We start from the raw sequence: 60948 nt of genomic DNA on the forward strand, positions 1-60948 counted from the left end.
TTCAACAGTTCAGAAATGGAACACATTCTTGAGTTTCCACATAATAAAGACTTTTATTTATATAAAAGCAATGAGATGCAAAATAACTTTACAACTCCTACAAAAGTGAAGTATAAGCAAAAATATCAATTATGACTTGTACTCATAACTTTACAAAAGCATTTATCAGTTACACTGACTGCATAACTGCAGTTATAACAATCACTTGCAAATATATGAAGCCCACTACATATTGTCATATTTTACTTCACCATCAGCATAAATCCATGTGACTCATTACTTTTTTCCTAAAGGTATCTTCTAAAGCAACACTAGAATACAGATACCAACAGAAAAGACAGATGTGTTAACAATATTATCAATATATTTCAAAATTATTAGAAAGACACATTAACTGTGTTATTCCTTGGCTCCTACTGCTGTAACTACGTTGCTGTTTATAAACTGAAGAGTTTTTATGCCTTAATTCAAAGAGTTGATTTATTGACTTGGATTGTACTGTACTGGCTGCATTTGCAGAATCCAAACTACTGTGCCATCTGCACCACAACTGCTTTCCAGGCTTTGTCTTTGTCAAAATCCTTTAAGGTATTATTGGAAACCTAAAAGTAAACAAATTTCAGACAAATGGAAACATGAAACCATGCTTTGGTTAAAAACTGAAGTTTAAGCAAATACATATCTGAGAGAATCTAGGAGAATGTAAACATGAATAGTTACGGTCTGAGCTATTAAAATATTCTATACATTGTAAATTGTATAGTTTTGTATACTATACACATTTATGATATAAAATATAACAGTGTAAATTGTATAATACTTGAGACATTTGGGTCAAAGGAACTTGGCCAAATTCCTATTTTAAACATGTTACTTAGGACATTTTTTCAAGATTTTTGCCAAAATGGGACTGATAGCCCTAGCATCTAAATCGTTAAACCCAAAGGCAGAAGTAGCCCCTTACAGTGCAGCTGAAGCAAGATTCATCCACATACATGCAAGCAAACTAAGGCCTTGCCTAAGAACACAGACTTCTGCGAAGCCAGTGTGACCTACAAGTTCACCTGTAATGTTATGAATGTGTTTAAATACTAAAAAGTAACCCAAAAGGTATTGCTTTCCCAGACAATGTGCTCCTTTTAGCATTTAATTCAGCACCTCATTTCGCAGTGACTCACAAACTAGTTACACATATACAAATAAACCCCGGAAGAGGTCTGTTTAGCCATGCCATGACCTACACTCTGAAATGTGACTTGCAGCAGTGGCAGTGCTGCTGTGCTTCATCTTTTATACAGAACGTAGCTCTCAGGACACAGATCCAGAAAATAAGCAACCTACACTGAATGCCCTCAGCAGCCTGAGGGGACATAAATCCATTGCTTTCACTTCCCATTACCAGCTGTAAAATGACTTGACTGAATTTCAGTCCCTACTCCCAATGCTTTCTATCCAGTGCTGTTTCAATGCAGATGCTCACTCCAGAGTGGGAATCCAGCACTCTCTGGTGCTGCGCCATGCAGTAAGCATCCAGCTAATATGGGTTACTCTCACCTAGTCTTTAAGGATACAGTGCTTTGCTCTGTACAGCAGAGGTGAGGAAAGCCTAAGGGCTACAGTGTTGTGCTAGGAGATGGATGTAGTTAACCTATGCAGACTGAAGAAAGCTGGGTTCCCACAGTGCCTGAAACAGCCCTCTAACCCTGAATGACTATATGAAAAGTGGTAACAGTGATACTGGCACCACCAAGCTCTAAAAAATGTGCCAAATCTGCATCTGAAAGGATAGCTTGAATGTGTAAGTGCAGGACGGAAATGGAGGCAAATATAAATTCTGATCTTTATCACCAACTTTGGCAGTGCAGTTAGGACATGGAAAGACCTGGGATTCCAGGCACCCTCCTCTGCGCACTACTTCATACTGTCCAGCACAGGCAGCCGCTCACTCAGCTTGCCTATTGTTGTTCCTACGCTGCAGGTTCTTAACTCTTCCCATTCACAGTTTAAGGAACTTAAGAGAACTAACTCAGCTTAGTAAACTCACTCCCCCCAGCAGGCCTTGGAGAAGTACAACTACACTGAATACTCTCATTCCATAGCCCAAAACTTCTGCTCGCATTGAAAGGGTTAAATCCATTCCTTTCTTAATAGATGGCTATCTCATTATAAGAACTTGATCACGCAAGGCCCATCATCTTTTCTAGAACTTCATTCTGACATGTAAATAGCAATTATGGATGTGCATCCTGTGGAGTAGTACAGTAGGACTATCATTTTATCTTAGTAAAATGATGAACCTCATTATAATTGGGAGCCCATACTACAAATAAGAACAGAAGGGGGCTTTCACCTTACAACTGTCTTTCTCTTAACAGGACTTGTCACAGATTTACAGATATCGAGTCTGTCATGCCCGGTCATCATTTTACCAGCAAAATATTATCTCCTTATTACAAAATTCACCAGTGCATTAACAACTTTACAGTTTTACAGAGCAGCTTTTAATTGTGATCTGAATTAAGCAACACGAAACATTACAAAAAATATCTTCTTAAATACAGATTTTTAAATATTATAGTGGGTATAAATACATACCTCTGCTGTTCTGTATTCCTGCTTTTTAACCTGTGATGCTGCCCATGACGAATCATGTAGTTTCATTTTTGTCTTGTAATTTACACACTGTATTACAGTTCCAATAGTAAGGCATGCCTGAATTAGCAGCATCAACATCAAAAGCAACAGGAGTACATCATAAGATTGCTGAAAATAGAGATATTAAATAAGTTATTAACTACTTGAATAAAATATTTTCTGCTGTTCCCACCCCTTGAGATTTGTACCCAGATTTCATTCTTCAGCTCAAATTATAATTTAGTTTATTTCAGCATGAAGCTTCAATTAAAATTTGAGTGCCTGCGTTTGCTCAAATAGAAAAGATGAATAATTCTTAATTAAATGTTATTTTGCTACATGATCTTTTCCTCTAGAAATAGAACAGAATTGAGGAAACCATCCTCTAAAATATAGAGCCTCACTGCTGCTTTTGCCCTTAGCAATACTGCTTCTATGCCTGGGCCTGGCCCTGTGCCTTGCTGGCTCTGACCTTGCCCTGCTGACTTGAATTCCTGACTGACCTTGGACCTGCCTCACCACTATGGACTTGTCTGGCAATCACTGAACTACTGGCTGAACCTGGTTACCATGGCTGGACCTGCCTTCTTTTTCTTTTCTTGGGTACTGTAGGACTGCACCCCTTGCCAGTGAGGTCACTGTCCTTGTCTGCCTTGCGCACCTTCCGCTCCATTGTTCACCTCCATTTCAGAGTAGCCCACTCTTGCTGCATCCAGACACAAAGTGGCAGAAGAATGTAAGAAATGCTCTACAGGGTCACACCAACTGTCTAGGCAGCCCAGTCTTCTGTCTCAAACATGTGTGACTGGAGAAGCTACTTAAAGAGAACATGTAAATCTTGGGCACTTCCCGAGGCCCGACAACACAGTGTGCTCCTCCAGTATCAGAACAGGATCACATACTCAGAAGCTGGTTTTCCAGTCCCTAAGATCTCAGTTTAATAAATATGCTCCCTCTCTTCTTCAAAAAGTACAGGACTGCTTAAGGACTAGTGGGTACTAAGAGTCAAGACTCTTATTGAGACTATTTTAATCCCCATCAATGGTTCTTTGAACATTGCTAAACACTTGGACAGTAAAGCCCTAGAAAGCTCTTCAGCAATGCACTGGTAACACTTCACATTGAAATGCTTTAAGATTTGCAAACTGTTTTCTTCTCTGCCCCATTCCAGGCTGTGAATGAATCCAGGTGTAAACTTACAATCCTAACGTGATACCTGTTGGTAGACATCCTAAGAAACAGAAAATTGGATTCTTGAAGTAAACCTAGAATCTTTAATTTCTATACTACAAATTTATAAAAACCTCAAGGAGTCCAGCATATTACATGTTATTTTTACTGATTCTTTAGAATAATATACCATGGTTTTTAAACTATAATTCCATGGTGGCAACAGATTTAACACACTTAAAATTATATCATTAGTCAAATAAGAGTTTCTGAACAATTTCTATAACATTTTATTCAATCTTTACAATGCAGTACCTTGTCTTCTTTACCTTCCTAATTAATTCTTGGGTTGCTACTGTAATAGGTAGATGTTAATTTTTCAATTGCATAAAAATACATACTTTAACAGCAGGTGGATAATTTTTAAAGATGTCAACAACTTGCATGATACTGAAGGATAAGTATGCAGAAGCTGTGAACAACAATGGAGAGATAACACTGCTGATGGCAATCAGGACCTCAACCTAAAAAATAAGATAATAAATATTAAAGAAGAATAACAACAAGTTAACACTTTGGTTTGCAAGCTCTATCTCCTTGAAGTAAGCATAACAAAAGTATGTCAAAGACTGTAAGATTACACATATGAGGCAAATATTAAGAGCCATCCACATTGCATGGAGATACAGAAGCAAGCTTTGAATAAATTAAGTTTCCTAGCCAAAACACTGTTGTTTTGTAATTAATTTTCCATTTAATATGGATGATGGGGTGTTTGTTTGGTTTTTAAAGTGCCTTTCATATGCAGATAGAGGAAGCAATACCCAATTTAGAAAGCCAGTATAGAAGTATCTTTTATTTTTCAGTTTGTGTGAAAAAATGAGAATTAACAGCAGATATTGCAGACTTACAACCTAAAATAACTATGCAAATAAATCTGAGGCAAATTTATTTCAATACAATAGCAGCCGAGTTTTTATTCAAGTATCATCCTACAGGACCAAATTCTGACTTTAGTTGTGGTCATGCATCATTACTGACTTAAATACAGTTACATGACTATAACTTAGAACAGATGTTTTACTACACATCTGGGACAGTCAAGGAATAAATGCATTCTACTGAATATTCTTAGACCTTGTTGCTAGTCATGCAGATGAGAAATTTGTTTAAAATAGGTTCAAGGTCTAGAGCAGTCTGCACATCTAATTTTCTTCTTCTTTCCAAAACCACAGCTCATCATGAAAGGAGAATAGAACAGGAAGGACCTCAGCTCAGGAGCAAGAAAGCAGTTCTCGGCGTACTATATGAGATATGCTGTTTTCTTACAGTAATATTCATTCCCAAGGAACCAGTACAAAAAAACACAACAGACAGCCCTTTTAATTCCTTCCTAGAATTGTTTGCTTAAGTCTCCAAAGGACCTACTGGATTTCTTTTCAGGAACATCCGCTTACACTCATGCTACGTATTTCTGTCAGAATTTGTAGAAGTAACTAAGAACAAGTGAGCAAACATGAAAAGTGCCCGCTATCACAGGCAGGCTTTCTTAACATGATTCTACTCTAATGACAAAATCCAAGAATTTTACACACTTACCAAACATTTACTTGGATATTCAGCAGCGACATGACTTGCAATAGCACTTGGAAAGCACTAAACAAAAAAGTATAACAAAATAAATATTTACCTACTTGAAAACTAAACAAATTACACTTGAGCTACAGTGATTCCCACTAGTCACAGACGACATCCTAAATTTCCTGTAAAGATAAAACTGTATAGACTTATTATGACAGTATTAGGAATTAATTAGTCAAACGAAGATAAAACTAATCTTCATTTAACTTGCATTTAATGAGTATCACGTATTAAACCTACACATACTGAAATATTATTACCCTCAAAACTTGACACTTCTACATAAAAACCTAATGAACCAGATGAACTTTGTGAATTCTGAATGCTGAAAAACTTGTTTATCATCTTTTTTCCACTTCATGCTGAGGGATTTTCCAGACATAGTAGCCATATATAAATCTAATGTTCACTGTTGTCTTTCTCAACCTGTTTAATTTATGGCAAGCTGGGTAGCACAGCATTCTTGATGAATCCACTGCTCCTAAGTACAGGCTGTTATTAGTGACAAGGGTTACCAATCACAGTCGCAGGCTTTTAAGACAGTTAAGGCTGACAGGCTAAAAATTATGTTGTAAGGATTCTACTATGCTAAAACTAAACTCAACTTTTTATTTTGCAGCCTGAGAAATTCTAAAACCTAGGACTTGTTTAACAAAGCATTTCAATTCTAATACCCCTGCTTTATTACTCATTTCCATTTTACTGAACTGAGGACTAAAATATATCAGAATGTTTTATAAGAACCAAAGTACTGTAAATCAAAATAGAACAAGCATATTGCATAAATCTAGTATATATTGAAGCACTGATTTATTTGCTCAGCTGCAACTGCTGAGTAGTATTAGCACCAAATAACTATTCCAGTAAGGAGGGGAAAAATGAAAAAAAAAAAATATTAAAAAACCAAAGGCATTGCTTTAAAAGAATGTCTTCATTTTGCACTACTTACAGCAACTAAGATCCAAAAGAATGTTACTGAAAGATATGGACCTGAGACTAGAACATCCATATTCAAAGCAATTATTCCACCAAATACTGATGAAATTCCAATAATCACCTCAATTACCTAAAACAAAGAAGAGCACACATATTATTAACAGTGCATTTGAACACCAAATTTCCTATTTGCATGTAGAAAGGAACACACTGGAAGGAAAAAATGCATTTATGCTATTAGCTATGCATGAAGTCAATGTTTTTCAGATCTAAAATACAGCAAAACTCCATCTGGCTTAAGTAAAAAGCTCAGCTTCATTACACATATTTATGCTCTCATTTATTAGCTCCACTAATTCAGTTCAGTTTAGACTATTTATCCCTAAGTCACTAAGTAGTCTCCTTCCCATTATATATGGCAGTTATTGTTTATCTTGCAACATTCCAAAACAAAACATTTAAAGATATATCACTCATTTCTGTCTTTATTCTGTCAGCTTGTAGCTACACCAATCTCTTCCTGGCTTTAAAGAAGCTTAGCACTTAGAAAGACGAAAAAACAAATGGATTTGATGAAAAAATAATTGATTTAATGAAAGAAGATAACACTTACTGAGTATGACTTCAGAATTCGAGTAGGAAAGCTGACATTGCTCAAAACAATGGTACTGTCATATGCAGTATTCTACAGGGGAATAAATCATCAAGGTCAAAAAAAATACACAAAGTAATATTTAGTAATAATTAAATATAATATTTATTTCTAATATCCTGTACAACCTGTTACACATCCTAATGGTGGCAACGTCTGGTCAGCCCATCAGAGCTGACAGTGACACAGCACACACCACGGTGTTTGCTGGTGTCAGACCACATCAATCACATTAAAAACAAACGAGGTAGTCACAGATTAGTTGTTATACAACCACTGTTCAACAGTGAACTATGGTCATCTTGTCTCCCCTTTCTACCTTCAAAATACATGCTTTCTTCCTGAGCCTTCAGATTTTACTGATGTGGATAAACAGTAACTGGAGGACGACAGTACACTACATGGTTTTATCTATCTAGCAAGCAATACTTCCGCTAGGACACAAAATGGCACTGCATGCTTGCTTCATTACCACCTAAAAGAAGTACTGTTGTAGAAAAATGAGGGTGGGATTTGGCAGAGCTCTTGTGACTAAAGAAAATTTTATCTATAGCCCCACATCCCAAAGCCAGTATTCATTGTCCAGATACCACCAGATTAGCATACATGACAAATACTTTCTCCAACTCAAGCTTCAGAAAGGCATTGCTTACATACATACTTGTCACAGTATTCTGATGTTTCATACATCATTAAGTTTTGTTCTACAAAACAGAAATAAAACATTTGCCATACCTGTTCATAAGTTATTCAAACAACCCTCTGCTCTCTAATTTGCAAAAGGCCCATTGCACTCTTAAAGACAGAAGAGGCCATTACTATTTAGTACAGTAATTTTATCTATTGTTCAAATCTAGTTTTACCATGTAATACGAAGTTATATACTGGAGTCACCAGCAACTTGTCAATGTATGTAATACAGGAAAAATATTATTTAACACACAAAAAAAGACATTTTTAATCCTTGAGGGTACCTACTTTCTTTCTCGCACAGCAGTCTTCAGTAGACCTAGCTGAAATGATCACAGTGGTTGCCATGAAGATTTCCAGCAGAATAAGTAGAATCAAGTTGAAATTTATCTGTCAGCAAAATCCCAAACGTAAGTGAGTTACATCTTCCATGTTAAAAATAAAGGAGGGGGCAGGATCTAGCAGGATCTGGCAGTCTCTCTATTTTCTGTGATATTTAGACACATCCATTAATTAGATACTTTGTTAACTGTTTTCTTGGTTCTTGATGAATTTCTAGGACAACACTTAGATGTCTATATAATATTCAGAATTCCTAAACTAAGAAAGAAGCCTTTATTTAATTTATGGGGATAGTCTGCCTGAAGATTTTATCACTGTCTTCCAGAAGAGCACTTAATGAAAGGGGGTGATTGCTGGGTACGTTTGCATTTCGCAGGACCTCTCATGTGAAACCAGAACACTGCAGCAAATCGTGGAAGATTCACAGGAACAGAAAGAAGAGAAACAAAAGCAAGCCTGACTAGGCCAGGGGCTAATGCAATCCACTGTGGAGGGGAAGGAGGGCCAGAGGCTCCCAACCCCTACGCTGCAATCCAAATGGTGCGATACAATGTCTAATGCTCAAAGAAAACACAGTCCAAAGAACTGCGATGAGAATCCTAGCTCTGTGCTGCACTTAGTGCTAGTAGTGCATTGATGAACACTCTTCATGGTTTCATAACTCTTGCAGGTCTAATAGACTACATTATCATGCAAAACCACGGATGCTGCCATTCCTCCTGCCATTGCTCATCTTCACGAGACAAGTAAGTGTAATACTTAACATTTCTCTCATTTCCTTATTATCTCATGGAAAGAGGCAGATACCTACTCTACATGGGCTGAATAATTTTCCAGAGCCACTCAAGTTAGGCAGAGTGATCTCCCTCTCTTGTCTTCAAAAGCACCATGTTTTCCCACTGGCAGGCCAAGAAAACATTTGGTGGTTAGGTCTACTGGGCAATGCACCAAAAGTTTAGGGAGAACTGGCTCCATTCAGAACCTATACAATTATAGCAAACCATTGTTCAGTGACTTAGAACAGAATTAGGTTGTTCCCTCGTGTCAGACCTGCTTTGCAGATGATCAAATCTCAGTTTTTCTCCAACACGTATCTTGCAGCACATGTTTTTTGAAAAATATCATAAGTGGCAGATTTGAGAGGCCTTTTTGGGCAGTGAAATTCATCCTTCTCATGAAATCGTAATTGGAACTATGTGCCTTGCAGTACACGACAGACCATACAGTTGTACTAGAGCCACAAACAGCAATAAATGTCATAGTGGTAAGCTTCTAGGGAAAGTGCTAGCATGGAGAATAAAGGCATTATTTGGCAAAAGAAGTTTCAAACATGTGGCCTGCAGAACAATTTAATCCAGGCCATAAATTCCCATGATTGGAGCATGTTTTGATGTATAGTGCTGGTACTGGCATGGGCTGGCAAGGCCACGCTATACAGTGCAGTGCCAAGTACACATACAAGTTTGAGTTCAGAAGACCTATAATTACATTGATGGACTAGCTTGTTTAGCACTAGCTATAACAAGGAAATAACAGAAAATGAAAAAGTATCAATAAATAAATTAGATTTTTTAAAATTTTATCTTTCCAGTATTTTGTTTCTGACATTTAATGTCTACAATATCAGATAGAGCTTTCCACTAATAAAATTAGTCCAACACCCCTAGACCACAGTAAAAATATTTAATCTCCAGTTTTGAAGTTTGGGTGATTTTGTTGTTTTTATTTTTTAAACAGAAATACAGCTAAAGCTAGAAGTAAGTACCTTTTTATACCACCTGTAACAATGGGAAATTTAATGTTAGACTTCTAAGCACTGAAGAAAATTATCTCTACAACTACCACTATACATAAAATCTACCATCAGATTCAGAGAACCAAGGAAGCTGTGTCCCTAATCCTCTTCCATGACTAAGGAACCTGCAAGTGTAACTGGGTAGAAAGTAGTAAATTAGCAGAACCTTAATCCAGTTTGCTCTGAAACTGCACCAGGTATTAAAAATGTGGTTCACTAAAATTGTATGAAAGGGTTGAATTAATTTCAAAATTAAATAATTTGAAGTTCAATAGAGTTGCTTAAAAGCATACTTTTAATATGCTATAAGATATCCTTCAGAGGTTTCAAGACATCTGCACAGGTCTGACAAGTAATGACAGATGACCTAAAGGAGACTGAAGCCCTCTTGGACCAGCAGCTGGATCGAGGCAGAACAAGCCAGCACACACCTAATGGAGACACACGTTTATGGTTAGGCAACCAAATCAAGCACCTACACTCCAGTGTCCGTGTGCACCCATGTTGCCCAGCCTTCCACTACTGTCAGTGGAGACTTAGCCTATACAGACAAGAGAGGAACCTCAAAAGCTACTGGGCCAACCAGTCACTAGAGGTGGGGTTCAATTATACTGGCTGCTAGTGCCATTTGAAATACTCAAGCATATTGAACATGCCTGCATGAACGGGATGTATGACACAGGTCTGACGGAGACTCTCAGCCCTCCAGAGTAGCAGCAGCAGTCAGGAAGAATATCTCATAGCACCTTTAAAATAAGAAGTTCAGTCCTCAGAATCCTGCCTTAGCTATCTACACTGAGGCAAACAAGATTGTATTGCAGTGTCTCAGTGACTGGATCATCTCCACTATAATGGAGGTATAGTCACTCAACTCACAAGGAGACAATAAATATATGTACTCAATTTGGAGTTAATTAGAATCCCGTTCAAGATCTGAACCTCTTCAGTTGCAGTGGTCAGTAAGCATGAGGTTCCACTCATTTTTGTCCATCATGCTTCCCACTGGGAAGGAACAGAGTGGCAGCAGTGGCAGTTTGCATCTTTTACACATTGCATCCTTCATGCTGATAGTATACTCACTGCAGAACTGCACACTACTGGAGCAGTGTCACACAGTCGCAGTCTAGCACACGGCTTGTATCTTGCATTCCATTTATCTATCTAAAGTAATTTGGTAGCGTTATCCATCAACATGAGTAACACTAATGAAAAATTACCGAGGTCCTGTATAAAGGGGAGGGAGTTAAATGCAAATTGTCTTAATTGGATAAACTTACCCTTTTTATGAGCCTTACAGCTTTTAAATTACTGGCAGTGATTTCACATCAGATCTAGCATTATTTTCTTGTGCAGTTTCCCATGGGGAGGGAAAATAAATATGATGATGAAAGAACAGTTAAAGAGATGGTATTCTACATTTTCTTTGTACCGCATGGGTAATAGAAAACAGCTGGCAGTGAGCTGCCAAACAGTGAAACTGTCTTACTGGAACAGTGTCCTTCAAAGAGGAGAGCAAGTCAGCACCATGAATAACTCTTAAGACAGAAAGGTTCAAAAAAGCCTCAGAGACAGCTTTGCACACAGTTATCCTGACTTATCTTTATTCAGTGATCAAGGACATAGTATGGACATAAAATAGGCAAGTGAAAAGAATGAAAACCACACAACCAAGGATGTCTTGTGGATATTATTGTAGTTAACTAACATTTGGCAAAGACAGAATTTGCCTTCGTATAAATTTAATGTTTATCACTTATACTTTTCCAGTCTAATACAACCTCTTTTTTCAAATGGTTTGATCTGCCTTGAAAATACAAAAGCTGTTATTATTTAATAATAGAAAATGCAAATTTTTATGCAATCTAAAAATTACTCACTTCAAAAATATGCAACTATTTTAGCTCTTACACACAGGGCCAGCTCAAAGCTTCTCAAGAGCACAAGCAAAATTAATTCTGTCACGCTGGGGTTCATGACAAAATAACTCTTCATTGTGGTGGAAAAATGAGTCCTTTGGGCCCACCTATCCTGGGCAAACATAGCCCTTCTCTGTCCCAACAGCGCTGTGATCCTGCCTAGCAAGGGAAGGGAATGCAAAGGGACTGGTAGCCTCCAGTCACACTTCTCTGCTGTTTTCTCTCAGAATGCTTGGATTGGTTTCTAATATTTGAACTCTCTACCAAGAAAGGACGGAAAAGGGAAAAGGCAGTACTCCAGTGTCTGGTATATAATTCCTTCAGCCCCAACAGCCTAAGACACTTGAGGGGGCAAATGCATAAGGAAACTGCTACACTAGCAACAAGCCAGCAAAGGCTGTGCAAAGAATTGACTGGTGTAAACTGCCCTGAGACACACACAGAACCCAGGGGGCCATGACATTGTCCCACCACATACAGGGCAAAACTGCCCAAATCTAAAGCCAGTACTGGTTGAATTCAAGTGATCTGACCGTCCAGAGTGCTAAATCTCCACAGCTCTGATCAACTGCAGTATTCCACCTCTCTGAAAACCAGGCCAGCTGCCCAGAAACCTGAAGCTAGACTTAGTTACCTACTTTCAAAGGCAGGTTTGTAAGTACTGGCCAAATATACTGTACTTTCTAAGAGGAAATAAACACAGTTAATTTAAAAGTTTATCATCTGTAAAATCTGGAGCTAACCAGATGTTATTAAAATAGTATAGATAACTTCAAAGCAAACTCTAGCCTCAGCACTATTTTTCTATTAGAAAAGCCTTTGTTACTAATTCAGATCCACTACATTATTATAGGGAGCCATTATTACTGCTGAGCTCTTAGTATCACAACAGCTGATATGATACTAGGAGAAGAACTGAATAATAGCACGAGAGCAGTCATTAACCTTCACACAAAATGTATGATGTAGTTGTATTGAGTGTTGCTATTCTGTGATAGTCTATTATGAATATTCATCAATGGCAATGATAATACCTATTGCTATGTTTTTTACTCGTACATGTAATATTCTTATGTATTATAGAGGTCTCAGAACATTTTACCACAGGAAAAGAAATGCAAACCACCCTATAGTTCTACTGTTTGGCTCAGTCTACCAAAGATAGATGTTATTTGGTTGTGACTCAAAACCAGTGAACTTTTCCCAGCATGAAATATATATGCTTCAAATGATGTAACCGTTGCATTCTCTTTGTTGATGATGTACAAGAAAAATGTTCACCAAAAGTTTCTCTCCTGGTAGCCTCACAAGCAAAACTATCCATTAAAGAAGACTCAGGAAAGGATTATACTTAATCTGACGATGAAATGGCCCAGAAGTAGCACTGTTTGGGACACCTTCTCATTGTAGTACAATTCATCCCTAAACACTGGTTAATCTAGAGATGAGTTACTAATTTCTTTTCAATTTTCTCTTCTGACCCTGCTCTTTCAAAGAAAAAAACAAACCACCAAACAAAAAGAATCAAAACACTTGCTACAGTCAACAGAAAAATAAAATCAGTTGAACAAACTGGATCACATTTCAAGATCTAATTCATGTTTTTGAACTCTGAATACAGGAAAACAGGAAAGTTGTTTCCATATTAATCTCCTCTACATTACCGGTACCATGCGTCTTTTAGCCATACAAGTTTTCATCTCCGATGTCAATTTTCCAGTCTTGCCTTACTCAGAAAAATAAAGTTACTGCTAGATGATCTCTCCTCCCAGACTAAATAGGAACACTGGGGTATTGACTACAACATAATTACATATAATCTCCACCCACCTCACCCCACTTTTTTTTTCAACAAAGATAAATGTAGCATTAATTAGTAATTGTTTCAGTAACTTACATTTATAGCTGATGGGTTGAGGACAAGTTTGCATCCAAACCAAATTAAACACGTTGTTGTAACAGCAAATGTAGAGACAAACAGAATCTGAAAATTTGGTATCTGAAAAACAGTTTCAGAATGGGTTCCTCTCTCATTTTAAGGAAAAAAAAAGATAAAATTGCCAATAAAATCTTATACTTACCACATTAATTTTATTCCTCGCTATAGCAAAGCTCACAACTGCTGAAGGAATACACTGGGAAAATTAAGAGAGAAGACTAGTGGGATATTCTGCACAAAGAATTTTATATCTATTTCTACACATGTATTTTATTTGTTCTGAACTCATATTTCAGTTAATTTAGACAAAAAGAAGATCAGAAACTGTGAGAGAAGTCTGTCACTCTTGTCTAAGCTCATTGATTACAGTGGGCATCTGAGGATTACAAGAGGTTTAAATATGCCTTCCATATCCCTAGTTTTGACTAGCTACCCAGCACAATGTGATGAGTAAAGGAAAGAAAGTCTTTCATGAAGCATTTCATGCCTTTGATAGTTTAAATTAACTCTAGAAGGCCTGAGATCCCTGAGCAGGAAAAGAAAAACACTGCTACTCCCCAACTGGGCCTCCACATTCTTTTAAACAGGCTAAGTCATAGTTGTGTAAGCTATAATTTGGCCGGTCTCAGCACAGTTCTGCAGAACTTTGTATAAACTCATGTGTTGAGTCAAATTACACTTTAAGAATTGTGCCTGGGATCTCCACTGTGTTCACTAGGATCTGTGTTTCTATACTTAAGGGCAGAGCTAAATGGAAAAATCATGCATAAGTGAGAAGTTTCACAAAGTAATTTCTCTATCCCTTAGCTGTTTCCCACCACAATAGATAGGGTACCATTACATATCCAACTCTATTTTACACAAATACATAATGTTACAACATACTAATAACAAAATAAAAATATGCTCAACTAAAACCATTTAAAATGTTTCTATGTTAGATAATGAATCATGTGACAAGTGCTGCATTTCTTTGCTAATTATCTTTTCACACACCTGAACAGTTTAACAATGGAACCACTATAACTAGATTAATTTTAACATTTAAAATTCTTGGCAGCACTTAAACCTAAATGACCTGTATTTAACATAATTAAAACATCCTTGTGTGGCCTGGCTACCCTAGAGCCTCTAGAACACTACATGACTACATAAACATGACTATGTTTAGGCAACTGAAGCCTACTACTAGTCAAGATGTTTAAAAAAGTCTAGGGAGCAATTCAGTTCAGGCTAAACTAGGCACTTAGTGGTCAGTTGGCTCTCTAGGCTCTCCCCACCACATTGACTCAATTTTCTCTAGTAGTAGCTGTAACACCTTGCTCACATACAGACACCCAAATGCACACATCTTTACCCACAGCAAGCCATTCAAACCCAACATAATAACCTTCTGCATCTACCAGATCTTTGGAAATTCTCAATAAATACGAAGTTCAAAGAGATAAGATTTGGGGCAGAACAAGACACGTCTCAGTGACTAACACGAACATTGCAGAGAATAACACATCAGTGAAGATATTAACTTCAAAAAGTGCCTCAACTTTATTCTAACACCTCTAGCAGAAACATAAGCGACAACTCATTCATAGGGCAGCTCCTGAGACTTGTTTGTTTAAAGAAACCGTTAGTCTTGGACCTAACTTAGAACCAATCTACAAGTCAGGTTGCAAAAATAACAATAACAGAACAGAACCTTGCTGTGAACAAAGCAAGTACATCAGACTTATTGTATGCACATAGATCTGAAGTATAGATTAAGCATATATAATACAGTAAAAAAATATAAGTCCCTAAAAATATAGTAAAAATACTGGACTTTGGAAAATGTCAGATATCTTTAATGCATATTTTATTAATGAAATAGTAATATACAAGAGAACCTTAGTCTGCTTCAGTATTGGATATTATGGCAAAATAAACTGAAAACAGTAATACTTTGAAATACAGTCTGAAATACATTCTGATAGCATTTAGCCAGGAAATTCCCCAAATACATAACAATTCAAATTTTCTTAAAACCAAGCACAGAAAAACTGTTCATGCAGATAACTACTGCAAGGCAGGGGTGAGCTGGTTAATGAAAATGGTAGCACAAACCAGTTGTCGTTATGACAACCATTACTCCCTTAACCATGGGATGAAAACCCATTTAACTGTTAAACAGAATTAAATCTTCCATGAAGGAAGTTAGTAGTAAAAAGACAGACAGGACAAAAAGACAACAAACCCAAAAATTATTTACTATTGATTTTTGCTGTCAAACAGCCACAACAAATAATTAAGAATGCTTACTGAACCTGCTGCACAACGTAAATAATCCATTTCAGATGGAAAAATATTTCCCAGATATAGTGAAAATCCAGAAGTAATAAGGAGGCAAGTCTGCAAGGCAACAAATAAGGTAAATTAATATGAATAAAACTATTTTTAAAAAAAGCAACTAGTCAGATACAAATCCGTAATTCCTTCCAAATTAAGCTAGTGATGAACATTTAATAATGAAGTCTGTGTGCACAATTTTGAAAAAAAATATCAAAACATGCTGAGTTCTGAAGATGTTTTGCTGGTTACTGAGACTTAATACTGAACAATATAATCATGTCTGAATGAAGCATTGTGCCCTGACTTGGCAAATACCTAATAAAATGCTCAAAAGTTAATTGCAGTGTTCAGTGGTAAAAATGTTTCAGAAACTTCAACCAAGCCTCTACTTTGCATTCTCTGCTTGGCTTCACCAACATTCATTATGCATATGGACAGTTGGGCAATTACCAACTAGACCACGACGACAAAAATAATATTAGGCTACAAGGATGAAGATTCTTCCACCAACTCCAAACTCTCTTCCTGCTTCAGTCTAGTGGCAGACCCATAAATGCTCAGCTCCTCCTGTTCCCTTGCTAACTATTCCATTTTTTTTCATAATTATCAGTTACACTCTCAACAATAAATTATTAGTGCATTCTACTAACAACTTTCCTTTTTGTTTGTCATCCTGTGAGTAGGCATTTCTTTGAAGGGGCTGGGGAAGATGAGAGACAGAATGGCTCTTCTGTTTTATTTGGGTTTTTTTTTTTTTTGATGTTACAAAATTATAGGGGTCTTTAAAAAGTTCTTGTCACAAAAATGACAGAAAATAAGGTAGTGTGTGTGTGTGTATAAGCACACACACCAAGAATTCTGGCAGCCTGGAAGAACAGTATTTACAGAACACAACTTGAAATCATGCTTGAACCATATTGAATTGTTCTTGCACAAGAACAGCCCACACTAGCAGCCACTCTGATGTCACTCTATGGTTTTTAGCAGCTCCCTGAAGTAGACAGTTGTGTTCACTATGATTTCTGTTGCTCAGCATATGGACTATCCTTTCTGGGCACTGTCTTTCAGAGTTGTGAGAGATTAACCACTATAACACTTGGGAGAAAAATCTAACTGGAATTTATTGGATTAGTTCATTAATAAAATTGCTTCTTGATAATATGACTTCAGCAAATGATCATTGAACATTAGTATCTCCAATCATTCACAACAACTCAGTAAAAAGGAAAAATCTAATTAAAGACAGTTGTCCTTTTTGACAATTAAGTTTGAGAGAATTTAATACAAAGCAAGCCAGCTCTTCTTTTGCTCTCTTTTTATGTAACAGTACATCTGAAAGGGAATCCAAGTTTTGCAGATTGTCAGAAAGGAAAAAATGTTCAGCTGTTTCCATGAAAATAAGGCAATACTTTCATTCACTGTGCAAAAACAATTACCATATTAACAGTGAAATATTACTCTTCAAAACACACGAACTGACAGAAAAACATCAAATTCTAATAGGTATAATGAGCTTTAATTAACTTGGCTGAGAACACGAAGAAGCATATGATGTACATGCAAGATCAGTGTCCTATGGTTCCAGCAGTGGCACAAAAATTCAAATCACTGTGACGTTCATGTAAGGAACAGAAGTATATACCTCACTACATGAAGATTCTACCAAATAACTACATGACTATTGAACCCTGAGAGATTAATGTGGCAATTTAAGTACCATATGTATTTTTAATGCCAAAATGCTATCATGGCAAGTGAAGTACTTTCAAGAGTTAAAAATATGTTAAAAGAATGCCCATGATCAGGATATTTTACATCCTTTACCAAAAGGCACTGCTTATACATACATATGGGTTGATATTTACCACTACCACACTTATTCTCTGTTTATGATATACGATTAATATTAAAGGTAAAAACCAGCCTTCATATAGCATCTTTGGTTAGTGTGGAATTATCCAAATACTATTAGTCAATGAAGTGTTACATTCTAAATTTCCTAAATATGTTCATTTCTGTACAAATATTTATATCCAGTACTATCGGTGATGCAATTCTGAGTCCCCAAATGATGTGAAACAGAACAGATTACTGGGCACTGAGACCTCACTTGCATTCTAAAATTTTGTATCATTTAAAGTACTTACTCCCATCAGCAAAGAAAAGATCCATGTTCTGTAACTAAAGCAAGGATGCAGCCTCTTTGATAGCTGAAGGTCACTGGATTTGATATCTGGAATATAATTTCCATTCTCTTGTTTTCCCCGCTCCAAAGTTGGCATCCTGTCATAGCTAAATTCTTCTCTGTAACCTTCTTCCCTGGTCATAACACTTCACAAAGGCAATTAAATAATGATAATGGAAGCGCAAATGATGAAGAAAGGCAAAAACTGTAATTTAGTTCCTTCGCATACTCAGATCAGTGCTCAACTAGGTTTTTGTCTAGTTAAAATAAATAAAAGCAATATTTAGTAATAAGCTGTATTTACATTTCAAAATATGCAAGCATTCTAACAACTTACTTCCATACAATAAGTAAATTACATCCTATAGCCAGAGTTCATAATAATACAGTACGGATATCAACAAAATCAAAATTTGTGTACCTATGATACCTTAACAGATTTTTTATTTCAAGATAGAAGAATTATTTTTGGAGGTGTTTAGTTTGAGGGTAACTATAACCAAAGTTTTTTTTCTTTTCTTTTTCTTTCTCTTCTTTTTTTTTTTAACTCTAAGACACAAAAGATATTTAAACATGTTTAGATATTAACTCCCACTTGATTTTAACACTTCTTATCAGGTATCTACAATGACAGACTTCACTATGAGTCCGATGAACTCATATACTCACAATAACTCAGCTGCAGCAAACTGTTTCTAATTTACCCAGTATCAACCATTCCTCTCGTTCACTTAGCCCTTTTCTGTTCATCCCGCTGCTTGCCAATCTGTTCAGATACCTTGAGGAGTATCTTATATTAGAATTAAGTTACTGCAGATTTTTCAACAGTTAAAAACCTTCATGCTTACCTTCAACTGAAAAGTTAACTGTCAGTTTAAAGCAGTCCTGTGAACACAGCTGCCTGTACACTTTGTGATATTCTCACCGTTCAGTGAGTCATGCCGTCTTTGAAAAGTTCTCCCTTACACTTTGGCTTTCAACAACATCTATTCAGATATGGAACAAAAGCACAGCAAAAACTTCAGTTAAGCCAGGGAACAGGAAAATGCCTCCTGAATTTTAATTAACAGAACACACTAGAAAATGACTGTACTACATTCTCATAGGGCTGCTTCCAAATCAGACCAACAAATTTTAAAAGTTTCAAGAGTCTTTTTTATTTGAGTACTACCCCTTACTTGGAATCTTAAATAAAACCTTCCTCATAGTTTACCAGTTTTGGTTACTATAACAGCCAGTGATAACAATATTTGACAATCTAGTTCTTCTTTCAGAAGAGCAAAAGCTACTTACAATGCAGTATTCTCCTAGAATAAACTACAGATAAAAATGAAAGTATTTAAGTATCCCAACAAGTTGGGAGGTTAGAAAGTTAGAGGTTAGAAACCTATCAAGATTATTATCTTCACTGTAGAACTATCTTTTCTAGAGTGTTCAGATAAACCCTGCACACTTCAATCGTGCTGACATTTATACTTACAGAACACCACGATGACTAAACATATTTTAAATCTAGCAGGCAGCACCGACATGCAATGGCCAGCGTACATTGGAACCAGTTCTCCTGCTTATTAGGCAATGAAAAAAAAGAAAAAAAAAAGAAAAAGAATGCTTTTATCTTGAAGATTTTGGCACCTCGACAGCTACAGCAATGACAGGGTCTTTTGTCTAAACTTTAAACACTCTTGTAACCAAGACACAATTAAATCTTCAGTACTCTGAAGGGCATCACCTTTAAAGTATGCTAGAAATACTTTAGAAAATCACTACTTCTCAATTTGTACAGTCTGTAGATTTTGCTCTTCTCAATGCCAGCCAATACTGAAAGAATATTAAAATGTTGCAATTGCTTTAATAGACTGAAACATGGAAATTAATACACCACACACGGCACTATACACAGCTGTGAACTGCCTTAGAAGAGAGGAGTGGAAAGAGACTGTGTAGCCAAGCAAAACTGTCTTAAGTAATTAAACTCTTTTGTTTCTCTCTTCATGGGAGAAACACTATGCAAATATTTCCATTATCTGTAACTTTCAAAGACTATGGTTTAATGGAAAATGGGTGATACTTCACATCTTTTTCAATGAATGCTAGGTACTGGTTTGCTCTACCACAAATGACCATAGATATAAAATAGGATCCTATTTTATCCCTTCTGACCAATTTAGGGAGATCAACTTATTTTTTTTTACACAAAATTGGTGAGATATTCAGGTATTTACCTGATCTAATATCTTTGAATAAAAAGAATTTATGAAGTCCTACGCCACTGAAGGGAGCAGGGCTCAAACCCTAGAAATTTTTGTTCACAATTCTGAGTGTTTCAGCCAGTATTGTACCTGAAATCTCCCTCTCTCAAGCGTGGCACTACAGTGTTTTCTCTGGTTATGGTGAAATTCCTTCTGCCCACTTTTCTTTGCAGTTCTCAGGATTTGTCATTTTCCTTTTTTCACAGAGGTTCACCACACAATTACTGTATTCTCTGCATCTGGTATCAGTGTCAACACAAAACACTTAAACTTCACAGTTCAGGTTCTACTCCAAAAATTTTCTGGGGCCCTTATTTGAGGTTCCCTTCATTTTATGTTCCTGATTCCATGAAAAGCCTTGGGTCATTTTTCTGTATACAGAACCACAAGGGCACATCTGGTAGCCAGAACCCTAGTCACAGGCTCTCATAATGTACCACATAATGTTAGGTAAGGGACAAAGGTGCCATACAAAGAGATTCCTCCTAATTCTAAAGAGTGCATAGGAAACCCACCCAAAGACTGTAGGAAATATAACAATGCCAACAGAATATAACAGGATTCTGAAAAGGATTTACAAATTGTTTTTATTCTAAGTTAGGGCAAAAGATGTCAAGGGATGACAATCAAATCAAATCGTGAGAGGCTATGAAGAACTACTTGCACCACTGAAATGACCACTGAACGAGTTCAGGCTGCCTGAAGCAGCTATAGCAGATACTAGTCATTTGCCAGGGCTGTGTCATGCAAGCATCCCCCACAGTAACCACAAAAGACAAAAAACAGACTGACAATTGTAACTGATCCGCCAAGGAACAAGATCATAAAAAGGTACATAAACTTGTCCTAGTCCTACTCTTGCATCAGTAATTAATAAAAAAGCAGTCTGTCCTGGACCAGCTTCCCTAGTACTGAACCCAAGCTCACACCCATGTTCCCAAATCTAAATGCAAAAATATACAGCACCTGAAGCTCCGGTGAAATTTATGTTTACCATGCTGTCCAACCCTTCCTTGTTCTGATGCGTTTTTATTAGCTACACTACCTATGCATTCTTTCACACAATATTTAATTACACTACTTCAGCTCCTTACCTGTATTCTTTGTTCAATATTGTCAGCTCTTTTAAAATCAGCTATTTGAAGTATTTTGCTTCTCTGGAGCTGACTCCTCAGTCCTTGTTTCCCTGCTCATGTCTTGGGGCATGTACTGAACCAAGAGGAAAATGTAGGCCCAACAACTTCAAAGGCACATCTTGCTCCCCTAATATAATATAATCTTCTTCAGATTTTGTCCTTCATGTGAATCATCGTCTGAAGAGTTTGATCGGTATATATACTATCCATTGTATGCTACTGTATGCATTGTATACTATTAAAATACAAAATACTTCTGATTTTATGGATGTCATAAGCACATTACGTTAACATTTTAAAGGACATCCAGACTGAACATTGGCCTTTTCTGCCTAGGCCATTTTCCTGCAAAAAGATTCCTGAGAAGCCTGGGAAGGCTGCTGTAAACTACAGGATTTTCACACAGGAATTTATGCATGTGTAATTACACCCCTCCTCCAGAAAAACAATTTCTTCACCTGTCACAGGTTTGCCAACCAACACTCTTATGCATGCGCTCCACAGGAATCTTAGTGAAAGAAGATGATAAAGTGCTTCAAATCAATGTATCTAAAAGTGGAGGCTGTCACTCCTTCAGCACTTTTCTAACAAGATCACTGACTACAGACACTCATACACATTTCTCCTCCCAACAGCATCACCTCAGTCACTCCAGAGCAAAACACAGGAACCTGTGTGCAATTACTGGCAACCAAAATTCCTTCTGCTCTAGGAACTGTATAGAACTCTATGAAAGTGTTAAACAATCTGCAATGCACTGCTACTCCTTCTTTGCTTAAATAATGCTGAGCTGACCATACGAGTAGAAAATAAGAGGTTGCCAAAGACGACTGCTAGTCTAGTCTCAGAATCTGATCACAGACTACACTGCAATTCTGCAACAGCCATGAAGTCGCTTCCCGTAAAAGTATTCACTGCTCTGCCCAGCTTCCTGAAACCATCTCTTGTCTTACGCTGCATTTCCCATTGAAATTGCTGGGGTGCTGAGCTCATCGACTCAAAAACTACTCTTTGTGAAACACTGTTCGACAAACAAAATTTAAAGGGGCATCATACAAGATACCTGAAGTGCATTGCATGAAGAGAAGTGGTGAAAATATCAACTATGGAAATTAGAAGCAAGAGTAAAATTGTATTCTCTCTGGAGCCACAGCAGCTCCTATATGATTTAGACAAAAATACTGTTTTTTTCTGTTAACCCAGTTGATAATGTTCTAGAGCTTATTCTATCATTTTGAAACTGGCTGCTACTGAAATTACAGCACCTCAGAGAAAGTACGAGCTAGGCGGGGGTGAGGGAAGTCGGTTGTCACCGCTCGACGTCACGTGACGTCACATCACGTCACGGTGGAGGCGCGCCGCAGCCACCGAGCAGCCGGCGCCGCGCTGCGCCCCGCGCCCCCCCCTCCTCCTCCAGCCCACGCGCCCGCGGCGGGAAGAGCGGCACCGTCCCGTAACACCTCCCCACCTTCGCCCTGTGGCACGCGGCGTGAGCTCTCACGTGGCCAGGAGCGAGCAGCGTGATTGGCCGGCGGCGCCGTGGGGCTCGAAGGCCGGCTGAAGGAGCGGGCGGAGCGGGCGGTCACCGCAGTGTGGTGCCGGCGCCCGGGGATGCTCGGCCTCCTGTCTAGGGTGGTCTCCTTCTTCTGGAGGCGTGCGGGGGATGAGGGAGGAGAGGATGAGAGGCGGGCGGCCTCAGGTAGGACTCCCTGCGCCCCCGGGGTTTGCGGTGCCAGGGGCAGGGCCTTTCGCGGCCTGAGCGTGGGGGCGGTGCGGGTCCCCTCCCCTGCGCCGGGGGCGCTGAGGGATGGCCTCTGTGCTTAAGAAAGGAAATCCGGAAAAGACGACAGCTTTTTGCCTACAGAGCATTTGGGAATGTCCCTCGTAGTAGTTTTTTGCTCTGTTTCCTGAGTAGGATAGGTTACCATTGCAGCTCAGAGTATGGAGTGAGGTGAAAGAGAAGTGTGGTGCTGGTGGGTGGTGGATGCTTTGGGCACTCCTTGGTACTGCTGGCTTAATAAATACAGCTTCTTCATCTTTCTTGGGCTGTAGAATGGAAATAGTCGTGTAGCTTCGATGTTTTGAGGCTCCAAAATGGTGTGCATTTAAGGTGGTTTTGGTAGTGTTATCCGAAGTAGCAAAAAGTGCTTTTTCATATTTATGAATACAGAAAGCAAAAAAGATTACTTACTGTATTACTGTACTGTGTTAACTGTAGTTAATAATATGTTAGAAATCTAAACTAGCACACTTAGTCCAGCTTTAAGCCTGAAGTTGTAGTGCTGTACTGTTGAGTGAAAGTTTGTGATATGTAGGAAGATACTAATTCTAATCCAAAAGATGTGAAACTCCTTGGTCTCCAGTGAAACAGCACCACATCTCCATTCAGAACTGTATTAACTATAATATTGTATAAACAAATTGGAAGAATTAATTTCTATAGCTTGTTTACTTTTTCTGCTTTTTCAGTACAAAGATATTAAATGTGTTGGATTCCTCATACAAACAATGCTGAGAACTTTTCTTTTGCTATGAAAAATCTTGAAAACAGTTGTTGGCCCAGAGCTTTTGGGAGAAGCTGTTTAGCTTGCAGGTATTTTTTTATCTCAAGTTTTTTGATGTATTTGAATATATACATTTTATATATTCAAGTGCCAGATTCTGCACCTGAAATGGGGTAATCCTGGCCTGGCTGAACAGAGAGCTTTGGTTGGAACTCAGGAAAAATTAAAAAGAGTTTATTACCTTTGGAAGAAGGAGCAGGCAACTCAGGAAGACTACAAGGTTATTGTGAGGTTATGCACAGAGAAAATTAGAAGGGCCAGAGAAATTAATCTGGCTACTGCTGTAAAAGACAACAAAAATGCTTCTATAAATACATTAACACCAAAAGGAGGTCTAAGGAGAATCTCACCCTTTATGAAGCCCCCATAAGCCAAGGGGAAATGGTTAGTGACCTGCCAGACCACCTAGACACACCCAAGTCTATGGGGCTGGATGGGATCCACCCAGGGGTACTGAGGGAACTGGCAGAAGTGCTCACCAAGCTGCTTTCAATCATCTATTAGCATTCCTGGAAAACCAGGAAGGTCCCAGTTGACCTGAGGTTAGCAAATGTGACATCCAACTACAGGAAGGGCCAAAAGGAGGATTCAAGAAACTACAGGCCTGTCAGTCCGACATTGGTGCCAGGGAAGGTTATGGAGCAGATCATCCTGAGTGCCATCATGCGGCATGTACAGGACAAGCAGCCAATCAGGCCCAGTCAGCATGGGCTCATGAAAGGCAGGTCCTGATTGACCAACTGGATCTCCTTCTATGACAAGGTGATCTGCTTAGTGGATGAGGGAAAGGCTGTGGATGTTGTCTACCTGGACTTCAGTAAAGCCCTTGACACTGGTTCCCACAGCATTCTCCTGGAGAAACTGGCAGGTCATGGCTTAGACAGGTATACTCTTTGCTGGGTAAAAAACTGGCTAGATGACCAGGCCCAATGAGTTGTGGTGAATGGAGCTAAATCCAGCTGGTGTCTGGTTACAAGTGGTGTTCCCCAGGGGTCAGTTTTGGGGCCAGTTCTGTTTAATGTCTTTATAGATGACACCAAGCTGGGCAGCAGTCTTGATCTGCTTGAGGGTAGGAAGGCACTACAGAGGAATCTGGACAGGCTGGATTGATGGGCCGAGGCCAATTGTATGAGGTTCAACAAGACCAAGTGCCAGGTCCTGCACTTGGATCACAGCAAGCCCATGGGGAAGAGTGGCTGGAAAGCTGCCCAGCAGAAAAGGACCCCCAGGTGTTGGTTGACAGCCAGCTGAACATAACCCAGCAGTGTGCCCAGGTGGCCAAGAAGTCCAACGGCATCCTGGCTTGTATCAAGAATAGTGTGGCTAGCAGGAGTAGAGAAGTGATGGTCCCCTGTATTCGGCACTGGTGAGGCTGCACCTCAAATCCTGTGTTCAGTTCTGGGCCCCTCAGTATTAGAAAGACATTGAGTTGCTGGAGCATGTCCAGAGAAGCAAAGCTGGTGAAGGGTCTGGAGAACAAGTATTATGAGGAGCGGCTGAGGGAACAGGAGTGGTTTAGTCTGGAGAAAAGGAGGCTGAGGACGGACCTTACTGCTCTCTACCACTACCTGAAAGGAGGTTGTAGTGAGGTGCATGTTGGTCCCTTCTCTCAAACAACAAGCAACAGGATGAGAAGAAATGGCCTCAGGTTGCGCCAGGGGAGGTTTAGATTGGATAGTAGGAAGAATTTCTTCACCGAAAAGATTTGTCAGGCATTGGAACCAGGGAAGTGGTAGAGTCACCATTCCTGGAGGTATTTAAAAGACATGTGGATGTGGTGCTTAGGGACATGGTGTAGTGGTGGACTTGGTAGTGTTACGTTAATGGTTGGACTTGAGGATCTTAAAGGTCTTCTCCAACTTAAATGACTCTATGATTCTGTTGTTACGCATACAGACTGGTGGATGAGAGGCTGGAAAGCAGCCCCATGGAAAGAGAGCTGGGGCTTTGGGTTGATGGCAAGTTGAACATGAGCCAACAGTGTGCCTGGCAGCATAAAGGACCAACCGTGTCCTGGGGTGTGTGAAGCACAGCACACCCAGCCGGTTGAGGCAAGTGATTGCCCCACTCTACACCACATTGGTGCGGCCCCACCTCCAGTACTGTGTGCAGTTTTGGGCACCTCCGTGTAAGAAGGACATCAGACTACTAGAGTGTGTCCAGAGGAGGGTGACCAAGGTGGTGAAAGACCTCAAGAGCAAGACTTATGAGGAGCAGCTGAGGTCACTTGGCTTGTTCAGCTTGGGGAGAGAAGGCTGAGGGGTGCCCTTATGCCAGTCTACAACTTCCTCAAAGGGGGAAGCGGAGGGAGAAGTTCTGATCTCCTCTCTCTGGGAACCAGTGATAGGACACGAGGAAATGGAATGAAGCTGAATCAGGGGAGGTTCAGACTGGACATTAGGAAAAGGTTCTTCACTGGGAGGGTGATCGGTCACTGGAACAGGCTCCCAAGGGAAGTGGTCACAGCACCAAGCCTGTCAGAGTTCAAGGAGTGTCTGGACGCTCTTGTCATATGGTTTAGTTGTTTTAGGTAGTCCTGTGAGGAGCAGGGAGTCGGACTCAATGATCCTTATGGGTCCCTTCTAACTTGAGATAATCTATGAAATTTTTTCATGCAGCTTAAAGAAAGTTGCTTTTACAATGTAGTTTGTATTTAGCTAGCCTTCTTAATTGTTTGAAGCCATAACTTGCTGTAAGACTTCAAGACTTAAATGTGAAACTAATTAGTTCACAGCTGTTGATAGTTTTAGTTGAACAAGAGAATGGCTTTTTGATAGAAGGGATAGCACTTTTAGTGGCATTTTTTACTTGTTGCATAGTTCTATAAACAAGTGATTTGTTTTTATGTCAACACTTTTCCTCTGGATGCAGGTGATAAAGAATTAAAAACTGTACAAGGAGTAGTGACAAGATTTTGCCATGATTATGGGATGATAGATGACATGATAATCTTCACAAAGGATGATGTTACAAAAAATACGCCGCTGTCTGTTGGACAGGAAGTTACTGCCACTGTTGAAGAGGATAAAACATCGGGTGGCTTGAAGGCCATCAGGGTAAGAGGTGAAGATAAATAGTAGTACTTCAGAGACACCTTTGTCAGTTGCCAGCAGTGTCCAGACGTAATGAGCTGTCATACGGAAGTGCGTTTCTGTTATTCTGACACATTCAGTAATTCTGTTGGTACCAAGTGGCACGTATTAATAAAGTGATTTACAGTTCATAACTGAAGCTGCTAGTATCTCTGTGGTAATGTACTGTATGCTTCTCAGAATTAGTCTGTTGACTAGTCCTGAAACTGTTCATACTAATGGTAAGTAGAGACATACCTTTAAAAATACTTTCATCTGTGTATGAAGAAGTGAAGGTTTGTCTTTGCTGTAAGAAGGAGTTGCCTCCTGTAAAACACATATTGTTAGTACAGGTGTTAGTCTGGAAAGTTTTATTGTTTCTCACCTTTTATGCCATGAATGTAAAAATCTCTCTAGGATTCAAAGCTCTAACTTCATCTGCTGCTATAGCTGTTAATCTGAGGGAAAGATCTTTATCTAATTAACTTATAAATAGGAAACCAATTCAAAGATGCTGGGTGCCTGCTGAAAGCCTTTTTTGTAAACATTATTTGTCAATAATAAATATGCTTTTCATTTGAACATAATAATAGTCCATGAGATGTTCACCAGGCTACTGGAGAAGACAAGTTTTCTGGTTGAAATAATGAATTGCACGTGATAAACTCCTCCCTAGGGGCTGGACTTAAGCTTAAAATAAATGCAGACCTCTGAGAATTCCTTTTCCTCCAGTGGTTGAATTGCAGTAGAATTGGGAGTAGCTGTACCATGTCTTGATGAAGTTGACTAGAAATGTGATTTCTCAAGTAGGAGTAGACAGAAAATAAAAATACTAGAAGACTAACTTGCTTTGTCTTTTACTCTGTAACAATCAGGAGTTTAGATGCATTTTTATATATTTATGAAATCTGTAGTCTACTGAGGAAACGCAGTAGAGTTACTTGTGTAGACTTTTTTCAAGCTCTGTTGCTGGTTTGGTAATAACTAATGATCTCATGAAAACTATTTTTGAGATGTTGGCAGTTTATCAACTGGGTGAGTTTTTTTAAATCTGGGTTTCTTAGGCATCTGGGTTTTAATAATTTATTTCAGGAGGATTTAAAATGTTGCCTGCTTCCATTTTTCTCTATTCTGTCTGTCCTTTAACTCAAAATAGCAATAAGAACAATTCCTGAAGACTAAAGTAAATAGGATATTTCATATTAAAGATTAGAAGGATGTAAAAGAGCAACACTCTCATAAAATGAACTCCAGTTACATACAAAATGTTGAGGGGAGGTTTTCTTAGCAAATCCATTTAATTTTGAAATGAATGCAGTTTCATTGATTAAATCTGAAGAAAGGGTGTTAGTGGGGAGAGAGTTTTACTGTATGATCTAAAATGAAGCATAGAAAGAAAGTGAAAGGGAAGTCTTGTGTCTTGTTTCTAAAAATATTAGCAGCTCTACTGCTATCAAAAAAACGTAGCTTCTTGTAAAATAACCTTATGTCTCTTCTTTTTTCTTCTTGTTTGATTTTTTTTTTTTTTTTTTCCCCCTTAAGTGGAATGACTTTCTTACATGAAAACTAAATATTGTAACTCCAGCAAGCAATTTCAGTGCTGGTTGGTAAAAGAGTACTCGTATACACACACTCATAAAATAAATTAGTCTAAATCTTCTTTCTCCTTCCTTGTTTTCCTTCTGACTGTCAGCTTTCACAGTACTATTGAAATATTGTCATCGCTCCAACATACATAAGCCTGGTAAGTGAGAAGCTACGTGAGGATCTCCAAAACAACTATGATATTTTAGCAGTTGTGGGATGTTTTGCTGTATGTGGTAGATAATGGCCTTCTCAAAAAGTACTAGGGATTAACATAATGATTTATCTTGTTACCTTTTTTTGATGAGCCATAAGTCCTGCAGGCATCTCAGACGATCTTTTCCAGCAATGTAGTTTTTGACTGGGTGAGTGGGTTAGAGCCAAGCTTATGCCTAATGCTGACTGGACTCTATAGAAAGTCAAAGTCCAAGGGCAATCTTGATTCAGTAAGCAAAGAGACCAAGCTCATTTCTTCAAAGTATGCCGTAATCTGTGATCTCTTACAAATAAAAATAAAAATGGTATAACTGCTCTTTTCAAAGATGTGAGAGGGGCAAAAAAAGCACCAATGTTACTGTTGAGCAAGAATAACCATGACTATAGTGGGCTTCCTGCATAAGGAGTCCAGGGTTCCCACAGGTCCTAGGATTTTGTCTGTGTTACTGATGTAAAACATGTAATTTCAGAAGAACAGCACTACTCTCCCTTCTCCAAAGGGTCTGTTCAAAGTACTGGATAAGTATTAGATGAAAAACTAAACTCATTCTGTACTCTGCAATAAACCTTGATTTACTTTCCACATAGTGGCACAAACTTGAGATGCCATGAGAGTTTGCTCAGAATAGCCAACAACATTTCAATCATAGCTGTTTTTGGGAAAGAGGGGAGGAAATAAGTCCCTTTTTAATCCCCTAGGCAGATGAAAAGAATTTAGCTTCCTGACAAGCATACTTGCTTAATATATAATACTATGTATTAAATACTGTACAAAATGATGCTTGGACCCCAATACTATCTCCATCCAAAAAACTAAGCTATTACTACTTAACTTTAAGTGACCTAAAAAATATTCCTCTGATTTCAGAAATGAGTGCAAGCTCTACAGCCTAAGCACTGCCAACATGCAGTTTTGGGGAGAGTCTGGAAGGTGCAGTTTAAACTTCCATGGTGTCAGTGGCGTTTTTATATTATCACCTTTAAGGAAGAGTGTAGTCAGCCTTGGGTGGCCCTCTGGTCAGTGCACTGTTTCAAGAGCTGTTTGGAGCTGCTTGCCTTGTGTTTTGGAAAGATCCTAGCTCAGAAGTCTGTATTTCAGTTTATTTCATGTCAAGTGTAATTAAACTCTGCACTAAACAATTAGAGGTTCTTACGCAGGCTCTACCGGGCTACCAGCAGTGGTAGCAGGAAGGCTCTTTAGAGCTAGTATGAGGAACAACTTTACAGTTTTATTGGTAGAGGAAAATCAAGTTGAGAAATATCAAAAGAAAGCATATGTTTTCATGTGTTGAAAGCATTTCCTTAGGTCTACAAATTACTTTCAAATATAACTCCATATGTAACTTACATTGTATGGAAACTCACTGGTCTTCTGTGGAACTGTGTAATTGCTTACTCAGATTCTATCCATATGAATCCCAAACAAATTGCCTAGGTGTAAGTTTAACATTCTCCAACGTTCCTGGTTAACATGAAGATATGTCTGTCAGACTGGAGCAAAACATAGATTCCAGGGCTTTTTGTTGTGTTTTTTTTTTTTCATTTGTTTTACAGTGAGTTTTCATGTCATTGAAAGGAACACCATGTGTAATAGTTCTTTTAATGCAATATAACAATATTGACTAAAATAAGTAGTTTAATGTTTGCAAACTCTGGAGTAAGGGTAGACATAGGCTGTTTATTACTATATTAAATGGAAATACTTATTATGTTCAACAAAATAAATTGTATAGAAATTGGGATCATAGTATAGTTCAGATTGGACCAGACTTCAGGAGGTCTCTAGTCCAACCTCCTGCTCAAGGCAGGTTCAGCCTGTGGTCAGATCCACGTAACTCAGGGCTTCATCCAGTCAGGTCATGAAAACCTCCAAGGATGGAGAGGGACTGCACAGCCTCTCTGGGCAACAGTGTAGTTTCTCTACATACCTTCTGGAGTCAGCAGTTCTTGCTTAATGGTAATAAGTGTTTCTGTCCAGTGGCATTGGCGTTGTTACTGGGCCCAACAGTCTTTGTAGAGTGCAAGGAAGCTCTGAAGAGGAAGTGTTTGAACTGCAGACTGGAGACTCCTGAACCCACGATGGTGGTGGCCCTTTGGGAGCAAGGAAGAGAACATGCAGTTCTAGGAGTTCTAGTAATTAAGAGCAGAGATGCTATCTATATCCTTGCCCCAGCACAGCTGGGGGGGAAAATAGTTTGTAGCTTGTGTTCTGCAGAGGGCTGTTTAAGTAAGTAAGCTTATATTTGAGGTGGTGGTATGGACAGTCTGTAAGAAGGGTTTTCTAATTGAAATTATTAAAGAATGACTATGGGGCAGTCTGAAATACATATAGTGTTTATAAATAGCACCTTGAAAACATATTTTTTTGCCTTCTGAAATAGTGATCTTCTAGTTTCACTTTGTACAATCATACTGCTGGGGGGCAGGCGGTCCTCTAGTCAATATGAAGAAAACTCTTAAGTAGACCGAAAGCAAAGAGAGCATAAGAAAGATTTGACAAATCAACATGTAATTATAGCAGTTGTGAATGTTGCAGCATACAGCTGACATATTAAGAGAACTTACTGTTTACTAATGTTTTTGTGTACAAAAATGGACAGCTACAGTGAATATAGAATTGTCTAATAAGGAGCTTGACTTCCATAAGCAATTGAAATTCTGATATTTATTGTAGGAATATATGTTTAACATAATTCTAAGTATCAGCTGTTTGAATGTTGGGGTTTTCTGTATTAATAGGTAGACGCCATCCAGAATACATGGGGAGACTCCAATCCTACTTGTGATGCTTCTGAACTAAATACGAAAATATTAATCGGCAGTGTTACCTCTCTCTCTAAGGATGGTGGCTATATTAATCAGAACACTTTTTTTGCAATGGAAGATGTCTGTGAAGGTGCGTAAGGGCTTTCTTGTTTGCTCTTCCTTAATTTTTTTTATGTGTACAATAGAAATATCTTCTGTGAAACTTGAGGTCCACGTTTCAAATTTAAGTTCTAACAGAGCGTATGTAGTGAAACAAACATATGGATTTGGGTGGAGAAAGCTACCTGTTCATTCTTACTGAGAATAACTTGCATGTTACATGTAAGCAAGATTATTTTTCCTCTAGCATCTCTTATGTAGTTTGTCATAACCTACTGGGGGAAGAACCGCAAAGAGAAGTTTGAACTCGGTGGATCTGAATAACACGTTGTTCTGGCTGGTGATTTTATTTGACTTAAACTAGATCTGTATGGGAGTAACGCAAATGTCATCAGTAGCAATTAAGAAATGTTCTGGTTTACGTAGGTTTCAAACCTTGTGAAGGTGACTGGGTACAAGCAAAATATTTTATTAACCCGACAACATGGAACAGTGAAGCAGTTGCTGTGAAGCCTTTGAGATATAAGCAAGTGGACAAGGTAAATGTTCTGCACACTGCTTTTGGCAAAAGGAATCTTGGGTGAAATGGGGTATTGAAGGTGATTTTGAGTTGCTAATATTGGTAGATCTATAACACATCTTTAAAAGATAAAACATATGAACTGATCCGTTTATAGGATTATTTCTAAAATAAAGCCTCTTGAAAAAGCATACACATCTTGGTTAGAACAGGCAGAGTAACTAACTCTTATTGCTTATCAGTTGTTGATTTGGATGCTTACTGTTGTTTTAGTTACATTGGTTGTAATGAGGATGTGTGGATTTTCAAACTTCTAAGTAATGACTCTGGAATTTATTATGTTTAATTTATCCAGGTGTTTTGGCTTAAAAGCAACCATTTTCCTTTTTTTGTTCTATTCTAATTAATATATTTGTTCCCCATAGGAATTATATCTATTAGGTTTATGGTTTATTGTATTTACCTTGAGTGTACATATTGAATAATATTTGCATGTCAAGCATAGGAAAAAAATTCTCTTGTGACTGCTAGTATTATAAATCAGGTAAGTTGGTAAGTCAAAGGCGGGTATTATGATTAAGTCAAATGTACGTGCTGTAGTATGCACTTAAGTGGAACCTAATGCTTCTTTACACTTTTAAACCCAAAGGAAAGCACAGTTTCTAGGTTAGAGCTGTATGTTTACCTCCCATGAATAACTGAAACTTCAGAATCCAGCTCTGATACACATTCTAGACACACTCTGTTAGCACAATTCTCTATTCATGCTCTGTTAGCACAATGCTAGAATGACTGTTGCAGGAAAAAACTATACAATGGTAGTATGCCTGTTAGCTTAAACAAATAATATCAAGTAACACTGAATAACAAACTGTTACAGGTTCGCATTTCCAGCATCACTGGAAGAAGTGGTACAGTAGATGAGAGTATATTTTTCACTTTGGATTCATTGAGACTTCCTGATGGCTATTCACCTTGTAGACACGATCTAGTGAACGCGATTGTGGTGGAGAGCAATCAGTCATGCTATATTTGGAGAGCTCTCTGCTTGGTGCCAGTCAGCCAGAACGGGTAATAATTCTTTCATTCTCTTTCCACTTAACAACTAGAGATGAACTGTAATTATGCAGCTTAAATTCTGTTGTATCTATTAAGTGAGAAATACTGTGAATTCTTCACTAGTTGACTAGAAGGTGTGATAGGTCATTGGGAAGGAATATCAGTGTGTGATACGATTTGGCCCTCGCATTTTCTTCCTTTCCGGAAAGTAGGGACATATCTGCTTACTAGAGAAGCAAAACTAGTAGCAGCTGAGGCAGGGATATTGCTAGGCAAGGAAGAAATTTTGCATTGTTCTGTTACAAAAATGCCAAGCTCATGCTCTTACCTTGTGTTTCCTCTCATCTGTGTTCTTCTACTGAGGACTTTACTGTTTGAAAAGCATTCTCAGCAGAACTAGTGTCAAATGGATGTTTCTTTAATGAAGACAACTTTTAAGTTGTAGTGATTCTTCAGATATCGATCAGCAATGGAATAGTTTAATGATCTGAATAATAGAGATTTGTTGGGCTTGCAAACATCAAACTGAGAGGTTCTGCAGGCATTTTAGATGGCATATGTGATGTGAGTAGGATTGGGACAGATTGCAGAAAAGGTTGGAAAAAGTAGATGATCTTCAGTATGGAGAAACAGCAAAATCCTGTTAAATAATTAACTACACAAATGTAGAATGGGCAACAACTAGCCAGTAGCAGGTCTGCAGCAAAGATCTGGAGTTTGACTTGTGAGTTTAAGTGTCTGTCCTGTGAAAAATGCAAATACTGTCCAAGTGTATATAAATAGGGCTATTACCTGTAAAATCTGTCACTCTTGGTGGTAAGAAGGCTGTGGTAGGGCTACCAAGTCTGATTCTGTAGGCCCAAAAATAAGCTGTGAACCAACTGGAAAGTCCAAAGGAGAGCAAAAAGGGCATTCTCATACCTCTCAAACATAGACTTCGGGAGAACTTGCCTTGTTCAATCTCTAGGAAATATAGCTAAGGGCAGTACATATGTCTTCAAAGGGACTATTAAAAATGGAATAAGCTGTTTTTACTGGAGATAACATTGATATAATAGATGTAAACTGTACCTGGATGAATCTTGAAGTGTTTACATCACTTTGCACAACAGTACAATTTGTTTACTTCTTTTTTCAGTTGGACCTGTTTTTAGTGATGGATTTAATACAGAAAACTATTACTAAAGACAGGTCACAAAAGTAGACCTTAAGGTTGATTTGTCAGTTGTAGTGTATTTCCTACCATATCAAAAAAAATTGGAGCAGCTTAAGCTGCAATGGGAGACATCTAGTGGGCTTTGCTAGTAAACTGATGTAGCTAATGAAGAACAGCTGCAATAATTTTCTTCCTTATTATATTAGATAACTAAGGAATACTTAGGGTATGTAAATATTGGACAGATTATTAAAATATATCCAATACATTTTTGTGCCACTTCATTTAACTGAATAGTTTCTTAGTTGTAGAATAGACACAATTTTTTAAATGGTTTCTACAGGTAGCTGACACTGAGAGGTTAGAGCTCTGGTCACTGTCTCAGACAGGGAAGAGCATGTGACTTTGGTTTCATAGGCATTTTCATCAGTAGTATGTGTGATAGTAGTTTTTAAGGGCGCTTTTTTTTCAGCTTTTTTTGATTTCTTCTTCAGTTTGCTGCTTTCAGATTGTAGCAGTTAACAGAAGCCATAAGTGCTTGGGGTGCATGCTAAAAAACTTCCAGTCTAGTCATTTTATCTCTTAAGCTCCAGTGCTACTCAGGACTCTTGCTAAGGAGTTGCTCTCTGTCGTGTCTTGGTTCAGCTCTCAAAGAGATCCGTAACAGCTTCAGTCAGCTTTTGATTCAGCTCTTCAGCAAAGATTAGCTAGCTTGTTAATCATTTTAGTCTTGTATCCAAAGTTTTATGCTGGTTTATTGTGCTGCTGACAAAATGCTTGTTTTTAATTTGCTGCTTAAATTAGTAGAGGTAATCTAATTGTCTTGGAAGTATAAGCAGCTGAGAAAAACACTCTTACCTGCTTCTTCCTAAATACTGTGACTATGCTTTGGTATAGTGATTCCTCAACTTGTACTGAATCAAAGATATTTGCTGAGTCTTATTTGTGTTTCAAAATTGCTAACTAAAATTATTTTTACAGACAATCTCACTCTAATGGAGTCAACCTGGATGAGCCTTATGAAAACTTAATGAGAGACAAAGGAGGGTTGGAAATATCGAGAATGACTAATTTTGGAACTCTGAAGCAGGGGGAATCTAAAAGCATGATCATTTGGATAGAGTAAGCCTTTCTGTTTGTTCTAAGCTTGCTTTCTTTCCATCACTCCATAGTGTCTAAACCTGTCTTTCATACAGAAGCCTCTCATAATTGAGCCTTGTGGTTCATGGTCTTCAAGTAACCCCCAAATACTATGGAATTAAAGAGACTTTCATATTGAATTTGATGTCTTTAGGATAGTCTTTTCATTGAGCATCTATCTTGAGGATAGTGCTTTGGGACTCCCCTATCCTATGTTTCTTTTCAATCCTAACAAAATCCTTTCTGGAACGAAGATTAAAGTTAAATGTTTTAATTCAAAATCTTGGAACAAGAGGACTGTTGTATACGTATGCATTAAAAGCAGACCAGATTTGTTTTCTAATTTCTTTTTTAACTTGGGTGCTGAAGAACTGTGTTGGTGTATCCACAAGGGGTTTTCGTTTTGGTGGTTTTCTTTGGTTTTGGGGTTTTTTTCACATCTGGGCATCGAGGCTCAAATGAAGTCATACCTGAATACCCTCTATTTGTTGCTACGTGCTCTTTCCTAAGAGTCACTTACCCAGTGATAAACTTTAAGTTACCATAGCGTTTTTATACACGATATTTCTGTATGCTTCATATGGTAGTTGATATGACCTAGAAATACTACCATTTAGCAGAGGTTCTAATCCTCATGAGTTAGAAGCAGCAGTCCAATTTCTTTCTGATAGCAGTTATGAAATAATGGTGAACTAACCTGCTACAGACAGTTGTTTTTCGTCTTCAGGTAGAATTAAGCTTCCCAAGAACATTAACTATGCATTTATGTAATTAATTGCATAACTACTTCTAGGAATAAAGGGAGTGTACCACAGTCCTTAATCAGCTGCAGATTAGCTGGATGGGTGAAAGACAAGCAATTCAGTTTTCACATTCCTCAAAACTGTGAGAAGAGTCCAGAAGCACATCTGTCATCTTTTCCAATAAATCAAGAAAACCTCTCAGAAGCTGCAATTAATTCATATAACGAGAGCAAAGGAACAACATATGAGTCATTGAATAATACATCCATTATGAAAAATGGAGTCATTCCAGGTACAGTGAAATGTTAACGTTTGAATGCTGCATGTTAACACCTCAAGAGACCTGTAGGTTGGTTTGAGAAGACTTGCCTATGCTAGCGATAGCAATTATGGTAACAGAATTTATTATAATCTGTTTCCTACAGAAGGAATTAATTCTCAGGATACAAATTTATCAAGGACAAAAGAAAACTTTTCCTTGGTGAAAGATGAAAATCTACATAATGGAGAAGATGAACAAAGAGAAGATGTGGAACAACCAATAAAGCATGTCAATGTTACTGCAGAAATTGTCATACCACCAGGTGGAAAAACATTCATAGTGATCACATGCACAGCTGTGTAGGTATCTCTTTCCGTTGGTCTGACCCATACAATGGAAACAAGTCTTAAAAATTGACTTAACTGTGCTCAGAATAAGGGAACTATTCTCTTTGGTGTAGGATAAACTAAGCCAGTACGTGTTAGCAATTGATGTGGAAATATATGCTAGACCTTGAAAGTAGTTAGCATTTTAATGCTTGGTTCTGATTTTTGTCAAAAGAAAATGGTAGTAGTAAATGAATAAGCATAGTGGGAGTAGATAACTTCTCTTAAAAACCCAATAAGATGAAGATAATGCCTATAGCTGATTGTATTCTTTTCAGGAAACCCTTTGCTCCATGAGTACTAGAGCAAATGCAGATTGCCTGGGAATTTTTGTGTTTATGTCTGATATGTTTCTCCCAGTCTGGGTACCCTGACACGGTATTCATGTTGCTACATGCCTCAATCTCAAGTTTCCCTGTCCTCTGATATTAAATGCAGGTTATGTATGCTGAAACAAAAAAGAAAAAAGCTTTCTTCCTTGAAGGTGTAATTTATAGAGGAAGTGGTTTGCAGATCTTCGAAAACCCTTGAAAAACAAAAATACTTCGTAAAAAATATTTCATGGATTTAGTTAAGAATAAAAAGTGGCTTTGTGTGAGCTCTTTTCAAGTGGGAACCTCATGCTGGAAATCTTACTTTTATGTAATTTTCAGTTACTTGCAGCTGTAGCTCCACAAAAGTTGTATACCACAACCATTGACTCTTATGGTCGTAATTTAAAATTTGGACGGGGAAAACATTGTCAAATGGTTTCGTTCATCGAAGTAACACTGCCTTAACTTTCGCACTGCTTCTGTTACCATTATAAATAGCGAGGCAAGGGGTAGAAATTTTCTTAGGAGAATGATTTAGCTACGATTTGAAAGATAAGCTGCAGGTGTGGCCTGCCTTTGTGGAGAAAAATGTGTAGAAAGAACAATTCATATTTCACTGTAGCTCTGTAAATGCACCAAAGTCTGAGAATCTTGTAATAATGCAGAACAATCCACACAAAACTCCTTGGGACACTGCAGCATGAAGGTAACAAGTGCTTGCTGGCCACTTTAAGGAGATCAGAAAGACTGCAAGTTTAGACCGTAACTCTGGACAGTTTAGTGTCTGCACTGAGTTTGTGTATTGGAGAAAGCCAGGCTATAGCTTTAAGCTGAGCAGGTAGTGTTAGTTGGCATGCAAAAATGGTACTGCTGCTAAAGAGAAAGTAAGCTAGAATCCTTCTGGGATGCTGTTTTTTCAGGCACATAGTAAGTGTTGGACTGTGTAGTCAGTGCTGAGGGGAGAATTGGGCTCTGGGTAGTGCTGGGATGAGTTCATTAAGGGATTTCAGAGCAGCTGGTGTGTGCTAGATCTTTTGTCTTAAGTTCCTTAGAAAACATTCTTAAGAAACTCTTCCCTCAGATCTATTCCCCTGTCACTCCCCAAGGACTGCTTACACATATAAAGTGCATTTTTCAGAAATAAAGGATCTTTCCTACTTTCTCCACTTGATGTGTTTACAGTTAGGGTTCAGTTCTGAGTAGTTTTAAGCAAGGTAGAGCAAAGCTGTTGCTGCAAACAGTGAAGGGGTATGCTTCAAGTTTGTCTGATGGAAATGTTTGGCTAATCTTTTTCAGGAACAGTAGTTCCAAGGTGTTCCTTGTGACAGAATTATTAATTCTGTACCTAGTATAGTGGGGTGGATTGTTGGTCATTACCCATGCTTTTGATGAAATTGGGGGTTTGAGATTTTTTTACTCTTGGGGGTTTCTTGTTTGGTTGGTTAGGTTTTTTTAAATCATAAATGATACCTGGGTTCAACTCAGGGTGGGGAGTAAGTGTGAGGAATAACCTGAAGTTAGCAGTTCTCATATGTTACTGAAATGAAAATCTACAATTTGATTTTAAAAAATACTTACAGCTGGGGAAAAGAAAGTGTAAACATGTTGGTTGTAAGAACATAACTTCTGCTTACTTGAAGAAACCCTGGATGCAGTAAAGAACTCCTGTTGCTTGGTTTCTCTGATTTTACTGTTGGACGCTATATTGAAGCCACTGTAACAAATGAAGAAGAATTACTAATAGCACCTGTAGAACCATTTTCTCCAAGAAAGCCTAAAATTATTCCAGAACCTCAGCCAAGGAAGACAACAGTGGTTGCCCCTAAATACAGAAGGTACTGTGAATTAGAGAAAAAAATAGCACATAACTAATACTGCTGTATTTGGTATTGCTATATCAGTTCACAGATTCACAGAATGGTAGGGGTTGGAAGGGACCTCTGGAGATCATCTTGTTCAATCCCGCTGCTTCAGCAGGGACACCTAGAGCAGGGGGCACAGGAACGTGTCCAGGTGGGTTTTGAATGTCTCCAGGGAAGGAGACTCCACAGCCTCCCTGGGCAGCGTCTTCCACTGCTCTGGCACCCTCACAGGAAAGATGTTTTTTCTCATATTAAGGTGGAACTTCCTGTGTTCCAACTTGTGCCCATTGCCCCTTGTCCTGTCGTTGGGCACTACTTTTTCAGTAGTGTCCAGTAGAGTCCAGTCCCATCCTCTTGACACCTGCCCTTCAGATATTTATAAACATTGATGTGATCCCCCCTCAGCCTTCTCCAGGCTGAACAAACCCAGGTCTCAGCCTTTCCTCATAAGGGAGATGCTCCAGTCCCCTCATCATCTTGGTAGCTCTCCACTGGATCTGCTCAAGCAGTTCCCTGTCCTTCTTAAACTGGGGGCCCCAAAACTGGACACAGTACTCCAAATGTGGTCTCACTAGGGCAGAATAGAGGGGGAGAATAACTTCTGTCCCCCTGCAGGCCACACTCCTTTTAATGCATCCCAGGATATTGTTGGCCTTCTTGGCCACAAGGGCACAGTGCTGGCTCATGGTCACCTTGCCGTCCACCAGCACTCCCAGGTCCTTCTCAACAGAGCCACTTTCCAGTAGTTCAGCCCCCAGCCTGTACTGGTGCATGGGGTTGTTCCTCCCCAGGTGCAGGACCTTGCACTTGCTCTTGTTGAATTTCATGAGGTTCCCCTCGGCCCAGCTCTCCCATCTGTCCAGGTCTCGCTGGATGGCAGCACAGCCTTCTGGTGTATCAGCCACTCTTCCCCATTTTGTATCATCAGCGAACTTGCTGAGGGTGCACTCTGTCCCTTCATCCAGGTCATTGATTAATATGTTGAACAGGACTGAACCCAGCACAGACCCCTGGTGAACACCACTAATGACAGGCCTCCATCCAGACTTTGCCCTGTTGGTCACAACCCTCTGAGCTCTGTTGTTGAGCCAGTTCTCTGTCCACCTGTCTGTAATGCTGACAAAGAAAATGTGAAATTGGGAGTCTGTATGTGTGTTTATATGTATGTTGTAAGCAAGATAATTGTGGATATTACTGATAGAAGACGTTGTTTTAGTAATGAACTGCTTGATTTCTTTGTAGATTTGTCGAACAGGAGTTGTTTCTGCTATATAATGTGATAAAAAAGATAAACACTGTTATGTAGTAATCTGCAAGTAACACTTGTGTTATTAAGAAAATAGATGGAAAATCAGGAAGAGTTTTCTGAGAGAGTTAGCTTCTTAACTCCTCAGGCAACTTTGACATCTATACCTGATAAATGTTTCCCGTCGTTCATTCAGAACTTTTCCTTTTGCAAATAAGTCTCCATTAGACTTACAGTATTTGCTTAGTTATAAAAATATCCCTAAACTGAAAAAGCAGGCACATGATGTTTTCAAATAATCTGTAACTAGAACACTTATCTTTCTTCCTAGCATAGCAAACTTCTCAATTGTCACTTTGAAGGAATAATTGGGTCTGTCTTGTGTGTGTGTGCGTTATGGTTTTATAGCCTTGATGATGTGGCATGTTAATTAGCTCGTTTTCACATATATAGTTTGAGAAGGCTAAATGATGTCGTATTTTTCTTTTAGAAATCACAGAAAGCAGTTGCCAAGCTTTCTTCCACATTATACCATACCAGATGAGTTAAGAAAATGTGTGGAGCAGAAATTAGACATACTGACCTTTCAGCCTCTCCTAGCAGAAGTATGTACATGTAGGCTTATCTAAGAAAATATATTTTATGTAAGTGTGTTTGTTCAAGCTGGCCTTAATTTAGCAAAAACATGTAGTCCTTAGTATAATATAAGATGATGTAATACTGTTACCAAGTAGACTGAAGACTTTAGTCTGTATCTGGTAACTTCCATGGGTTTCAATATGTCACACAATCCAAGCTTACAAGAGGGTAAATGTGAAAAACTGAAAAGGGAGTAGAAGTATACTGGGGGTGGGGGATATTACAGAAGCTGAACAAAGATTATTCTTCACTCTCATTTTTTAGATATCATTGGAAAGGGGTTTTTGGGGTGTCAGAGCAGTAGTCCAGCAGTTTTTTTCATAGCAAATGAAAGCAGAAATTCTTAAGTTATTACAGTAACAGAGGATTCTTTTCTGGTTGTTCAGAACTGTTTTTTTTTTTATATATATCTTCAAATTTAATTCACAACCAAACCTGAAGTCTGACAAGTCTAAGAAGGGTATTACAGTGATTCCTTCTCCAAAACTTTGTCCTGATTTCTGATAGAATGTTGCTGCAGTTCACTTTTTTGTCTCCTAACTTTTTAGGTACTTACAAACTGGGGCTGATAGTTAATATTTCAGAAATGTAAAAGGCTATGTTGTCTGCTTTCTAAACAGCTCACTCGAAACCTGAGGTCACAGCATTAAGATAGCATGTTAGTGATCCTATCTCAAAAGGAAGATAAAACTCTGTAGTGTTTGAAATAGTTTTATACTGAAAGCCTGCCATTAATGGTAACTTTTTTTGATGACGCTTGAAGTTCTGTCTGGTACTGGTGACTGTTTTAAGTCTGCTTCAGAAAGCACTGTTCATTTGCCTTGTGCTTCCATGAGATGATACCAAACAGCATTCTGTCCTATCAGCTGTTGTTCAGGCAGAGCTTTATACTGTTGGAGAATGCCTCTCCAGTGAGATGCATTAAACTCTGAGGGAGAAAGTTCAGGTTCTTTCAGCTTGCCATAAGTTGTATAGTTATAAGCCAGGACCAACACTGACATGACTCTCTCTCTTCACCCATCTCTGCCCAGTGTACTTAGATTTTATGCTTACTGGGATTGCTGAGCGTAGAATTCAGTTTGTAGACTGCCCCTGAATTCAGATGTTGACACTGCCCTTGCAGTAGGGAGAGACTTGGTTAACTCTTTAGCTGACTGGCTGTTGTATCTGAGCTCCAAGGACTGGACTAATTCTGCTGTGGCTACTGGGGAATTTAAAATACTAGCTAGTGTATAGCTACATGTATTTAGGTGCCTTAATTGGCAACCCAGTTGCTGTGCAGTCTGTCTTAAGAGGTGTTTTGTATAATGTTAAGAATAGTAGGTTCCATATATTTGTGTAGAAGTTATAACAATAACGTATACTGTTTTGTTTTTCAGCATCTTAATCTAGATAATTATAAAGCAAACTTTTCTACTCTCTTGTGGCTTGAAGAAATCCATGCAGAAATGGAGATAAAAGACTTTAACATGAGTGGGGTTACACTGAAAAGGAATGGGAGCTTTTTAGTGTTGGAAGTGCCAGGATTGGAAGAGGGCAGACCTCGCCTGGTTACAGGTAGTAATTCCTGTGAGCTAAAGCCTAACAGCATGTTGATCAATATTTTCAGTGCAATACAAACTCCATTGCTTATTCATTTGTTTAAAGAAGTCTTTCACATATCCGAACACTAAGTTATTAATCTAGGCTCCTAGACAGGTGCACTGCACTGTTAGTGTCTCAGTGTGACTCTTACAGTGGCTTCTGTCTACAGCAGCATTGCATATGTCTGTTCTTATGCATGTTCCAGTACTTAAGCATTTTTCATGTACAAAAATTGGTGGGGCTTTCAGCAAAAATGAACTGGGCAATGTAGTTATAACTTAAAAGACAATAGGTGTATCAAAAGCAAAAGCTGGGAAAGTAGTTAAAATTTAATTCAGAATCTCAAATAATATAATACACAAAATAACTGTTTCCAAGTGTCGTTGTCTGATGGCGTCAATATTGGGTAGCTTTTCAAATGTAATACACAACTGCATATGGCATTTCAGAACAGGTACTCATGGCTACAGCAACTTTGCTGAAGTTAGTTAACATCTAGAATCCTGCAAATTCCTAGTTTAACCATGCAAAAGAGGAATAAATTAAGTGCTGCAATGAGAATTTTACTATTCCTTCTAACAGTATGTTCCCCTTTAACTTTGTTTACAATTAGGTGATAAGGTGATACTGAAAAGTCGGGTCTACTCTGAGCATATAATAGAGTACGTTGCCTATATTACTGAGGTAAGCAAGGCATATCTCCTGCTGAAAATACTGCGGTCTGCAGGTTTCAGAGGGGAAGCTGGCAATTTGTGGAATTACAGACTACTTTAACGTGACTTTTGGGAAGCTAGATTTGTTTTTTCTATATTCTGAATCGTGATTTTGTATTTTTATTGTGTTTTTTTCTAAATTATAATCTTTACCAGCTCTGAAAGCACTCATAACATAATCTGAATATGCAGTATGTTGGTAGCATGTAAACCTATGTATTCTTTTTGGAGGTTACGGGGGACGTTCAATGCTTTCAGAGATGCTACTTTGTGTTTTGAAGTACTAAACCTTCATCAGTAAACTGATTTTTTTAATATTTGCAACAGATATGTAATGAAGATGTTACTCTTCAACTGAATGCAGACTTTGAACAGGCTTACAACTTGGAACCCATGGATGTGGAGTTCGTTCACTGCAGGTATTTTAATAAGTTTCCAAAAAGCTGCATTTAATGATTGCTCTAGTAAAGTGACTTAAAGTTTACATGACTGTCAATTAGTTGTTTTGGTGGATACAGATAGGAGAAGGACATAATTAAGATCTTGCCAATTCTTTCACGTCTTTCGCTCGACGCACTTTTGCCACTGCATTCATTGGTTAAAAAAAACTGCAACTGTAGTCACGATGTACCAAAAATTCTTGTCTTAAGCCTCTATAAATGATTGCACCAATGTGAAGCAGTGAAATGGGGGGGGGGGGGGGGGGGGGGCGGTGAGGTGGGGTGTTTTGGGTTTTTTTTTGTTTTGTTTTTTACAGAAAAAAAAATATACTAATATGGCTGCAAGACTATGCAAAAAAAAAAAAAAAGTTGCTGATGTTAACCATCCATCCTTTTACACTTTTGTTTTATTCGTGGGATGTTATTATGTGTACAGAGTTGCTTAATCTTCTCTGTAAAACCAGCTTTGCAGAGAACTACCTTGAAAGGCTATCTAAGTCTGGAACACCAGGTCATCTTTGTGTCACTGAAGAGCTAGAAAATATGTGTATCAATGTTATTCATAGCAAAGCTGTTGACTGGCACTTCTGCAGCTTATTTCTCAATAGATGCTTCTTTAAAAAAAAAAAAAGTGGTTTTATACAAAACTCTTATTTTTATATGTACTGGTGCCTAGTAAAAAAAATACCTGACACCTTTTGAGTGTATGCTGTTGTAGTTTATGGAAATGTAAGCTTTTACTTTAATCTACAAATTTTATTCTGGTAACAGGATTACTAGCAGGCGATGCCAGTTGGCAGTTGAGCAAGCTATCTACCTGGGTGAAAAAGGTACACTTCAGTTGACTTAAGCTGACTAGTGGAGTGAGTTTGCGGGAAGTCTTGTGTGTTATATCACTTTCACATCAGGGCACACTGGGAAAAATGCATTGTAGTTTGTTCTTAGAGGAATTTTCTTTATTTTTAAAAAAAAAAAAAACAATTCTGAGTCTAGAGTAGGTGTGATCAGAATTATTTCATCTGTTGGCCATCACAGGGGAGAGGAGTGAGAACAAACTTTTGTGAACTGTTTGAGCCAATAAGAACCGTAGAAATCATACTGTTATGATAATAGCAAGTGAAATGGCAGTGTTTTATGTTACCTCAGAATTTATTAAAAAGCACTGATTTCCCATTTTATGGTTGAGTAGAACAGTCCATATGAACTTCACACAGGTTTCTACCACTTTAATATTAGTTCTGAAAAACCAGTTTTGGCAACTCAGAGCAAGCTGATTCATCAGCAGTAATGTTAATCAGTGAAATGTGCAAAGTGTTTGTGTAGCTTGAAAATTTTTCTACTTTCTCTTTCTTCCCTAAATTTGAAGTGTTATTTCCGGAAAGGCTTGTCGTACAACCACCGCAAGCTATCAAGACCCAGAATACTACTGAGTATTGTGTTGTTGATGATGGCCTTGAACAAGGTTCCCAGCAGGAAAGTAAGGTATCTATTCTGTAAATATTCCTTAAAATACTGAATCCCATTCAGATTGTTAACAGATACCTACTGTACAGCCGTTGTTAGAGAGGAATTGCATAATGGAGTATCAAAGAGTCAAAGTTGTATTCTGCTTTCTGATGTCAGAAGTTTTTGCTTGCTGCCTGGGGACAAGGGATTGCTTGGTGATTTCTTACAGAAACTGAGTTTTGCTCTAGAAGGGCCTGACTTTGCTGCGTTACCTTCTTAGCCTTCCTCCGATCTTGCAATCTCTGCAACAAAAGTCGGTACATGGACACGTGCTCCTTCCTGTATATGAGCAGCAAGTCTAGTAGAGTGTTATTTCTGATCAGTGTGTCAGCTATTTACATTAGGAAGCTGTCACCAACTCAGTCTAGAAATTCTAGACATTTCCTGGGTGAATTGCAACAGGTGTGTGAATGATTGAAGTCTCCAGGAAGCTGCACAACCTGTGATCAGGACACTGATGCCAGTTGTTTGTCAGAAGTCTCGTCCATGTTGTCTTCCTTCTGGTGGGGATTTGTTACAGGCCACCAGACAATACTGCTGCTCTTCCTTCCTCCTGTGGTAACAACTCAGACATGTTTTGCAATTAATAATGTGCAGTCAAGGAGCTCCCTCCACATAGACCCAGACCCATGCTGGTGAGAGCAGCAGCACAGCTAGTTACTGTTCTGTGAGATGCTTGCTTCTGCTGGGACCTTTCTGTTTAACTAGAAGTGTGGTGGAGAATATCACCTGGACCTCTCATGCTTACCCCAGAGCTATATGATCCTCCCCATGATCTGTTTAAATTATCGCTAGTACTTACATGGGTAAGCAGCAAAAGGAGTAGTCAGAAGGCCTAGATGAGCCTTGCAGTCTTTCCATGACATCATGGCTCTGGGGAAGCAGAAAACATCTCTAGATGATACCTCTGTCCTGTACAAGGAGGAGTACTCAACCTCGTTGAGTGACACTTCTCACTTCACTGGATTAGGATCAGTATTAAGATGATTGAGGCATCTGGTCCAGAATCTTGCAAACACCACATTCCCTTCAAGCAGTTTTACCATGCTGCAGTCTCAGAGAGGTATCATCTTGCTTAGTGGTATGGAATGTGAATGTTAGCTTTTGTGGAAGGCAACAAGTTATTCAGCCATGGCTTCAAAATCCTCATCTGAGCCTGCAGAGTATTTGTGAAATAAATGTTTAATGTTAACATAAGACAGACTTTTAGAAATATTAAATTTAAGGTGGAAATTCCTAGCACCACCTTCTACTTCTCTACCTTTCTGTCTTCACAGTAGGTGGTCTATTTAATGGGATAATGCGATTTAATGGGAAAAATTAAAACCTGGAGGCTTCAAAAGTGTTAGTGAAGATAGTTGTCTTCCATCTTAAGGTTGTAAATGCATTTATTATCTTCACTTGCTGTTTTCAGGTCAAAAAACTGCAGAACAATCAGACAAAATGCATGGCATCAAAGGAGATGAGCATAAGAGGTGTGATGAGAATAGCTGCTCAACCAAGCCAACTTGGTATACTTTCATACTTTATATTCAAGTATAGACAGCTCAGTATTGCACTCACTTGAGTAAACCATGGCTGATTAAGATACCTTTTAGATGTCCTCGTGCTCTGTCTTTTAAAGAAATTCTAGAGCAGTAGTAGCAGGAAGTTTCATTGGAGTCTTTCTGTGGATTACTTAAACATCTCCAGTTCACAGAATCATAGAATGGTTTAGGTTGGAAGGGACCTTAAAGACCACCTAGTTCCAACCCACCTGCTATAGGCAGGGACACCTTCCAGTAGACCAGGTTGCTCAAATCCCATCCAGCCAGGCCTTGAACACTTCCGGGGAGGGGGCAGCAAACATGTAGTGATATAATTTCTACTCAATAAATTATCATTTCCCAGTCATTTACTGGAAAAGTTTTGGTCACGTTCAAAGGTTCCAATTCATTATGGGGATGCTGTGTCTCCTCCTCGGGATAGCTACTTTGGCAAAGATGTTAAAACTTCAGAAAAGTTTTCAGAAAGCCTAGATCATTTCTATGCCTTTCTGGAAAGCGTGACTTTAAATATCAGTGTACTTAATTGCTAAAGAGGGTGATTTTATCACTGTCTAGGAATAGGATGCTTAAAGAAATAAGGAATGGATTACCTAGAATCCACTTTGTCCAAGGGTTAACAAGATTCTGCTGTGGAAAGCTAAAGCTAGACTACTTCAGACAGGATAAAGAAAAAATTTCAGTAGTTGTGATTTACTACTGATCATCTAGTACTGGTACTATCCCTGAAGTACCAGTTACTGAAAGTTACTGCAGTTTTGCTATTCTAAGACAAAAGTGAGCTTGATGCTGAAATTACTGAACAGAGTTTTTACAGATTGTTTGGTTACATAATCATAGTCCTTTTCTGGCCTTCAATTTTATCAAAGATCCATTACACTTCTGAAATATTAATGGCTTATTTTCTACATGCTGTTCTATGAAATCAGATTTTTTGAGAAATTCATTAGTTGTTACCACATAAGGAAAATGAAAATTTTTTGAAGCATAATGTGAATTGGAATTGCTTTAATCTACTTATGTTAAAAATAGTTATGTGGAGTTTTTAATATGTGCGTATCTTTATTGTAGTTGGTGAAACTGTGACACTTAAACAGAGAGCTGGTGAATTTTTCAATCCTATGCTGAATGAGCAACAGAAACTGGCAGTGAAAAGGATATTGAGTGGTGAATGTCGTCCAATGCCTTATGTTCTCTTTGGACCACCAGGAACTGGAAAAACATTAACAGTAATTGAAGCTATTTTACAGGTAATGGTGGATGACAAATTAGTCATCTCTAATCTTTTCAGTATTGGAACACTTACAGTAATTCTGTAACTACAGTCATACTTTTTTTCCCAAGGAGTTTTTAAAATACTCTTTTTAAGATTATTTCCTGTAGTTCTGTGAAAGAGAAAAGATCTTGATATGGATTTAACAGAATTCTGGAATGGCTTATTTTCAAGTCTTTTTGTCTTTGTCTTTTTAAAGCTTTATACGATAACCATGAACTAATTCTGCTTTCGGTACGCTCAGTTGAGAGTACTTAGTCATGACTGTCAAGACTAGCGTTCTTGAACTGCAGAAGGTTAGGGGAATATAACGTGCATGCAAAACTCTTCTGGATCCTGTATTCAGTGAAATAAAAGGGGCGTGTTTGAGCCATTGCTACTTCTCTAAATAACCTTTTTTTAATGTCCATCTTCTTTAATGTTAGATACATTATACTCTACCAGATAGTCGAATTTTGGTTTGTGCGCCATCAAACGCTGCAACAGATCTTATTTGCTTGCGGCTGCATCAAAGCAACCTGTTAAAACCGGGAGCTATGGTCCGAGTTAATGCTAGCTTCAGGTCAGCAGAGGTAAATATTATAGATATCTGCCCGTTAATATTTCCGTTTTATTATTTCGATCTTAAAATACTGATTTAGTAATGTAACTGTCAGTGGTTATTAGGCTGGTTAGGCTTGTTTAGGATCCAAAGTACGAACATATTACTTCAGCTTTTCCAGAAGATTAACTGGAAAATGTTGATCATAGTCCTTAATTTGATTGTATGAGCATAGAATCTTATCCTCTTTCCTGCAGTGCTTAACTCTACAAGCAGTGCATACGTGTCAGTGGGATTTTTTTAATGTGGTAAGATGCTTTGACTTACGAAGCATCCTAAAATCTGTTACTGAAGTCAAACCTTTGTCTCGAAATTAAGACTACTTACACAGAAAAGTAAGCAAGTAGGATTGTCATCTTTATACAGTACACACACATTGTGTGTGCAGCTTATCTGTATATATTTATGTACATACATATGTATGTATATGAAACATCCATATGTTCAGTTTTGATCCTTACAATAAAGAAGACACAGATTTCTTGCATATCTACTTTGTTTAGGCAACTTAACGAAGAATTAATTTGGGTGTATGAATGGGTTTAAATCTGAAGTGTTTTGCTCAGCTTCTAAAACAGTTTTCAGTGGGCTTTTTTAATTCAAATTAAAACATTTCGTTTTAGAGTGGCATTTTGTTCTACAAAACACCTTTTTGTTTCTGCAGCAAATCAATGACATGGTGAAACCTTACTGCAAAGATGGTGATGATGTTTGGAAAGCATCGTGGTTCAGGATAATAATTACCACATGCAGCAGTGCAGGAATGTTTTATCAAGCAGAAATACGGTAGTGTACTATAGATAGGAATATCACTGAGATAGCTGGATGCTACAAAACTCAAAGCTTTTAGATACCATCTGTACTGTAACTTGAGCTGTTTTAATACAATCTATTGCATGTGCCTCTATTTTGAAATTATCTTCCTAGAAAACCACTTGATTTTAGTAATGTTTCAGCAGAGACTTTCTCCATGGTAAATTTAAGAATTATCTTGAATAATGTTAAAAATTTTTTACACAATAACTTCTCCTCCACTACTAGCAGGACCCTTAAATTATATTGAGCCAAAATGATTGTCACACTAAAAATGATATTGTATCTGATTTTTATCAAGTCACCTTTACTAACTGTAAACAACCACCATCACCATGTCAAGTGCTGTTCACTAAACATTCCGCTGATTTTGATTTTAACTTTGTAAAAGGACACTCTGAAGCCTAACTGACTTGAGTTGTTTGGTAGAAACAAAGCCTGGGGATTGTCTTTGCTACACCAAGTTCATTGTTCTAATTAAATAGCTGAAGGAAACTGAGAACAAGGAAAGCTTTTTTTAAGTGTCTTATACATAGTATAGTATATTGGAGTGTGTAAGCGAAGTCAAAGATTGCAAATTAAAGTTACTGAGTTGATATATATATATTACATGTTGAAAATATCCATCTTAGCTCTGCGTGTGTGGAGTTGCCTGACACACTTGACAAGGAAGTTAACAGAATTGCTGAGGTCAACCACAGGGTGGCAGAACGAACTAATCTGAAAACAACCCTGGTTTGGGTTCGTGTTATTTATTTCTAGGCTTGGACACTTCACTCATGTGATTCTGGATGAGGCAGGGCAAGCAAGTGAACCAGAGAGCCTGATTCCTATTGGGTTGATTTCAGAAGCTAATGGACAGGTAGTTCTTTTAGCATCCTTTACTGAAAGGAAAAAAGCTTTGGTTTCCTGTTTTAATTTTTGTGAATGATGTAGAATGCAAGCAGCCATTGCCTGGTAATGAGTACAGAGTTCTGGGTAGTTGTAGTAAATCTTACTCATGCAAAATAACCATGTCTCACACTTAAATGAGTTGGTTTACATCTAAAGCAAGTTTGCACTGGTGGGACAGGATTCAGTGTGTGGAAGATGTCAAAATAAAAATACGCTTTCTTAGTTTAAGGCAACAATGTACTTCTGTGCTGGGCCTAACCCTTCTTTGCAAACAGATTAGATGTTTGGAGGAGAGCAGAATGCTTGCTATAAATTGACCTTTGAATGCTGAAGTATGTACGTTTTTATTGAAACGACATTTTTTTAATAACTGTTTTAATACAAGATGGATTTTTTTTTTTCAATTGCATATACAGATAGTTCTTGTGGGAGATCCAAAGCAGCTAGGGCCAGTAATAAAATCTAAAATTGCACTGACTTTTGGATTAAATGTGTCCTTTCTGGAAAGACTGACATCAAGAGAGCTATATCTGAGAGATGAGGATGCTTTTAGTGCCTGTGGAGCATATAATCCTTTGTTGGTGAGTAAAACTGCAATTCTATTTTTTTTTCACGTAAATCAAAAAAGGAGAAAGTGTGGTTCCAGTTCCTTTTTGCTTAGTGATATGTCTGGCTTGAGCATTAGTTCTCTAGGAAAGCTTGATTATTTTTAATATATACTCTGAATAGCAAGAATGCTGAGCCCTCCAGCATGTTAAAAAACATCTTTGAAGGGGTTTTCTATTCTTAAGCAGAATAAGTCAAATACGGTGCACAAAGCAGAATTCTGAATGACAGCTTAAAATTCCCTTCCATCTCCGTTGTCCACATTTACTGTAACTTCATGACTTAATTTTCCACAAATGGACAAGTACAACTTCTACTTTTAACATAAAAAGACAAACGAAGCCTCCTCTTTAAACATAAAGATTAATTTTTAAAACATCATGTTTCAGGAAGGGAAAAAAGAAAATGTTCTTGTTTCTTTACGACCTCTTTCTCTGAAGGATAGCTTCCCAAAGCTCTTCTGTGGTGAAGTACTTAAAATCGATGTTAAGTGGCAGAGGTAGCACATAGTACGTAAGCGAGGACAGATGTTTCAGCTGCTTTAAATTATTGTCTGAATCTGAAATATAGGGCTAAAGTTAAACTTACTCAGATGCCTTCCTGTTCTTATGGTAATACACTTCAAAGAATTAAACTGAAAGCAAAAGATGATTAGATGACCGTGTAAGCAGAGGAGGGAGGAAATCTGGCAGACTTAAGGGGGAAGGTGGGGGTGTTTGGCCCTAGGCTTTTAGGTTGGGTTCAGCCTACTGAAAAACGTGTCACACTTCCATGTAAAATCTGTTACAGCAAACTTTCATTGTTGTGTTCCTTATAAAACGCTGAAGGAGAATTGGCATAGTGAGAGAGCAGGAAGCATGAGGGCGTTAAGGATACCTTTGGGCTTGAGGATCATATGTTAGTCTTTTTACAGGACATATCTTTACGAGCTGGTTATTACTGACTGGAATGTTTTCTTAAGGCCGTTCTTTCATTTAAAGATAAATACATTTTTGGTTTCTAAAGCCACCTTCTGCCAGCTGTTCTGATGATCACTTTCTGTCTGTCAAGATTTACTCAAAAAAAAAAAAAAGTTACATCCATGGAAACCCCATGACAAGAATCTGACTTTCATAAAAAAAAAATAGAGAATGTGCCTATAGATCAAATGTTTTGAGAAACTGGAGAATGATAAATGCATGATTCAGTTCTTTCTTTTTTTGTTGGGGGTGTGTGTGTGTGTGTGTGTGTGTGTGTGTGTGTGTGTGTGTGTGTGTGTGTGTTTCCCCCTTTGGAGGGGAAAGAGATGGTCCTTCAAAAAACAGCTTTTATTTAGTATTTACATATAGAAGATCACACCTGCAGTTTTTGCCTTTAATACCATTCTTTGGCAGCTTTAGAAAAGCTAAATGCTAGAGGATGGTATGGTAGTATCTTCTTGGGACCTGTGTGTACTGTGAAGTCTGAATAATTATCTGTTTCAGTTATGGATTTTGGGTTTTGTCTTTGCAGATCACAAAACTTGTAAAGAACTACAGGTCACATTCTGCATTGCTTGCCTTGCCATCTAAATTGTTTTATAATAAGGAGCTAGAAGTTTGTGCAGACACTTCAGTAGTAACTTCTTTGTTGCGTTGGGGGAAATTGCCCAGGAAGGGATTTCCATTAATTTTTCATGGAATAAGGGTATGTAAAACGTTCATGTAGTGAAAGTATGAATAAGGAGGTCTGATAAGTTTGCTGATATTGTAGATGAATTTTCTTTAGAATGAATTCTAGAAAGGATATGAAAAAAGAATAAACTTTCTTTTACAAGTAATGTGATTTCCTGACCATCTGGTTTTAGAAACAACTACTGAAGTCACGTTTGCTAAGAACTTGAGCAGCTGCCCATTGAAGTGTACTGTGGAGACATTTTGATACAAATTTAAACTTGTAGCAGACTGACCAAGATGGAGCTACAGTCAGCTGCCTTTAGATTGCCTTTGTTGAGACTTTGCAACATTAGAATGAATACAAGCCTCTAAAACTAGAGGATTATTAAGGCTTAAGCAAGCAGGGAAAAAAGTAGTACTTTGGGGAAAAAAAAAGTTGTTCTTCAGTCTTCTAAGAAGTTAGTAAAAACTGATAATATCCACTGCTTGGAGAGGCTTGATTTTGAACTCTTTTACCTTGCACAAAAGCAAGATACCAACTTGCTAACAGATGTTATTCTCAGTTGAGATTTAACTCCTTTGTTGTACACTTAAAGTACTGTTGTCATACCAATTCTCCAGCTTTAAAAAGCATTATAAAATGTTAGGTGATACTTGTTCATTGGAAAAGGTGTATAGCAAAGAAGGAAAATTTTATGTAACACTACGTCAGGTTTTTGTGTGTTTAGAATGCATAAGAATAATCTGTTATACATAGTCTCTTCGGCACCTGGTTGTCATCATCTCGTTTCCTTTCCCCTAATACAGGGAAGTGAAACACGAGAAGGTCACAGTCCTTCGTGGTTTAATCCAACTGAAGCAGTTCAAGTAATGCAGTACTGTTGCCACCTTGCTAAAAATGAAAATGCTGCAGTGTCAGTGACTGAAATTGGAGTGATTACACCATATCGTAAACAGGTATAATTGATGTCTAAGAACTTAAAGTTGCTGTATTTCATCTTGTGGTTTTATGTTGTGGCTGTGGTTTGTTAAAGCAGGGAGGCATATCTCAAAACCTCACTGTTGTGTGTCATATTACACAGTGTATTATCAGTCATTAATGATGTTTCTATTTAAATCTAAACCTAGGGAAAGACAGCAGTAATGGCACTCTACTTTTTTTTTTATTCTTAATAATTTCCTAATTTTTAAGAGAGATCTGCTTGCAGTTCTGGAGACAAGCAGATTTTCCAGTTGCTGGGAATAAAGAGTGCAAGTCAAGAATTTATTTGGAACAGCAATCTGATTCTGTCACTTACTTTCTGCATTGGGGAGTGGAACAAAAGGGAAATGTAGTGAAGTAGGTGGCATGTCACCTTGTTATGGCTTTGAGAAAACTAGAGGAATTGGGACTTCTTAGCTGTTCCATAGTCAGACTTTGAAGTTTGTGTTGTTAATTAAACCTGTAGAGAATGTTGGATGTCAACTTCAAATGCTGTGCTTTATTTTTAAAACTATTTATCTTCAAGTCTAAGTATGTGATGTCTGCTTTCATTTTAAAAAAGAAAATTAAATCTCCTTTCATTTCTAGAGGATGCTCTGGACAGTGTGCATATTGTTTTTCTTGGTGTTCTTATCTCGGTACTCGTGGCCTTGCATGCATGGGTTGGGGGAAACAGGTGTGTGGAAAAGACCAACCCTTTCTGAAGAAATCTCACTTGCAAATTGGAGCTCTGCCTGTACTGGTCCTACTGGTCAGGTGTATGCACTTGCCCATTTTTACAGCTACTATTTATCCTTCAAATGTTTATAATATAGTATTGATGTGACTGAACCTCTTACACTCCCTAAAACGTTTTACATCTTTTAATATGATTACGTCCTTCATCTGTCTGTGATGCAAGACATACAGAAATGTCTGCTTCAAGAAAGTCACCTTGTATTGCAGGAACGCTGATTAGAAAGCAGTAACTGACTGCAATCCTCAGCTTAGCCAGGCTTGATTTCTTGATAGGTTTCTTGGAGCATGGTATAGTCTGCAAGCAGCTTTTAGCAGATGGTAATCTCCTGATCCCACACATACCAGCATTCCAGTGCATGAGACTCCTTGTTGTCTTTCTCTTTTGGGGAGGGTACTTAAGGTCACATCTCACCTCTTTCACTCTGCATGATGCAGGTGGCAAGCAAAGGTGGAATCTCTGCACAGTATTCTTGAGGGGCTGGGGGAAGCTGTGTGCCCTGCCACATCTGTGGTAAGCATGGTTTTGGATATAACACACACTGGAAGAAGAGGATTTGTGGATCTAAGTTGTTTTTTTTCATTAAAATCTGGATTGTTAAAAATATGTTGATTTCTGTTTAAGTGATGGTACTGAGTGCTTCACCTTCTAAATTGTGTAATAAGTGTGATACTTCTCAGGAAAAGTTACTGTTTTATTTTAAAACCTTACTAGTGGATGACGGCTAAGCTTGGTGTAGGCATTCCCAGTGACAACTTTGTGTTAAATCTCATACTTGTGTATGTATGTTTTTGAAGTAATCCATTTTCAAATGTGAAAATAAATTCTATCAGACACTTCTTTTTTTTTTTCATAGGTGGAAAAAATCAGATTTCTTCTGAGAAGTATTGATTTGGCAGACATTAAAGTTGGCTCAGTAGAAGAGTTTCAAGGGCAGGAGTACATGGCTATCATCTTATCAACAGTATGTATATTTGTTGTGGTCCTGTGGAGAGTTTTTGTATGTGTCTAATTATGTTTCCTATTTTATATAGGGCTTTTAAAAATTAAAAAAAAATTAAAAGCTGTATTTTTGTCAGTCTGTCACAGTATTTGAAAACAGAGCTCATTTTTAAGAGCATTGAAATAGTACAGCATCTGTGATTTTGAGGTAAACCTTAAACCCTTGTAGTTACTTGATCTGAATTTATTTTAGTTTCATGCGGATAATGTACCTTTCACTTCAGTGTGCAGAGGGAGAATGGAAACTGGATGCATTATAAATATTAGAGACAGTGTAGATCAGTGTTAAAAAGTGATTGCTCTTTGACTTCTAAAAGCTGATGTAGGTTCTTACATTCTTCTTCACCTTCAGTTTGAGAATCATCACTTAATGGTATACAGCTGACAACTTCCCAGACACCAAAGCTGACTGTGCCTAGAAGCTGAATACCCTTTATCACAGTTTACTTATTTTGCATTGGTAGGAGAGCACTTCATAGTCTCTCATGATCATTTTGATGGTGCACTTTAAGTGCTGCACTGGTTGTATTATAGGGATGTTGGTAAAGGTCTTCTCTAGGTGCTAATTTTTTTAATCTGAAGCTATCAAATGCCTTGAAGAAAGGGTCGGGGGGGGGAGGGAATAATTATGCTGTGTTTCTACTTCAGCAGTACAGTAGTCACAGGTCATCATTATAACAGTGCATCACCTCCTTGATTCTGTGTTGGTTTTGGTTGACTGTATCTGTGTAAATATGAAGGTATGGGGGCATAAACTGCGTCACTAGAGATTTTTAGATAACCATGAAAATGCAGAGGTATTTAGTTTCACTCTTTGCAATTTATGTGACTTCCAGAAAAGTGCTGACAAAAGGGAGTGTTCAGGAAATGTGGGAAGGCGTGCGTGTTTGGGAAGACATTTGTGGATTTGTGTTGAGCCCATCCCTTGCATTTGACAAAGGGGAAGAGAGGACTGTGTCACAGAGTAACGGGAGGGAGTTGCTGTTATTATTTGGAAGCCGGCAGCCCTTGTCTCTCACCTTCTTTTGCAAACTTGATGACCAGTATGCTTCAACACGTCTTTTTTTTCTGAAAGATCTCAGTACATGGTATCTGCAGATGACAGACAAAGATGTAGGCATAGTTTTCAGGCAGTTGACTAGAGTGTGGAAATCCTATCCGTATCAGCTGAGACATCAGGCTTTAGAAGACTCTGAGGTTGAGCTGAGGTTAGATGCAGGCATGTGCCAATAATCTCTCTCTAAATGCGAGATATTACTCCAGTGCATGCACATATCCATGGTATTTGAATTCACATGAAAGTCCCATAAATGGAAAAACTACAGCAGCTTCTTTATGTCCTACTTTTCTGTCCTTTGCCTTCTCAGGCATGTAAGATTGTTGGCTGGAGCTCTTGACAGGCAACTTATCTTTGTGCTTCTAAGGAGAGATCTGTGTGGAGTTGAGAAGTGTAAGCGGCAGCCGATAAGTCAGCTGATAGCTACTGAGACTTTTTGCAGACAGCTTGTTGGTATTATGTAGTCTGGTAGCAATCCTTTATGTTCTGAGACTGTATCCATCAAACGTGCATGGTTGTAGGCACACTGAACTCCTGGACAGGAGTAAAACTCTGTGCTGGATCAGTGGAAAAGACAGTTGGGAAACTTTAGAGGAGGGCTCAGTTAATACTTTGAACATCAGCAAGTGATACCAGTTCGGTGTATGTGATTGTGTTTGAGGGTTTAGGCTTTCTTTTGGTGGGCATCATGGGCCCTATATAGCTGTATTTCTATAGTGTGGAGCTCAGTTCAGAATACAAAAAAATCTGCCCATGCTTGCTTTTTGGCAAGTGGTAATGTGGTTCTGGTGCAGTAAGTCTCCAAGTAAAAGATTTAATTGTTTGCAACATGGAGTTCCTGAGGTGTTTCTGACCTGGGATCCCTCAGGGGTGTTCAAGAATGTACAGTACAGGCAGAGCTGGTATTGGTACATAAGGCAAACTGATCAAACGAGGAAGTATAGAGCAGAAATGTGTAGCTGAAGATATGACCAGTACTGGACTACTTCTAACAGGACTGCATAGGATTTCCTGGAGAAAGGAGGATAAAACAGCTATGTAAACAACTAAAGCACTGGAAAGCAGGGTGAATGCAGTGCTAAAGGAACATTTGATTTCTGGGGGTTCGTTTGTGGCTTGGGAGACGAGTTTGTGGGATTTTCTTGCTTGTTTCCTGAGGGCAGTGGCACTATGCTTATTTATTTGTTCTGCATCATACCATAGCTTTTCAATCCAGCTTTGTATCCATTTTATCTCTCTTAAAAGTAGTTCTAGGTATGTACTGTGCTCCTATTTACAAGAACTCATTATTTAGGGTCATGAAAATTTTCTTTATCAAAGATGGGTTCAAATATAGATGAAATAGAGGTGAAAATTTAATGAGCGACAGTTATAGCACACTAATTGCTTTGGCTGTTTTTTCTAAGCTAAGTCAAAGCACACTGATTAGACTACTGAGGAAGGCTTGTAGGAAGACACACCGTGAATTGTCATTCAGCTGCAGGAATTGGAATACCAACGGCTCTAGCATTTCTTCTATTGAAAAGATAGAATTACTGGGTTTTAGCAAGCAATTTTGGTATCTTGAGTTTCGAATTACAGTGGATAGTCCTGATGCTAAAATGAAATGAGTACACCATTCTCTTGAAATTGCTCAAGTTGCATTAGCAGCCTGTTGGAGAATAGCCCTTCTGTGGAAAAGCCAATGGTGGGAAATAGCTAGCTGAAATTTGGATTATGAAGCTAACTTGTGCATTTCTGACACTCAGCTGCGGATTGCAGCAGTAAGCAAACATTATGTTAAAGTTACACTATGGGTAGGTAAATCGCTTCCTCATTATTCCATTCCTAAAATTATCCATAACAATTTTAGGTGCGATCTCATGAAGGCTTATTTGGTGATGACAAATACTGTTTGGGCTTTCTCTCTAATCCAAAGAGATTTAACGTAGCCATTACTAGAGCAAAAGCTTTGCTGATTGTCGTGGGAAATCCTCATGTTCTTGTGAAAGTAAGTTTTGTTTTTATATCTTTGAATTGCATGTGGTGTTTACCACAGTAAATGGATGATTTGGGGGGTTAACCTGATGTGAGGGATCATCAGATTATGTTAATAATTGGTACGCTGTCGTCAGCCTGCATTTGGGAATATCTGAACTCCATAGGTTCCTGTAAGTATGAACAGTTCAGGCACTTACGCAGTTGACTTCCAAGCACAAAAGAAATTGCAGTGCTGATCTGTGCATATGGGATCCTGCCTCCTTTTTCTCTTTACAAGAGGTCAGAACCTCAATGCTGAATTTTTCCAGCAGCCTGCAAGTACAGTAAGCGTGTTCTGAATAACCTTATACAACCAGATTCTTCACAAAATGCAGTTGCTTCACTTTTAAAATGGAGGGTGGTAGAAGTTATTGTTTCCAATTAATATAACGGCCTGCCAGGGAGGCGGTCTCCTTTGAACCCATGCATGGTCCTTCCATAGGAATAAGTGAGCTTTTCTTAATATCTGATGAGAGGTTATGTCTCACACTGGACAAGAAGGAAAGCAGTATTCCAGAAATGGTCTGAATAGAAAGTTTAGTCTCCCCACACCTACATGCCACAAATGTAACTTAGAACATCTGTGGGTATCCTTCTCCCATGTTACACCATGCTTGCACCATTTGTGGAGTTCTGTTTCTGGAAAAGGTCCTATTAAATCTCCTACATTCATGTGCCATGTTAATTTGTTTGAAAATTCACTTCACAGAGAAGCATGATTAATTTAAACATTAATCTTTTTTTGCAGGATCCCTGTTTTTGTGCACTGTTAGAATACAGTTTAATGAATAGAGTTTATGTAGGTTGTGACCTGCCATCGGAGCTGGAAAGCCTGCAGAAGTGAGTGTCGGGTCATCACTTCAACCTTCCCAGGTATGGATCAGTTTACAATATCTTTGAAGCTAGTATCACTGGAAAGATTGATTAAATACAATAACCTGTGATATCATAGGATTTGATTTTGCATTCTTATGTTATGTTTACAGTACTTAACAATATTTTCTCTGACCCCATAAGAGTCCAAGCATTAAATATTAAATAAGAGCTGTTGTTGACTTTAGTATTTCATGTGTCCCCAAATGATGGCTATGTATGTGATGACCATAAGGACTGGGGGGTAGAGGGGTGCAGGGGAAATGTTTAAGGTTACTGTAATTAAAGAAATTTGCTTGAAGAAGTATTTAAACATGTCCCTCCTAGTAACACATAATATATTGTTAAATGGGCATTATCTATAGATGAAACCCCCCTTTTTTCTTTTCTTATCAAAATTGTTGTTCATAGAAAGGTAAGCAAAATTTTTATCTTGCTCCCTTTGACAGGAGTGACTAGTTTTTCAGTGTTGAAGATTCATTCAGCCCTCATCTGTTTTGAAACTAAGAACAGAAATTCGCTCCTGAGCAAATCCTGCACCTTTTGTCCTCAGGGAAAGGCACGTGTTCTGAAATGGTTAGAAGTTTCTCCAAACAAGAGTTGTTAGGTTTTTTTTTAAAATACTTTTTTAAGAAGTGAAAAAAAGCTTTAACAGTATAAAATAGTAGCAGCAACTCATTTGGTTTTCTGTTTAAAATGTATATGACTTTATGCTTCTGCATAGAACAGTATGCCTGAATCCTTGAAGCTTCAGAAGAAAAATATTGATGGACTCTTACATTAGCTTTTCCTTATTCTGTATTTTTTTTTCAGCTTCTAAGTTTTCTCAGACTTTCGTAGTACTTGCTAAAACTGGGCCATTCCGTGAACATGTATGTGTCTGTAACTTTGTTATGGGAGTGTTACAGTAATATGCCCCCGATGCGAACTGGAATGATACATGAGTACCTCCGCTTGACTGAGGTTGAGTATGTTAAGCCAAGCATGCTTAAAAGCCCTACTTCCAGTTTTTAAGGCCACCTTATATACAGCAGAGATAATACAGGATTTTCTTGGGTTTCCACTGCAGTCCAGCGGTCTGCTGTGGTGTACGTCAGAACAATGCCTCAAAAGGTGGGTTAAAAAAAAATAATGTTTTGTGTTTCTACAAATACACTGTAGAATAAAGTGTCTTCTTTTATTTTGACAAAAATAACTGATGGGTTAGCACTATTCCTGCTGTCAGCTTCATTGGGCACTGTGCAGAGTTTTTTCTCTTTTTCTTGTCCTCTCCCTGGTGATTAAGTCTTGCTGCACAACACTTTAGGAACAGTAGGACAACTAGCCACTGTGTTTAGGAACTGCCAGTACAACCAGATGGCTTTCTGTAGCAGACAGAAGTATTTTGGGTAGGACTGTAGTCTACAGAGAAACAAATGGCGGGGAAAAAAA

General features: G+C 38.3%; 2 protein-coding genes and 1 long non-coding RNA gene across 3 annotated transcripts; 2 read left to right on the forward strand and 1 right to left on the reverse strand.

Moving 5' to 3' along the window:
• Positions 1-25: 25 nt before the first annotated feature.
• Positions 26-19213, reverse strand: MLC1 (modulator of VRAC current 1). Its single transcript, XM_009504126.2, has 12 exons — positions 19074-19213; positions 18188-18371; positions 16011-16100; positions 13858-13911; positions 13674-13775; positions 8012-8113; positions 6995-7066; positions 6395-6511; positions 5404-5460; positions 4206-4328; positions 2596-2763; positions 26-602 (listed from the first exon to the last, which is right to left on the reverse strand). The coding sequence occupies exons 2-12, from the start codon at positions 18365-18367 to the stop codon at positions 528-530; spliced, it is 1140 nt and encodes a 379-aa protein (XP_009502421.1). The 5' UTR covers positions 18368-18371; positions 19074-19213; the 3' UTR covers positions 26-527.
• A 6073-nt stretch (positions 19214-25286) lies between these two features.
• Positions 25287-53811, forward strand: MOV10L1 (Mov10 like RNA helicase 1). Its single transcript, XM_064441710.1, has 18 exons — positions 25287-25509; positions 27049-27233; positions 31788-31944; positions 32340-32452; positions 33314-33504; positions 35630-35770; positions 36582-36823; positions 36957-37152; positions 39134-39328; positions 41092-41206; positions 42620-42797; positions 45344-45459; positions 48726-48872; positions 49566-49687; positions 50477-50576; positions 51025-51189; positions 52706-52879; positions 53656-53811. The coding sequence occupies exons 1-18, from the start codon at positions 25287-25289 to the stop codon at positions 53809-53811; spliced, it is 2916 nt and encodes a 971-aa protein (XP_064297780.1).
• On the forward strand, positions 43129-44799 carry LOC135313917 (uncharacterized). Its single transcript, XR_010373419.1, has 3 exons — positions 43129-43508; positions 43865-43956; positions 44749-44799. It is a non-coding gene; the product is annotated as an uncharacterized LOC135313917 (long non-coding RNA).
• Positions 53812-60948: the final 7137 nt, after the last annotated feature.

This window comes from Phalacrocorax carbo, chromosome 1 (assembly GCF_963921805.1).
Source record: "Phalacrocorax carbo chromosome 1, bPhaCar2.1, whole genome shotgun sequence".
In the NCBI taxonomy this organism is placed as follows: Eukaryota; Metazoa; Chordata; class Aves; order Suliformes; family Phalacrocoracidae; genus Phalacrocorax; species Phalacrocorax carbo.

Excerpts from the sequence above, each read along its gene's own strand:
- MOV10L1 (XM_064441710.1), top strand. The coding sequence starts at position 25,287 with ATGGGCCGAGGCCAATTGTATGAGGTTCAACAAGACCAAGTGCCAGGT. Across the intron at positions 45,460-48,725 it reads GTTCCCAGCAGGAAAGTAAG|ATACATTATACTCTACCAGA; the intron begins GTATCTATTCTG and ends CTTTAATGTTAG. Across the intron at positions 50,577-51,024 it reads TTTCAGAAGCTAATGGACAG|ATAGTTCTTGTGGGAGATCC; the intron begins GTAGTTCTTTTA and ends TTGCATATACAG.
- MLC1 (XM_009504126.2), bottom strand. The coding sequence starts at position 18,367 with ATGACCAGGGAAGAAGGTTACAGAGAAGAATTTAGCTATGACAGGATG. Across the intron at positions 6,512-6,994 it reads GAATTCTGAAGTCATACTCA|GTAATTGAGGTGATTATTGG; the intron begins GTAAGTGTTATC and ends TCTTTGTTTTAG. Across the intron at positions 2,764-4,205 it reads ATTATCCACCTGCTGTTAAA|CAATCTTATGATGTACTCCT; the intron begins GTATGTATTTTT and ends CTCTATTTTCAG.